Source organism: Natrix helvetica (genome assembly GCF_964273705.1).
Source record: "Natrix helvetica genome assembly, chromosome: 2".
Classification (NCBI taxonomy): domain Eukaryota; kingdom Metazoa; phylum Chordata; class Lepidosauria; order Squamata; family Natricidae; genus Natrix; species Natrix helvetica.
This window is the reverse complement of record NC_138552.1, coordinates 142,586,614-142,647,561: the sequence shown is the minus strand read 5'-3', so window position 1 is coordinate 142,647,561 and position 60,948 is coordinate 142,586,614. Positions and strand designations below refer to the sequence as shown.

The following is a 60,948-nucleotide window of genomic DNA, read 5'->3' as shown; positions in this document are numbered from 1 at the left end:
GAGTGGAATAAGAATGAAAACATTGCACAAGATGAATAGAAATACAAAAAAAATAATGGCACATGTTCTGAAAAAATATTAATTTGGTTAATAAAGAGGAAAAATATTTTTACAAGTCTGGTGCTGGACCTTGATAGGAAAAAGAACTATTTGGGGCAGAAATAAAGCAACGACTGGTTTGCATGCAAAATAATTCATCTGAATCATTTTTATTTTCTTATATAGAATGCATAGATTTCATCTCCGTATTTGTCTACAGTCCCCCCCCCCTTTTTTTGCTTTAGGAACACTTGTTCTATTCCCAATTGAAAATTATTTATAATTTGCATTCTTTAATTTAGTGTGACCTCTATCTTATTCTGTAGAGTTATGAATATTTATTAAGATCAGTTGCAAAATATATTAAACATCAAGGGGTCATTTGGGCTCTGAAGCCAGTATAAAACCTTTCGTTAACAAACTGGATCATGAACTAGCTCCCACAAGTAAAACCTATAATAAAGGACAATAAGAGGAAATAAATGAATTCATTTATTGACTTTGCAGAGGAACAAACTGAATCACAGATTATTTAGTTTTCATATACAACAGCTTAAAATAGTTTACTGATAGTGCAGAAATTCAGATTGCTGCCTTTAAATATGTGATAACAATTTGTACCATCCTCCCCTGTGAGTACATCTGTACATTCTGCTTGATCTGTTCCTGGCATAAATCTACAGATCCATGAAATTTTGCTGCTCACCAATTTATTTATTTTTTGGGTGGCATTTAGATCAGGGTCTTACCAAAATAGTTTGTTTCTGTTGAAGGTCTTCATCGCTTGATGGGCCTTGATAAATTGCTGGCAAATTGAATGGTTTCGGTATATCTATTCTGAGCTCTCCTTGGCGAACAGCTATGTAGGGTCTCAAAGTATCAGCTGTCACTTTCTCAAGCCAATCAAGTAGCTTCTGGAGATATTGGAAGAATGTAGTATACTTCTCAATTGTCAAGTCAATCAATCTTTTTGTCTCATTGATGAGTGTTCCATAAGAATTGGAAAGATGGTCATATGACTCCTGCAGCTTTGCCTTGACCTGTTGGTTTTGCTCGGCAGCTCTTTGTTTGGCTACTTTAGACCAATACTGGATCTTTTCATGTGCAGTTTTAGAAAGCTCAGCAAGTTTTTCTTGGTTCTCCAAAACTTCTTTTGCTTGGTCTGTCAGGGTTATCATCAAGTCAGAAGCATCGTTTATCCATTTGGTGTGCCACTCTAGTATAGTATTAAAAAAAGTCTTCAGCCAATTGATCAATTTTTCTTCCACTTCATAATATTTTACAGACCATCCAACAACATTTGGGTCAAAATATTCCTTCCTCAAATCTCTTATGCCATGTAGGATGTCTTCTAACTTATTAGAAATGTCGGAGAAAGTATTCTGCATAATGTTTTCAATGCGAGGAGCTAAATATTTTATATCACCTGCTATGCTATTCAAGGCTTGTAAGAACTTCACAAACAGTTGTTTTGTTTGCTCTCTCAGATCGTCATAGTTTTGAGCTTGTAAGTTTCTGATAAGCTCTTCTATCTTTTGGAAGACTTGCTGAATCCCTTCTTTTAGGTTTCTTAGATGTTGTGCAAAGTCAATCTCCCGGAGACCAACAAATATCTGACTGGCTTTCTTTTGTACATGGGTTAAAAACTTTTTGATTTCTGCAAGTACGTCACTACCTTTGATTACCTCAGAGGAAGCTGGGATTTTAATTTCTGCTTCATTGACAAAGGCAACCAAAGAATCAAAGTATTCCTGCACTCTTGTAATGCACTGATCTACAGCTTTTGCTACTTTTTCAGTGATTATCACATAAAGCTCTTCACCGGTGTGCCTCCCAGGAAGGCCTGGTACCTGGAATCTTGTTACCTTCAAAAACTCAATGGCGGAGTCAATGAGACGTTTTATTTGTTTATGGTATTCTACTATTGCATTCATTATGGCATCCAAAAATTGGGCTCTGATTTGGTCATACTCTATTTGGCTAGCTTGATCTGCAGCTTTGTTGTATAGTTTTTTGGATTGTGCCTTAATCTGTTCGTATTGTCCTGTGACCTGATTCGTTACTTCATGAAGCTGTTGTTCTAATTCATTGATGCTGTTTACTGTGTTGATGTATGTGTTGTCAACATTTCTTCTCAGAGTAGTCTTCAGTTTTGAGGCAGCAGAACTGATTTCCATGCCTGTATATTCACGGTGGTATTTGTCAGCAGCATGGTACAAAGCATCAGCCATTTTAGGGACCTTCTCTTTTAAACCTTCAAGTAACTCCGGAACAGCATTTTCTTTCCAGTTGGTTTTGATTTGAATCAGTTCTGGATTTTTGAAGGATATTTCACTTTTGAAGATATCAAGTTCATTCCGAGGGTTAGACTGTAAATGTAAAATAAAATTTGTATGAAGGATTTTCTACTTTGTTATGGAACAAGATATTTACTCACTGTTGCATTAAATGAAATCAGTTATATTTTGGGTGGTTTTATAGTATCTTGAAAGAATTTGAAATGAAAAAGCACAACATATAAAAATATAAGTAACCTGTCTACCTTGTTGACACAAGTATTTCTTCTCAGAGCAATCATTCACCCATAATATGATGATTCAATTTATGAATTGATATAGAATTGTTAAAAATTGCAATGTACCATTTTATAAAAAGTACTCAGATGATTCAGTTTCTATCTTAAACCCTTGGCCAACACTTTGCATTTTGATGTTATTTAAGATTTGATTTTAAATCCAGATAGCTAATGATAGATATGATGGCACTGATAATTAGCAGAATTGCAACAGAACAGAAGGGAGAGGTATCCTAAGATCTTTTATTTATTTATTTGTTAAATTTATTTGCCACCTATCTGCCAAGAATCATTTGAATGGATGGATCAGGCCTAATCAGTCCATTTTGCTTTAACATGTGCTGGTACTTCTTGTATCCCATTTCACATTAATGAATGTTAGGCTTTTTTTAAAAAAAAAAATGCTTAAACATTTCTACTAGAAATTACAGATACTAGTTCTGTTTCTATTTTCCGGTCTTTTAAAGAAATGATAATAACAAACTGAACTACACATCTGCTGTAGATGTATTACAAAGGCCCTTAAGTACTGAATGGGGAAAAAAGTGGTATGGCTACAGTGCTCATTCACTGAGTTCTGTTTAAAGAGATCTTGAACTGCACCACAATATATCTCTTGTTCATATTAATCAAGGAGAGAAGCAACCTGGAACTAAGAAGAAATTTCTAAGGGTGACAGGATAACAGAATTCCAATAGGTGGGGATATGAAGAGGGTGTCAAGCTATTCTCCAAAGCACCAGAGGGCAGGACAAGAAACAATGGATGGAAATTAATCAAGGAAAGAACCAACCTAGAACCAAAGAGAATTTTCCTGACAGTTAGAACAATTAATCAGTGAAATAACTTGCCTTCAGAAATTGTGAATCTCCAACACTGGAAGTTTTAAAGAAGACATTGGACAACCATTTGTCTGAAATGGTATAGGGTTTCCTGCCTATGTAGGGTGTTGGATTAGAAGACCTCCAACGTCCCTTCCAACTCTATTATTCTATATTCTATTCTATTCTGTTCTGTTCTGTTCTGTTCTGTTCTGTTCTGTTCTGTTCTGTTCTGTATCTGTATCTGTATCTGTATCTGTATCTGTATTTGTATTATTATTTGTATTTGTATGAAATAGACCTGTAATAGGATTGAGTAGTGCACTACATAACTAATAATTGGAGGAAAAGTTGCATTGATGGCTACACTTCTTATCACTATCAATACTGATAGTCAGTATTGAGAATACTTACGTATTCCTTAATTGGGTCAGTATTCAGGTATCTGAATGTTTAGCTTATACATATGTTTATAGGTGTATTTATACACATATACGTATACTGTACATGCACATCAACATAATATTGTGCACTTATTCTTACTCAGTATGCCTTTTGAATTAATCAGTCCCTATATGCCAACTAAATGATAGTAATTGAATACATACGGGGAACAACATTAACATTTTACTGGCCTCTAACTAATTGTGGAGGCTCTGACAGGGCTGTTGATTAAGGGAACATTTGATTTAACAATAAATTAAAGGAAATATTAGAGTTAACATTCCCTTTCATCTTTCTACTTTAGTGCCTGAACGTTGGACTTCGCAACAGGATGCTGAAAAAATGTCTTTGTGTAAGGAGGGACAAATCAAAGCTGCAGCTAAGGGCAGATCCAGCCTTTAGTAGGGGCTTTAATGACAATAACCAAAAGTAGGTCCCACTGAAAGTCAGTCCAACTTGGTCAGGATAAAACTGAAGGTCGTTTGAACTATGCAGCATAGTCTTAATTTTAATCTTGCCTACCTGAGGTTGGTAGGCAATCTTGCTGTTGAGAACACTGGAGTCCAGACTGATAAGAATGCGAAGAGTACCAGCTGAAGAGGATGATATCAATGTAGAAACGCTTGAATCATCTCCATGGTAGCGCATTTGGACATCTGTGAAAGTTGGACTGGTGATATCCAGGGATGCTGTGTCCCGAACAATTCTAAAAGAGATACAAAGTAATCACAGGATAAGTTAATTACTCATTAATGCAAAGTAGCATTTAAAAAAAATAGAGGTTGTCCTCAATTTACAACACTTCACATAGTGGACTGTTCAAAGTTACAACGGCATTGAAAACTGTGAATTACGACCGTTTTTCACCGTTATGACCTTTGCAGCATCCCCATGATCATGTGATCAAAACTCAGATGCTTGGCCGCTGGTTCATACTTATGACTGTTGCTGTGTCCCAAGGTCATGCGATCCCCTTTTGCGACCGTTTCACAAGCAAAGTCAAAGTGGAAGGCAGGTTCGCTTAACAACCGGATTACTAATTTATTAACTGCCATGATACACTTAACAACCGTGGCAAGAAAAGCTGTAAAATGGGGCAAAACTCACTTAATAAATGCCTCACTTAACAACAGAAGTTTGGGGCTCAATCGTGGTCGTAAGGTCTAACTGTAAATGGCTGAATTACTCTATTGAATTATTAAATGGTATGGCCTTGAATTGATATGATGGAAAGAATAATTTAAAAAGTCAACATGGGACAGTATTTCAAACAGCCATATTTAAAGCTCTGTTATTCTATCAAAGACAGTTAAAAGGAAAGTGTTGGTGGCATTCTATAAAAGAAATGATATTGTAGGCCAAATGCAGTTCCACTGGGAAAGACTGGTAATTATCATTACCGGTCATAAACATAACCCTGTCTTTAATACACAGGTAGTCCTCGATTTACAACAGTTTGTTTAGTGACTCTTCAAAGTTCAAACGACACTGAAAAGTGACTTATGGCCATTTTTCACACTTATGACCACTGCAGCATCCCTGTGGTCATGTGATCAAAATTGGGATGGTTGGCAATTGGTTCATATTTATGGTGATTGCGGTCCAGGGGTCATGTGAGCAGCTTTTGCAATCTTCTGTCAGCGGAGAAGCCAAATAATGCTTATGGAGTATACAGTCTCCCTTACATAACACTGCTCATTCAGAGGTGGGTTGCTCCCAGTTCAGCCCAGATTGGGCGAACTGGTAGTGGCGATGGTGGGAGGCTCCGCCCGCCTGTCCGGATGCTTCTGCTCATGCGCAGAAGAGTTGCGCGCGCGAGCGAACCGGTAGTAAAAATATTGGAAACCCACCACAGTGCTCAATGGATCCCTATTTATGGTGTAGTTTCATCTATAGAGTTGTTAACAAAGAGAATATATTTAGGATATAATCTAAGCCAATCCCCGGGATCTTCTTATTCTTCCAGGTTTATTCTTCCAGGTTTTTGGGCTTGTGCTGGAACCCATCCTCAGAGAACTTCTTTCTCTCCAGAATATGTGCACTGTTTATACGTGTGCATTATATTTATATGGTGCCTGGTTGTAGTTTTTAATTACTAATTAGGATGTTGATGGCTGGCCATTAAGTCATTAATTATTATTTCCTTAAGTACCTGGTAGGCTGGTGGTAAATCAGCACTCCTCTTGACTGACAAGGGGCCTGTTTCCCAGGCTTCAATCATTTCTGTTCAAGAAATGTACACAGCAAGCACATTCTTTGACTCAGATTGGATCCTGCAACATTGTCCTGGAACATATATATTTGCCTTCATTTTGCGAGAGTATATTTACCTGTCACCTTCTACAACGTAGACAGCTTTATATTTTCCACTTAGGTCAGGATGAGCTAAATCATACTGTGTATTTAGTGTGAAACGGTTGCCTTCATATTTGTAGGTGGATGCACCTAGAAAGGAAAGGATTTATAAGGGTGAAATCACATTTCACAAATTTAGGGAGATACATAGACTGACGTTTGCAAGTGTCCTTGAGATATATGTGGGGTTTGTTTTTGGCTTAACCGTTACCTTCAATTAATAGAATATTTTAAATTGTTAATTCATTAGTTCTAAAGTAGCTGTTATAACAACATGCATACAGCAAAACTGGTGTCATGAATACAGGTTTAATCATTACTTCCCTGGTCTAATCTCTTTTCACCTATATATAAAATCCAGATGGATTTCAAAATCCTTGTTAAAATAGTCATGACTGGAAGAGACATGGGAACAAGGTCAGCCAATGAATAGGCATAGCAACTAAGTCAGCCAATGGAAGCTTAAACAGATCTCAGTCTGTGCAGAGAACTAAGCTTGGAGTCTGGGCATGGTTTAGCTGAGAATTAAAACTAAAGCAGTCTGCTGCTCTGAGAAGTAAAAAAAGCAGTCTATCTGGGCTTGTCTGCTGAAATGAAACTAGCTACTTGTGTTTGCCTGTAACTCTTCTGCCTTGTGTTTACTTGAAAGACGCACCTGTTGGTATTGTACATTTATCCATCTATTATGTATATAAAGAAGTTAATGAATCCAGCTGAATCAGTTATCTGTGTGTGCCTTCTGGATTTGAATTTATGCAACAAACTCTGAAACTCCCCCCCCCAAAAAAAAACCCATTACTCTGCCTCATCTTACCTATGTTACATTTTAAAGGAGCGGAAGTTCCTTCAATTCATCCATCTTAAATTCCAATCAATTATATCTAATTCAAAATAAGGTAGAATATAACATGGATATACTTACCGTCTAAATTGTATTCCAGAAACTGCAGTGGTGAATTTGCAGTAAAGTCAATGGAATGTTCGAAGGCTTCCTTGGTGTTCTTCAGATCTGTGTTCCATGTAGCAGTGTACAATGGGGAAGCGACCTTGACAGAGCTAGACAAAGCTCCAAATTTGGGGAAGTAAATTCCAGCAGGTAAAGAAAACGTGAAAGCTGGTATTTCAATCTGCTGTTGAGGGATTGTAATTGTAGGCAAATCAAAATCAGCTATCTTGTTGGTTGCAGCATTCAGATCCAGATGTAGGTTGCCAAGGGAAAGTGTCTTTGGAAGAGTAAATTGGGGCATTGTTACATGGTACTTGGGAACAGTCAGCTCAAAGTATGGAATTTTATTTGGTTCCAGATTATTGTATTTGGTTATTACATTAACTTGGGGAAACTGTACTTTTGGTAGCAGAGGAAGGTTGATATCAAATGATGAACTTTCCAACTTTTCGGGGACTTTGAACTCACGTTGGACAATGGAGTAAGATGGATTGTCAAGACCGTTTGCTTGAATTTCAGGAATCATGATTGTAAAGCCATCTGCCAGTCGATTGACATTTATAGGGAAAAAATACCCATCTTCAGTTTTTGTATATACTATTTTTGTAGATGCATTTAGGTATTGCTTCTCTTCAGGTCTAGTGGTCAGATCTAATTTTAAGATGTGCCATAAACTCCTTTCATAAATTGGCACTATACATTTTCTGAGGAAATTGATGTGTCCTCCCAAAGACGCTGACAAGTCAACTCGAGCTTCTACATTATCATTTGCTAACTCCAAGCCATGTCCAAGGAAAAAATTAAGGATTTGGCCTTCACTCTTCCAGCTAATTTTTTGATTTCCATTATTAACTGTCAGTGAAAATGCTTGATTGACAGAAGTCTCATCAAAGAGATTATTTGGTTGGGCAACTTGTATCTGAAGACCTGCTGTCATAATACCAGGAGCCAGTTCCAGAGTTACTTTGCAGATCTGATTTCCTCTAGTTTGAAGTAATGAGAAATAATTTAGATAGTTTTCTCCACTATGGTCCCATAGAGCATAAATACGATCGGTAGATGCTTCGATGGCAACATTTTCTTTTGCATCAAAATTCCAGAAGTCCGCAGAATTTGAACTGGTCTCAAACTTCATACCTGATCGAATACCTTTAGAATTCAAATAAGTATTTGCTTCATGAACCAACTTCCCAGAAAATGATTTTCCTTCATAAAATTTACCATTGATAAAAGCATTGGTTAATGTATCAGCTGATATATAAGATACAATACTTTCTAGTTTAGCTTGGTGGACAACTGCTCCTTTAGCATTGACATAATTGTTACCAATATCATAATTTATATTTATTTTTGAAGATATCATTGGTATTGCTTTGGCATTTCCTTTAAGCTCCTGTCCATAATTTACTTTCAAGCCCGGTATGGTAATCTTTGCTGTAGTTGCCACTAAAGCTTCTATGTTTTTCTTTGTGAAACTGATAGTGCTGTCATGATTTCCTTCCATGAATTTGTTTCTCAGGGATAATGCAGTTGCTAGTTTCAGACTTCTCTTCCTTGTGATGCTTGTGGTTCCAGCCAACTGATATTGTAGGGCATCAATCACAGAAGTGGAGGAGGAACTCAATCGGGCAATAATATCAGATTGGTTAAAAAGGCCAGCGTTCGTATTCAAGGTAATCATGCTAGATTTAAATGAGAAATCATAGGTAATATTTCCAAAGGCTGGGATAGAGATCCGGTTTGGCAGGGGGCTTACTCGATAATTGGGAAGCTTCAGTGTTCTCAGGCCTTGGGGAATATGAAGAACTGGTAGCTCCAGTGATGGAAGGACAACAGTATATGATGGCATTGAAAACCCGACAAATGGAACAGTGAAATCTGGGGTCTTCATTTCTTTTGGAAGCACATAACCAAAAGTTGGGAGCTCTGCTGTAAAAGGAGAGACTTCAATGTTAAGCACAGGAATGGTGTAGCTTGGAATCTTGAAGATTTGCGGGCTTTGGTTTACTGAAGTATCCACTTTGTATTTGTCAAACTTGACCTTGGCTTGGTTGTAGGACTCTGTCAGAAATGCTAAAGTGTGGTCTCTATTTCTTTCAAAATGTTTGTTGAAGTTCACTATGTAATAATTGAGTGTTTTGTGCACTCCATCTAAAGGAATCGGAAATGAGTGTACATCTTTGTTCTTCTTGTACTGAAGTTTTACATTTAAATCAAATGATTGTTTTGGAGTTTTCAGTAGCCTTTTCAGTCCCGTTTCTTCCCACAGAGAGTATTCTTGCACTTGGGGTATCCTGACACCAATGTAGGGAACAGATTGTTCAGGAAATGAAATAGGAATATTTAGGAATTCCAAGTTAGCATCACCATTCATGGATACAATAGCTTCAGTACTATCTTCATTATTACCAGCAGACAAGTTATGAGTGTATCTATATTGGTTAAATCTTCCCTCAGCTACCCAGCTAACTTGCTGAGTGGAAGGACTGAGCACCAAGCCATAGGTATTTACAGACTCAATTTTTCCAACTACTTTGAATGGGAAGCTAACTTTTAGATTCATATTGTTATTAGCTGATGCTTTAATTTCAAATGGTTGTATTGAAAAGGACACACCATTATTTATTGTCCCGGAGATGCGTCCCGTCACCTTAGCATTGTGTGTAGCAGACAGTTCCATTTTCAGCTGTACGAGGTTCCCTGCGCCTTGCACATTTAAAACACTCTGCCCAAGTTGTGGAGACTCAATTGTAGACTCCACCTGAAGCTTTGAAGAACTTGGCAAGTTGTATTCATACACCGCTCTTTGGTTGACTCTTAGGTATTTGGCACTTATCCTGTTTTCTGCTACAAATGCAGCTATGGATCTCTCTATGGAGAAACTGACTTTTGATTCGTGGGTTCCTTCATCAGAGTAGTCATGAGCAGTCCATTTCCAGTTCCCTTTACCAGTGGAAGTAGCTGAGATGTGTCCAGCTTCCAATGCTGTTTTTATTTCATTGCTTAATTCAGCTTGGCTAGTGAACTGGGCCCTTGGAATGTTGAGCCTATGTGTATAAAGTGTCTTGCTGTCCATGGAAATAATCTTGTTCAGGTTGACTGTTAATTTGTTATGCAGTTCTATAGCATTACGTGTGGTCTGGAAGCTGGCTGTTGTTTCAGCATTTCCTTGAACAGATGCTGTCAAAAATGCGACTTCACTTCCGTGGTCGGCTTTAAGGTACAAGTTGGTGAACTTCAGGTTTTCTTTTAGGATTAACTTTTTCATCTCAGGTGCCAAAAGGTGAGTATTTGCAGTTATGGTGAAAGCAAGGAAGTCGATTTTGGATACCGCTATAGCCGAAAGAGAGGCTACAAATTCTGGGCTGTGGGCATGTACTGTTACATTCTGAAAACCAGCATTAGTAGTCAGCGTAAAGAAGGGAGAAGCAATTCTGCAAGTACCAGACAGCTTTCCAAATGTAGGGACAGTTACAGTATATGGGATACGTGGTAACTGGAATTCCGGAATCGTTATATCTGGAAATTGAAATTCATTCAAGTTCAGCTTTGGAATCAATAATTCGGGTACTTGTAACTGGGGCAAATTCATTTCAGGAAAAGAAAAGTCTGAAAAATAAAGATCCTTGATTTTCATCTCTTGAAAGTATGCATCAGTTGCTGGCAGCTGAAAGTCGCTTGTCATTAATTGATCTATTATCCTCACGATCTTCACTTTTATTTCATTAAAATCAATTGTATAGGAGGGAACTTTAATAATGTTTAGTATGACAAATGCAGGAGTAGTAAATCTAGCTGGGATTCTGATTTCATTTAATCTCTTGAAATTTATCTGATAAGAAGGCACACGAAGGTCTGTTAGTGGAATAATAAAATCTGGGGTTTGAAATGTTGCATCCTTTAAGGCTCGGAGACTAACTTCAAAAGCTGGTATGTTGATTATGCCTAGCCTGATTGCAGGAACAATAAACCCAGTTTCAACAAACTGGTTCAGACGGTCACCCATATTTTTTACATTGTATTTCTCTGCTAAAACACTAATCTTCTTTGCAGTAATGTCCCATTTGTCAACTAGATAGGAGACTACGGTCCTGTATAGCTGGCTTGCTTTTTGAAGGAATCTTTGGCATTCTGTTGGAATGTCCATTTGGTAAATTCTTTTGCGTGCATCTTCCAGGAAATCAAAGATCTTACTTTTCAGTTCCTCTATTGCTGTAGAGCTTAGAAGATCATTGAACCAGTTAACTGTTGCAGCAAGTCTACTATCTTTCCATTTCTCAATATATTGGGAAACCACAGCATGGACCTCTTTGATGTATTGTTTTGCAGCTTCCAATTTTTGTGGCAGCTCCAAAGCTTTAATTTCATCATTGATTTTTTGAGTTGCTTCCCGAATTTTATTGTTTGTTTCGTCTACAAATTTGTTGTAATCAAAGGACTTCAGCTTCTTTATTGCAGAGTCAAGGAAGTCATTGATACCATCCACTAGCTTTTTATAATCAAAAGTTTGGAGCTTCTTAATTGCATCATCGATAAACTTCAATATTTGATTGAAGAATGGTTTTATGTCAATTTTTTTCAATGTGATGGCTAACCGCTGAACTGTTTCTGAGATTTTCTGTTGTTTATATAATTCTACCACCTTATCCATTAGAACTTTGGCCTGCTCGTCAATATTATACTTTACAATAAGTTCATGCATGCGGACTGTGAATGCATTGATCTTCTCAGATATCTCATAATCTTCCATAAAATTTAGAAGGATGTCTTTGATTTGTCTAAGGAGTTGGTCTATTTTTTCAAATGGAAATTGTACTTTTAACTTTCCTATAAGCATTTCAGCATCAATTGTTTTTATCTGCTGCTTCAAAGTTTCTGCAATACGTTGGGCATCGAAATTCTGAATCTGACTCTTCAGTTGATCAAGTTTTTCTTGTATCTGAGCTCTTATTTTGTATGTGTCATCTACATTTTGAGCCCAAGCAGCAGCGTTGCTTCCTATCTGGCTAGGGTCATACTCAGAAATAAAAGACTGGAGTTGCTGAATTGTGTTGATCATTGTCACACTGATTTCATATTGCTTATCTAGAACTTTTATTTTTTCAACAATTGTCTCGATAAGTTGCATGATAGCTGGTCTTAAGTCATAATTCTCCTTCATATACTTTTGAGTTTCAGTCAGAAATACTTGCAGCTTAGTCAAAACATTTAGCAGATTAGCTCTAGCATTTTCCAATGTGTTTTGAAGGTCTTCAATTGTTATGCTATACTCTTTTGTGAAGGCATCTAGATTCTCTTTCAGTTTATTCACTTTACTTTCCAAATCGAAAGAGTTCACATAGTCATTCATTTGCTGGGGAAACTTATCTAATGCTGTTTTGTATTTTCTCATAAGCTGGTCTATATTTATGCTCTTTAGATTCTTCTGAATGGACTTCATTGCAGTTAAGATGGAATGTCTGAATTGCTCATAATATGCCGGAAGTTTTTCCAAGAAAGGTAGATTGATGATATGCACATCTGCATTTTTATCATATTTGAGAGAAAGAGAGAGGCCAAATTCTTGAGGCTCGGCTATATTTTCTCTTAAACCCAAGGTATCAATTAGGTTAAGCCTTTCATCATTTGTGAATGGTATCTTCATAGGAAAGTCTAGTACAGAAAGATCAGCTAAAGTTTGTCCCGTCAACTCCACACCAATATTTTCAGCATTGTTAAACACATTAATGTCTTGGGTATATACATGGCTATTCAGCTGACTCTTTGTTTTCCAAGCACTGCTTTGTTCAGATGGAGTTAAAACAACAGTGACTTTGCTATCTAATCCAGTATTATATCTTCCCCTAGAACTGACGATGTGGTTGGTTGATCCCTGGTAATCATGGGAAAAGACAAACGCAAGAGGTTCTGCTTTTAGTAGGAATTTGCTGTACAACCGCCCAGACTGTTCCCCCCAAAGTGCTAAGCGTCCATCTCCATTAGTATGCATATCCAAAGTGACAGTAAAGGGGGCAACTGCAGACCGTATTTCATTAGAAAAGGTTAAGGATTTGGAATCACAGTTTGTGTTGACATTGATTGTAGAAGAGAGTCCTGCGACATTCAAGTTAACTTTATGGGTAAGGGCTGCGCCTTGGATGCTTGCAGCTGTGTCCGTCTTCATATGTGCAGTCAGATCTCCATAAGTAAAGATATAGGTATGCTTTATCTCATTGCCTCTATAGGCGCCTTTAATATTGCCATCCAGATTTACCTTGAAGAGCTCAAGCTGCAAGCGGGCTTTGTTGTTTACATTGGCACTGCTGTATTTCAAGTCATTGTTCAAGTTGGCCGTGAGGGAAGAGGGCTGTAGCTGCAGGTCCACCTGATGTTTGTGGGATATGTCTGGGTTAATAGTGTGGTCCAAATTGGAAACATAAGTCAAGGACAACCCTACGGTGTTCAGCTCATGGGTGTGCTCAAACTTCGTTTCTTTGTAGGATCCTGTCAAACTGTTTGAAAATTTGAGTTCTCCATTATTTACTCGGAAGTTCAGAATATTTTTGCTGTCCACATCCAAAATGCTCCCTTGATATGTGCTCAACAGTGCTATTTCTGTGAGGGCTAGTTTCCCATCCAAGCTGAATCTTGCATTGTGTATCCCTGATCGTCCATTGGTGTCAATCTTCACAGAAGCACCAGAAGTGCCAATTCGTGCATTCATTTCATTCTGGAAGACCAGTAAGAAAAGCTGCAATTTTGTTGTTGCACTGCTCACCAGTCCATCCTGCTTAATACTTAGAGCAGACTTATGTTCGGCTTTGTTCCTTTTGTTTTCCAATGACAAGTCACTGATAAGTTCAAGGCCTTGGTTATTAACAGAGCCTGATACCAGGGCATAATATACATTTTCAAAGTAAGTGGCCTTTAATTCGGAATGAAGGATAGCCTGTTGCTTGTCTAAAGTTAATTCAAACTTGTTGACTGTTTCAAAGTTTGGGTAGGCTCCATTTGCCTGTGATGACAGTTTCAGCTGGCTGTTTTGATACTTTAAGGAAGCCTCATTAGTCAGAATGAAATTCTGTATGTTTGTGTTAGAGGAGAGTCTCCATGCATCCGCAGTAATTTTTTGACTCATCTGGTTAGTAGCCACGAAGAGGGAAGAATCAAAAGTCAGGGATGAATCCCATACCAAGTTGAGATTGTTCTTATTAGAGGTAATAGATTGTAAGTATTTGGTTTTGGCAAAAATTGTAGCAACCTTCCATTGCCCTTCTAGATTGGTAAGAACAACATGTGACTCGTCATTCTCAGTGGAATCCCGCTGGACAGACAAGGAAAACATAACTCCGACGGGGCTGGAAGTCTCCAATGTCATGGTATTTTTGACAGTGGGATTGAGTCCATATTGGTTGACCTTGCTGAATTTAAAATTGGAATTGAGGAGGCTGTGACGGAGTGAGTTTTCATAATCATAGGTAAGTCCATTTCTGTCATATCTTGCTTCTCCCCCACCTGAAATAAAATGGGGGAAAAAAAACATTAGTAACTTTAAGATGCTAAGTAACTTGAACTATTGTGATGTTTAAATGCTTGCTCTCCTCATTCATGAATTCTGTAATCCAGATGTTTAAAATGCTTATATACTTAAAAGTAAGCCATGCTATATTTAATGGGACCTTGCTCTGAGTAACTGTGCACAGAGACCGACTTGAATAGGACTAATTTTTTTCCTTTCCTTCCTAGTGTCAAAGGAGATGCAGCTTATTTGGCAAAATTTTCAGATGTGGTTTCAAACTGTCTTCTTTCTAAAGCTCAGAAGTAATGGCTGACCAAACATTACCCAGCTGCCTTTTGTCTCTAAGGCAGGATTAGAACTTGGGCTTCCCTGCTCCAAGTCCAGCACCTTAACCATTAGATCCAAACTAGTTTGCTGAGTGGGATTTATAACAGATTATAGTTATAGTACATTATTTGGGCATTATTCTTTTTTTAAAAAAGGCATGCAAGGATTGCTTAGAAGTTTCACTGAAAATGTAACAATAATGTTAATTCAATGTATGAGCCCAGTTATAATTTGTTTGACATTTTAGCATCTGGGACTGATATGGGTGTTAGCTGTAGCAAATTTTTGTAAATTACAAGGCCTAAACTTGAGGCTTGTATGGTAACATGAACTATATGGTTATTCTGAACTTGCTTCCATTTAGATCAGGGGTGCCAAACTCATGGTCCATGGTCAGGCTGCGTCATGCACTGGCCACGCCTACTCCCTTTTTAGAAGGGGGGAAAAGCCATGGTATGTCACGTGACAATGTGACACCGCGGGTTTGACACCCTGATTCAGATGTATTAGATTACTACGGCCAAGTTCTTGTGAGAAGTTTTATATCAGAATAAAATATTTTATTCTTTATACTGTTTTCATCTTCCCTTAAAACATTAACAAAATCCACCATGGACTGAGAATCAGCATCTCCACTAGATAATTGACAGTCAAGCTAAAGCTATGTTGATCAAGTAAAAATAGTGAACAGGGGAAAATCTTTTCCTCAAATTTCCTCAAATCCCCAAATAAGTTACCCAGACCCAATACACATATCAAAGGATAAGGTGTGTAAATACAAATAGAGTTAATTATATTACATCTCCCAGCGGAACTGCATGTTCACAAGAATAAACATAAATAATGTACCTGCACATACATACACACGCTCCTGAAGTATTACACTAGAATCAGTACATAGACACTTCTACACCCAGGAAAGCTCCCCTATAAAACTGTGTCGCTGTACCCCATTTCTCTGCAGCTGCATCTAAAGGCAAAGTCTTTGCTTTTAGGAATAATATTTCTTCTTTCCTTAAAGCTGTCTGGATCTCATTTTTATTTATTCTTGCACAAGCCTGGCTCAAGTTGGAACTCAAATTATTCTTCTGACATTCTCAATCATTGTGCCCTCTGAAACTTAAACTACAACGAGGGCACTAGTATGAGGAAGACTACATAATACTAGGTGATCTTGGGCAGACACAAGATCTCAAAATCTCAATCTCTCTTGTATGATAGTAATTTCTGATTCAGAACCTTGCTCCAAAATTAGACACAAGATTGTGCAATACTTTGTAATAAGAGTATTGTACAGCGCTTTTTTTTTAGTGTCACACAATTAATATGCTTTTAAAAAAGGCAATCAGTGTTTATGCAAATATGCCAACCAGGCTGTTAAGAGTTCTCTGCATGAACAGTCATGACTTAGTATGTTGAGTTCATTTTCAGAGTCTAATAATCAAATAGTAAGAATTATTATATTTGGGGAGAAACTCATTAAATTAAACCGTGTAAACATAAAACATTAAAACCATTCATATTGATTTGGTGTGTTCAGAGCAAAGAGTCTGTGACTTTTGAAAACATAATCAGTGCTTAATTAATAGCATTTATAACCCTAATTGATGCTTACCTTGTATATTATATGAAAGTAAGTCCAAAACAGAATCAGCTTTTGCAAAATATCTTGTATTCAGACTGTACGCCTCTTTTGTGGTGTTAGCTAAAGAATAGGAGCCGGACCAATTGTAGTAATTGTTGTACAAGTTGGAAGTGATCTCAAAAGTGCCCAACAAAGGTACCCGAAGGGTATAATCGTCAGGGATGGTGAATTGTGGAATGTTATACTCCTGCGATGGAATATTTAATCCCAGGGATTCCACCACCAGTGCTGGTGCTCTCAGAGCCTTGGGTACGCTGATGTCCTGTGATGATTGTCCACCGAAGGGCATGGGGATAGTAATGAAAGTACTGTCTTTATTCCAAACGTATTTAATCTTGCCATCACTGAAACACAGAATTACCCATTGTAAGTTTAAAAATGCACTATTCTTCATGCCCATTTTAATAGGTAGCAGACAAAAGCAGTAACTGCAAGCATTTTAATAATTTTGTTTGGAAAAAATCCTAATGAAGCTATCTTTTGAAGAGAACACCACTGAAGAAGTGGTTAACTATTGCTTTTACTTACTAACTATTGCTTTTACTTACTAACTATTGCTTTTACTTACTATCATCTATCTATCTATCTATCTATCTATCTATCTATCTATCTATCTATCTATCCATCCATCCATCCATCCATCTATCTGTCTGTCTATCATCTAGGTATCTATCCATCCATCCAGCCAGCCAGCCAGCCAGCCAGCCAGCCAGCCAGCCAGCCATCATCTATCTGTCTGTCTGTCTGTCTGTCTGTCTGTCTGTCTGTCTGTCTGTCTGTCCGTCCGTCCGTCCGTCCGTCCGTCCGTCCGTCCGTCCATCCATCCATCCATCCATCCATCCATCCATCCATCTATCTATCCATCCATCCATCCATCTATCTGTCTATCATCTAGGTATCTATCCATCCATCCAGCCAGCCAGCCAGCCAGCCAGCCAGCCAGCCATCATCTATCTATCTGTCTGTCTGTCTGTCTATCCATCCATCCAGCCAGCCAGCCATCATCTATCTATCTATCTATCTATCTATCTATCTATCTATCTATCTATCCATCCATCCATCCATCCATCCATCCATCCATCCATCCATCCACCCATTTACATCAATTTCAATGTTTTCCCAATATGTGGACTTCAATCTCCCGCAATCTCATTAATGTCTATATAGGCTGCAGAATTGGGGGGGAGAGTTGAAGTCCATAGTTCTGGTTGCTTTCAAGTAGGGCAGGTCTGTCAAACTCGCAGTCCGTGGGCTGGACACATCACGCGCTGGCCATGCCCTCACCCAGTTTAGCGAAGGGGGAAAAAGTCATTATAAGTAACGTGAGCTGCCGTTACGGTGAGTTTGACACCCCTGAAGTAGGGGAAGGCTAACTTGGAAATTCCCATGGAGTTTGCCAGCATCAGACAAAAGAAACAAAGATATTTTGCTTTACCTTTTAAAGAAAAGCTCTTCAGGAATGGTGATTACATCTATGATTTGAAAGTCAAGTTGTTGAAGTTTACTTAATTTGTCCTGTAGGTTCTGGGCATATGGTATATCTTTGGATGTCTTTTCCAACCAGGTATTGGTTGCCTGAAAAATCATAATAAATTATCACAATACAAGCAACTTACATTAGATGTAACAATTCGAACAGTTCACACTAGGGATAAAATCCTAAAAACAGTGAGGATATGGTCTTGTGTGACATTCTCCAGTTGTGTGCAAACTGATGCACACCACCTTTTCTTTCCACACTGCTGAAATATGAGGGGAAGAACCTACACAAGATTCTCTTGTCCCAGGTACTGCAACAACTCAAGTTACAATTTGCATGGAGAGGAAGCCCCTGCAACATCCCCACACTCTAGGGTCCCTGGCTTCCTGATCCCTCATATTTCCATTGTCAAAATTGTGCTTGGTTACCATTGGACCTTGGCCTTCTTTGGGAGATACTGACACTTCCTACAGCTAGAACATTCAAATCAACTGTACCAGAGGTGGTATTCAGCAGGTTCTAACCAGTTCTGGAGAACTGGTAGCGGAGAATTTTGAGTAGATAGGAGAACTAGTAAATACCACTTCTGACTGTCTCTATTCTCTGCCTCCCGAGTCCCAGCTGATTAGGAGGGAATGGGGATTTTGCAGTATCCTCCTGGAGTGGGGAGGGAATGGAGATTTTACGGTATCCTTCCCCTGCCATGCCCAACAAGCCATGCCACATCCACCAAGCCACGCCCACAAAACTGGTAGTAAAATTTTTTGAATCCCATCACTGAACTGTACCAGATACTTTGACAAATGGCAACTGCGACGGGCACATCTACTTACCACAATAAAATGTGAAACGATGTGCCGGAGTGTCATGTCAGTATTAGCTACTTTGTGATCCAGAAATCCATTTGCCTTTTTCTGCAGAGCCTTTGAATAATCTTTCAGATCTCCAGGCAGATTGGCAGACATTCTCTTCAAAGAAGCACTAGTGCCTGAGTTCCACTGAATCTCTACTTTTTCTGTATCTGAAACACAGAACCAAGGACTCCATATTATTTCCTAGAGAACCTGGATTATGTAATTGAAAGTAAAATCCTACCAGTTTCCATACAGATTCAAGGTATTAATTATGACCTTTAAAGCGCTCCATGGCTTAGGCCCAGGGTACCCGCGAAACCACTTACTGCCACCAGTAGCCTCCCACCGTCCAGTACGATCCGACAGAGTTGGCCTCCTCAGGGTGCCATCGGCCAGCCAGTGTCAGCTGGTGACCCCCAGGGGGTGAGCCTTCTCTGTGGGAGCGCCTTCCCTCTGGAATGAGCTGCCCCCGGAGCTTCGCATAGTCCCTGACCTCTGGTCCTTCCGACGCGCCCTAAAAAGTTGGCTTTTCCAGCAAGCCGGCCTGGCCTGTTAATTTTAACTTATTTTTTAAATGTATTGTTCTATAAATTCGATCTGTTTTTTTGGGATATACATTTAATTTCTTTTTAACTTTTCGGGATGTGTGTTTTTTAATGTTGTACGCCACCCTGAGTCCTTTGGGAGAAGGGCGGCATATAAATCCAATAAAAACAAAAACAAACAAACAAACAAGATAATTACTCTGATGAGGTGAGGTAGAACTTATATAGTATGTGGAAAAGACAGAGGAACACAAAGAACCATGCTAGAGATCAAATTTTGTCCATGCAAAGGTCTGTTTCCAAATAAAGGACAAACTCAACTCCATGACACACATATTTTGTAGGAATGAAGTGTAGACTACCTCCTCAATGGTATACTCCAGACAACGTTCTGTCTTAACAAAGCAGTTAAAAGTTTATACACAAGGCAACCGAACTGGATATTGCATCCCTCATGGTCAAAACCACTCAACTCATGGGCTAGAGTTGTGTGATATACATATTCTGATTTAATGACAAATTGTACCCTTCGGGTCTGAATGCCCTGGTTCTCTCTATAGGGGACTGGAGGCTAAAACATACGGTGAACAGTTGCAGGAATTGGGCATAGCTAGTCTAGTGAAGAGAAAGACTAAGGGAGACATGATAGCAGTCTTCCAAAATTTGAGTGGCTGCCCTAGAGAGGTATTTTCCAAGGCACCCAATGGCCAGACAAGGAATAATGGATGGAAACTGATCAAGGAGAGATTTAACCTAGAAGTAAGGAGCAATTTTCTGACAGTGAGAACAATCAACCAATGGAACAGTTTGTCTTCAGAAGTTGTGGGAGCTTCATCACTGGAGGCTTTCACAAAGAGATTGGACTGGCATTTGTCAGAAATGGTATAAGGTCTCCTGCTTGGCGGGGTTTGGACTAGGTGACCGAGAAGGTCCCTTTCAACTCTGTTAATCTGTTGATGTATGTCACTACAAAGATTTGAGCTCCAGTAGGCAGCCCCCTGAAGGGGCTGGACAAAATTGGGGTGTGATTGGAGAAGTGTTGTCCTACATACACAGAATCAGAAGGCTGAGGTTTTTGTTGTTGTTTATTGATGAAAACATTTCATTTCGCGAAAGGAACCTACCATATCTTAAGACAATCCTGTCTGAAACTGATGAGCCGTATGAAGTAGCCGAGGAGTCAATCTGGAATATCACTGCATTACTTGAGCGATGGAGGGATATATCTGTTTTAGCTTGAGTCTGCAGGCGGGGAATAGAGATTGCCGCTTCCATGGATGAATCTCTCCCAGCAGCAGAGCTGGTAGAAGCAAATCATAAAAAAGAAATACAGACATTATATATAACTATACATACTGTATGTATGTATGTATGTATGTATGTATGTATGTATGTATGTACTGTATACACACACACACACACATACATCTCTCTCTCTCTCTCTCTCTATTTATCTATCATCTATCTATCTATCTATCTATCTATCTATCTATCTATCTATCTATCTATCATCTATCTATCTATCATCTATCTATATATCTGTTAGAAAAAGTATTCAGACAACACTGCAAATTATCTTCACAAAAGCAAAATTTATAACACCACCATCATACATTTTGTAACTTTTCCAAAATGATCAGAAAAAAATGAAGAAGAAAAGTATTAGCACTGGGATTAGGGATTAGCACTGAGAGCAAAGTTATTTTTCCCTTTTCTATGTGGAATGTAGGTGATAGAATTTTTGCTGCCATAATTTGGGGCGATAGCACACTGATCGATGGTACTGGCATTCTCTTATGAGTCAATTGGAGGAAGCACTGCCTAGTCACACAAGTTAAGGCAACTGTACAACTGACTCCAAATCACTTGAAATTGATTGGAGATTATGTCAAGTGGAATTGGCCATTCTTCTCCCACTATTGTAAGCAGTCAACAGGATCTTTACAGCATGAATTAAGAAATCAAGCCTATTTCAATACTATCAGCCTTGGTATGTCTATAAGAATTAGGGAGGGGATTACCTTAGACTTCCTGTGATGGTAATTTCAGGACTTTTCTTGTTGATTATGTCTAAAATAAAGGCAACTGCTTTCTTTCCTTGATTGGAGGAATCGGTAATCTTAAGGTTGGTGCCAAAATCGATGTTGAAACCAGGGGCCTGGAAGTCACTGGTAAAGATTTTTCTGCCTCGATTGAATGTAAGGATGATTTTGGCTTCACTTTCTTTTACACCTGAAATATGTAATTATAATTGATTATTACAAATGTAGTGGTCCATTAAAATAAATGGTCAATATCAGTGCAGTTCAAAATGTTGTTCAGTTCAAATATTAAATACTTAAAATCTTTGTTTGGAAAGCTTTCCCTCAGTATGTCATTGTTGGTAGATGTTGGATTTGTGTTGACTTCATTAAAATTACTAAAAATTTCCTGCATCCTGACCTTCCAAGACCTGTTGGCAGGAACCTAGTGATTTTGTACTAGTTTTAGTCAGAGAAGAGATTTACTATTAAGCAAATCACTGAAAGATTTTTCCACTACTGTACAACAAATTGCACAGTTTCTTACCTTTGGCTTGAGCAATGAATTTTAAAGTGTCCACCAAGTCTTTGCCCTCTTTGTTTAGTTCATAATTAGCACTTGCAATGTACTCCTTTACTTTTCCTGTTGGTTGTAGTTCAATTTCAAACCTAAATAAAGTGACAAGACAATATCTCATTGTGAATTTTGAATCATTAAATGGATTTTTTTTTTTAGTTTTTAGGTTTTTTTTAGTTTTGTTTTTAGCTCTTCTCCTAACTGCTAAAAATACTTTACACCTCTTGGGTGTTTTGTAACACTTAACCTTTTCTTTTGGGACTCCTACAGATGTTCAGATACTGTGTGCTGCTTCTCCTGCATGTGTAATTTGGGAATTGGATGCGACTGCTGTATCTCACCTATCATAAATATGTATTTACTCATATAACTCACCATTCTAAATGTTTTCCTTTACCAAGTTATGTCATTTTTTATCATTTTGGGGGAGAATATGGATGAAATAAAGATCACTTTGTTTGAAGTTCAAAAAAATAAATAAAAAATAAATTAAATGGAATAACAGCCAAGATAGAAAAGAATTACCACTGCAAATCCCTCATGGCCCATGGGTTGGGAACTTCTGATCTAATAGACATCATGTGAAAGCTGTTATGACTTTAAAAATTTAACAATATTAAGTTCACCTTGGTCTATCAATAATTAGGATATGAGGTATATTCCTATTTCCCTCCTCACCTACTCCTTTTCTGCATTGCATTTTAGTTGCCATTCTAATGATATACTCTCAACTTCACATGCATATGGTTTTGCATGTGGAACGTATATACGGAATAATTAAAGGCAAAGTTCTACAGTGCTGACACTTCTGGGATAAGGAAATACAGCTTCAATTGCTATTAGTTATCCATAAAAGTTATCACATTAAAACTGCTCTAAAGATGTCTGCAGTAAAGGGTGACACAATAAAATATAAAGATACAGAATACAATATAAAATATTTGGAATCAGGATAGTTTGTCCTGAGGTTATACCATGGAAATGTAAAAAAAAAAATTATGATGGCCAAATAATCTCAACATCTCAAAGAATTCATTACAAATAGATTCCTGGCTTTCAGGATGGTGAAGAGGGGCTTAGTTTTTGGAGCCAATAAAGCAAGTGCAACAAAGGTAGAACATCTCACAAAGAACCATTTCCCTTTAATACCAGGAGGAGAACAAAGTAAACAAAACAGACCATCATCTGAATGTATGCAGGAGTGGGATTCAGCTGGTTCTCACCGGTTTGAGCGAACTGGATGTTAATTTTATATCCAGTTCACTAAAGCCATAGTTGGAAGGACCTGCTGGCCCCGCCCATCCCTCCCGGGAGTCTCCACGCGGCCCGTTCATCATGACAGGTAAGTGCAGGGTCTGCACGGAGGCTCTGGGAGGGTGAAAAACAGGCCTCCTGGAAGTCCAGAAACAAGCCCATTTCCGGCCTCTGGAGGGCCACTGGAGCCCAGAGGAGGCTGTTTTCACCCTCCTGGAGACTTGAGGAAAACCTCCGGAGCTTGGGGAGGGTGAAAACGCCCCACCCCGCCATGGTGCAGGAGGCTGAGTAGGCCACACCCACCATGGCCAGAGAACCGGTTGCTGAGATTTTTCAATCCTACCCCTGAGTGTTTTCATGTTTTATACAGTCCCATGAGCTTTCTATCTTTGGTGAAGGGTTTGCATTTGGCCTGAAATATCAAAGAATGGAAGAGGAGTTGATGATTCATTCAGAGAAAGACCAATGGGCTATCTTACCGAGTTTCTCCCGTCAGTGGATAATAAGGTGCTGCATTTGTAGAGCTAGCATTGGAATATTCTATTCTGGTACAGAATTTAAGGCCGGTGAAGAAAGGAGAGCAAGAGTTTCGTGACACTCTATTCTCAATCAGTGGAGGGATCACTTCTGTTCGGGTTGGGGTGACTAAATGCAAGACGTTGCTGTAAAAGGAAAAAGGAAATCAATGGTCTTTTCTCTTTCTACTGATTCAACCAATTAGCAATTAAAATGAAGAATAGATGGTCATCAATTAAAATATTTCGTGCAAATCTTTAATCTTGCTCTCGGAAAGTTAATTCACATTCCGATATTGTCTTTGAGTCTGGTTTGCTGTATGTCTTTCTAGGGAGGACTGAAAACAAAAACTCTAAACTGACAGACCCAGCCCAAGGTATTCAGGCCGCTTAAAAATATTATTTGCAAGATAGAAGCGGCAACTTTAGAGCAATTTGCAGATTAAGTTCATTTCAGAATGTAGAGAAAGACAATGACTAGATTGGCATATCATAATTGCACCCAGGAACTACTTTTTGTAACAGAAGACTAAAAAAAAAAATATTGGACAACATCTCTGTACCAAACCTGTACTCCACATTAATGTTTTATGCAGGAATAAAAATCAGCAACCAAAAAGGAAAAGTTGTTTACCAGACTTGAAATTTTGGGCTTAGACAATTTAGAATTTACTACGCCGCCTTCGGTATGACCTAAGCGTAGTACATAAAATTATCTGCTACAACCTGTCAATGACTACTTCAGCTTCAACAACAACAATACACGAGCTCACAATAGATACAAACTTAAGGTAAACCGCTCCAAACTCGATTGCAGAAAGTATGACTCCAGCAGCAGAGTGGTCAATGCCTGGAATGCACTACCTGACTCTTTGGTTTCTTCCCCAAACCCCCAACACTTTAACCTTAGACTGTCTGCTGTTGACCTCCCCCTATTCCTAAGAGGTCTGTAAGGGGCATGCATAAGCGCACCAGCGTGCCTACAGTCCCTGTCCTAATATTCCTTTTCATTCGTATCCATTTCATGTATTCAAAATCATGTTTATACTTATATATGTTATCTAATACATGCTTGATGTAATAAATAAATAAAAACTGTTACGATACCTCATGCTGAAAAGCTTGATTGGGGCCTTTGGTGCAGGAAAGGTGAATTTAAGGTGTCCAGCTTTCAATGCAACGTTAGTTTCGATTCCAGATTCATGGTATATATTGGTGTTCATCTGTATACCGTTTCTAGCAAACTCGGGGATATTCACTCCTAAATGAGTTATGAACTCAACTGCCATTGATGGTTTAAGAATCAAATCTGCATGGATCTAGAAGATGCATATAAGATAGAAATATTTCTTTAATCTTTCCCAAATATTTGTCATGCTGTTGCAAACCAGAATTAGTTTCTGATAGTTTACTTACTGATAGAAATCCTCCCCAGGATGACAGAAAATATATTTCAGATCTTGAAGTGGATTTACTAAATATTGGTATCTACATTTCTCCAAAAGTCTGATTTACATACATGAAAACCATTTAAACTTGGGATAAGCACATTTCAAAGTCAGTGCTGTTTTCAGCACTTTATTTATCATACAATGAAGTATTTATTTACTTCATTTCTATAAACGCCTTTTCTTAAAAAAAAAACAACCCAAGATCAGCTATGATTAAAATCCAAGCATAAAGATGGGCCTTTAAGATTCTCTCGTAGGCTTCTATAGAAAATAGATCACTAATAAAGTGTGTTTTCTGCAATCTAGGAATAACTGAGAAGACCAGGTTTCATATCACCACCAGATGAAGTGATGATATCCAAAGATGAAACTTACCTGATAATTTTGGTAAATTATGAGGCTCATACAAGAAAAATATTTTCTGAAATAACCTGGGCCTAAGCTATATATTTATGAATTTGAATAGGGGCTTCCCCCCACTAGAAGTGCTTCTCTGAATATGGAATTCCTAGATGGACTCCACAGAAAAATGTACTTAAACTCACCTAAAGAACAAGAAGTATGTAACTTCCTACATGACCATCATAATTCTGCTTTCCACGATGAACTTGGAACTTGGAAATGGACCTAGAAATTTTGGGCCCAATTTCTTACTAAGCATTCTTAATCTTATGTATTTGGTAGATACAAAAACTTTGTCCCCCACATGAAAGGGGTTGGAGCGAGCGGTGTTTATCGCTTGCATGGGGTGCCCAAGAGGATCATTTCAGACCATGGAGCTCAGTTCACCGCCAAGTTCTGGAGAGAATTCCTGAAATCCATTGGGTCCACACAAGGACTCAGCTGAGTGTTACTTCCAGTATAGGATAAATATAGGCAGGCCCAGGAGTGGGATTCTACCAGTTCGGACAGATTCGAGTGAACAGATAGCTCTGACGATCATCTGGCGACGAACTGTTCGCTCTGACGATCAGCTGGGCCCGCCCACCCTGCCTTGCATTTTACTGACCTACATCCTCTCAGCTGGGTTGCGTGGCAGAGCGGATTGTCTCACCTCAGCTGTTTTCCTCTCCAGCAGTAATGCGGATGGTCAGTTTTCTCCAAACTGTGCACATGCATGTAGTGCACTATCATCAAACCAGTTGTTAAACCGGTAGGGTCCCTATTGATTTTAGGTAGATCTATACCCCCTATAACCATATGGGGAGCATTGCAAAATGTAATGAGAGCCCAGCTCCCCCCTGAAATTGTGGGTCTTGTTTGCACTACTATAGTTCACCATTTCATCTATTGCATTGTAGGTTATTGAAGAAACTTCGAAATTAGCGTGAAAATAAAACTCACATTCCTCTGTGAAATTTTCATTCCAACTTTTGCTCCAGGGGTGGCAATTCCCGAGAAAGCTACTTGTAGCTGCAGTCCTGCACTTGTGGGCAGCTCAAATTCATTGTCCATGAAGATGTAGTGAATAAAGAGATCATTCTCAGCCCCCTGGGAAATGGCCTGGGCAATCTGCAGGCAAACACACAGAAAAACAAATGTGTCAACCTTTGCATCCTCCTTAGGGAGTTTTTCTAGCTTCCCCTTTTGAAAACTGAATAAAGATTCAAAGAAAATTCTGTTAGTTAGTTATATTAAGCCTTGTTCAAACATATCTCAGGAGTGTAACATGTGTCCAAATAAAAGCAAATAGGTATTATTAGAAGACGTTTGCTTCCCTCTGCTGGTTTTCCTTTAAAAAATGTTGTAGGTTAATATTGGGTGGGATTTGTTGACTGGGGGTAGGGAGAACATGCATCGGTTCTGTATTAAACAAGAAGCGTAACATAGAAGTAGGGAGCCTGAATAAAGTGAAGGTCCCTATGACCTTGCGACTGCTAAAGACTTTACGGACACTATCCCTTGCAGAGTAACTACTTCCCGATATGAAAGCTTTGTGTAAATATGTCCCACAAAAAAAAAAATGATGATAGTGGTTTCACCTCAGTTGGGATAGATATATTACACCAATGAAAACCATACAGAAGAAATGTACAGAGTATGTTAAAAAAAATCCCACCCTTGTTGCTAGACTTTTACAATCTGGATTGTATGATGAAAGCCAGGAAGAATATGAAATTGGTCAAAATGAATGTATGTGTTGTGTGTGTGCGCACGCTAATCTGTATTAGGGCTCCAATGGAAGGATCAAGGGACATTAATCTTTTGTTCCTATTATGATTCCAATCCAGATCGCTTTCCATCTGCCCTCAATTTGCACTGGAATTAAAATTATCATTTGGGTTTCAATAAAAATTTCCTGTTCAGTTCACATAGTCCTCAATAGAAAGCAAAAAGCCTGAAATCCCTTCTCATGTCAGAGTTCGGTATACAAATCAGATTCCCAGATCTGTTTTTCACTTTTTAAAAAAAATACATCCCACAAATTGGAACAGTATAAGTGGCATCTCATCTAGTCATCAAGGTTGACTCAGCCTTCCATCCTTCCGAGGTGGGTAAAATAAGGACCCAAACTGTAGGGGGCAATATGCTTAGAGAGGGCTGGAAAGCACTCTGAAGTGGTATATAAGTCTAAGTGCTATTGCTAATGCTAGTCTGGTTGTCAGGTTTCAACACAGTGAAAGACTACTATTTAAAAAAAACAAAAGCTACATTGCTTGCTCATCATGAGCAATCAACTTTCCACGAAGGAAATCTTTTATTTTTAATAGGCTTGCATACTTCCTCCTCTTATCCAGCTTCCATGGAATCATAAGAGGCATAATAAAATTAAAATAAAGAAATAATTCCAGAATAAAAGCTGCTTTTATTTTTGGGGGCCTCTTAGTAATTTTGTATGCAACTCCAAAGGACTTCACATTGAAGGGTTAAGTGGACATCGAAGATGCAAATTTAACTGGTTGGTGGTTAATTAGACTGATTAATAAATAGAAAATAAAAAAGGAGCATAGAATATACTGTTAAGTGTTTGAAGACTTACTTTCTGAGGTATACTCTGCAAGGTTTTAAAGCTTTTCAGAATCACATTTCCCAACAAGTTAATATCACTAAGTTTCAAGTAGCCCAATTCTTCTTGGAAGATTCTGAAGTAGGCTTTGACATCTGGTGTTTGCTGCTTGCTGGAGAGTTCTTTAAGCATTTTCTCAAAATTAAGCATGATTCCTTTCATAATATCCTAAGAAAAACAAGAAGAAGGGGAAAACCCACTATGGAATTTCTGATCTCATTTGAAGAAAGAATTTAAACCAGCTTTGATGACATAACCACATTTTCAATCAATTTTGCTTAATCTACATGTAGAAAAAGCTTCAGGCTTCAACTATTAATCTGCAGGATTTCTCAAAGTTTTATTTTAAAAATACTTTGAAATAAATACAGCTTGTAAAATTTGCTGGCAAATCTCTGGTGTAAAAGGGCAAAAGAATATGGGGACAGATCAAAAACTGAACACTTTAGTTTTTTTTTTTTAAGGAACCTCAGCTGCTAGGATAAATCTTATCAACTCAAGTTCTGCTTTATGCCTGACCTTTTGATTTGACAACACATAGGAAAAGGAATATTAGAATCAGAAAATTGTCCATATTATTAAAATACTCATTTGCTTAGACATTCAATGAATCACCTTACAGCAGGACAATTCCAAATGATGCCCAATGGCCTTTAGTGCTATTTCAGTGTTGCAGAAAAACTGCAAACTCCTTTGGAAATACAAACTCAGCATTAAATAAGCCGAATTATATATGAAGCCATACCTAATCTTTTTTTATTAAAAAAAGTTATACAGCCTTCTGTATTGGCATCAATGGTGGGTTGTAGGCGGTACACCCCGGTACTGGCGTACCGGTGCCTGCCAGGAGCACCGGATACTGTTCTGGTACGGTGCTCCGGAGGCCCACCAGCCCTCCTTACCTGTATTTGAGCTCTTTGGCGCTTCTGTGCAAGCGCATGGAGCATACAGCCCCTGTGCAATGCTACGCCGAGCAGCTGGAGCATTGCTGAGGCGTCGCTGTGCGCATTCATGTGGTGAATGCTGGGCCCCATTGCACTGTACCGCTTGCAACGGGATCCGGAACCAACTACTGATTGGCATACATGTTTAGCCTTTGTAGTTCTCAATTCTACATTGCCTTCCTATCGGTTTTAACCTCTGTAATAGTGTAATAACAGTTGTACTAACCATTGTAATAATATTAATTGTTCATATCACCATTGTATTTACATTGTGGTCAATACTTTAAGTTTGATAGTAATTAGTAACTTTGGTTAATTTTTATTCAGTACTAGTTTAGAAAAAACAAAAAAGCCTTATCTAATCCTAAATTTAACTACTTAAAGATAATACTGAGAAACCTGCACTAAATGCGATAGCATTTGAACCTAATAGTAGTTCAGTTATTTCAGCATTCTACTAAGCTTGACCAAATACTCTACAGAGGTTCTAATTTATTTGTAAAACTTAACAGTACAAAAACACCAAGAAAACACATACCTGATTCTGTGTTGCATCCTTGGAATATCCAAAATAATCAAAAAGGGCTTGAGAAACCTGTTCTGGTACTTTTCCATCAATCCAGTACAAAGCTTTGGTAGCAGCATCAGGGAAAAATCCTCCTGGCCCAAACATTGCTTCAACAGTAGGCTCTAAGTTTTTCCCATCCAGACCAATCTGATTAAATGAAAACGGAAGTCATTTCACTAGGAAAGCCTGGGTCAACTTGTCTAAACATTCAGTAGCAATTCTGTAGGTATTTCTTGGCCAAAATAACAGTTTAGAAAATCTTGTGGAAGATAGATTGTTCTTTCCATAGGGAAATACAAATTTTAGAGCTTTAATAGTCCCAAATTAAATGCAGTCCAGGACAGGATTTTCTTTTATTTCTTGTTCAGGAAAGACATGTTGTCAAGTTGCTACAACAACACAAATCTTTTGGCTAGCTTGGAATACTTTACTTGTTAGATTTTTTAAATTGTTACTTTCTTTTGGTTTGTTTTATTTACCTTATTTATAAATCTTCATTGACTTCCTGTGTTTAAGATTAAGGTGTTTCAAACAAATGAATTATGCATTTGGGGAAGACGAGGTTAACTGTATTACTGTAGATTTGTGAGTGACGGTAACTAAAATTCTAAGCGTCTTGATTGCAAAGTGATTTAATTCCAAATGTTTAATTATTGGCTTGCAATGTAAATAAAGAGAACGAATTCAACTTTTTTGGAATTTCAAATACAAAATTAATGGCTCCCTGGTGTTGTGTTTGGTCATCACTGCATACACACTTTGTCCTTTGATATCAAGATATTAACACGATCATAATAGCTGCAGATTTAGCAATTTTATTCCTTAAAGCCGAGGTGGCGTAGTGGTTAGAGTGCAGTACTGCAGGCTACTTCAGCTTACTGCTAGCTGCAGTTTGGCAGTTCAAATTGCATGTCTGTTGGACATGCAATTTTATTTAGGATTGACTTTTAAAACTACATTCTGTTTTGAGTTCCAGCACAGCATTTAAATAAAATGGTAAATAACGCAATACTTTGATAACAATATTAGTAAGGGGTAGGAAAAAATAAATAAACAGGAAGAAAGAAGAAGAAAGCATTTAAAAGCTGTTGTACCTCAAATATATCCAGAGGTTTCAGTCCAAATAATTCTAATGTTGTCTTCAGCATGGCTTCCTTAGCTATATAGCTGCTTGGGTCGAACAGCAGATTTCCTTCCAATTTTGCTGTGAAAGGATCCTCAGACCACGGGACAGTCACCATTTTGGAAACTTGATAATTCCGTGAAAATCTTTTGAAGTCTTTAACTGTTGGCATCTGGTTTCCTTTAAGTGCCTCCTGAATTTTGATTCTGAGCCTGATTACAGAATGTCCAAATAAGCAAAAGAAAGTTAAAAAAATATATCCTAACAATGCTGAGGTAGTTTTCAGTAATGTAAATTTACAGTATCATTCTAGGGATCTCTTTAGCAACTGGATTGCTGGTGCATTAGCTTTGCTGACAGGAGGAGACAAAAAAGGGGATCTGAAGGGGAAACCTTACAACTAAATTCTGAATTACTACTTAATTGCAGCCCTATCAATTAAACATTGGTCAACAATTCTAAAATAACTTTCTAAATAAAATCATGAGCTTTAAGAGTTCCCAGAGAACAAAATATTTCATTTGACATTAAAACACATTTTTTCCCTAAAAGTCCTTGTTACTTTCAACTAGGACAGGTTTTTTTTTTTAAAGAAAGATATTACAGTAGATAAGTGAATATAGGAGAAGGCAATTTTGCCTCACAGTTCAGATTAATAGCCTACTTCCAAAAGGGAGCAATTTTGCTTAAGTCTTTCCTTCTGCCTTCATCATCTTTCAAGAAAAAGTTCCAAGAGTATCAAGATTGCACAGAGAATTTTGGAAAATCTTTTCATTTAGGGGCAGGTCCATTTTTGATTTGTTCAGCTCTCTTTGATACATGCCTCAATATCTCAAAAACACCTCAAAGAGGTGTTCTTTAGCCCCTATACAAAGGCACTGAGGTTAATCCATTTAATTTTGGCCTCACAGAATATCCACCTATGGAATCAGGCTTTGAATTACAGAACAGAACAATACAGAACAGAACAGAAAACAGAACAGAATAGAATAGAATTCTTCATTGGCCAAGTGTGATTGGACACACAAGGAATTGTGTCCAGTGCATAAGCTCTCAGCGTACATACAAACAACATAAATCATAAGATACAAACAACAATTGATAAAACATAATATACCATTAGGAGAAGGTAATAGGAAATATGAGAGGTGAGAAATATGAGAAGATGAAAAGATGACAAGAATAATAGCAATACAGCCTACTACATGGGTCTTTAGGCATAAGACAGTGCTGTGCATGGGGGAAGAAACTATCTTTGGGTCTAGTTGTTTTGGAATACGACTGGAGAAGTTGAAACAGTTTATGAAATTTATGAAGTTATTCATTAAGATTAAAGCATAACCTCAACTAAACATAAAGTATGAAATAATTTCAGCAGATTTGAAAATGACTTACGGCTCATTGTAAAAATCAGTAGTATCTAAGACATTGGCAATGTGGGAAGCTATGAAATTTTTCACTTGTTCATTCTTGTCCCTCAAAGCAATTTTAATGATTCTGGAAAAATCATTGGAAGGGTATTTCATCAGTAGGAGATAAGCCGCTAAACGTTTATCAGCTGGGGAAGAGGCCTCCTGGAAGACTCTAATTAGCATTCCACGATCCTAAAAGAAAAGAAAAAAATGTAGTATTTTCTTAAGCAGCTGTGATTAGTTTAAGTGATATGCTAGATTTGCTATGCTATGCTGGTTTAATTGCTGATTTAAGATTTAGTGCTTCACATTTAGAACTCACCAGAGCTGTGGTGGGGTAATGGGTTGGAATGTGGTATTGCAGGCTAACTGCCCACAGCCAGGAGTTCGATCCTGACCAACTAATGGTTGACTCACCCTTCTATCCTTCCTAGGTCAGTAACATGAGAACCCAGATTGTTGGGGCCAATATGTTGATTCTGTAAACCACAGAGTTCTATACAGCACTATGGAGTGGAATATAAGTCTAGGTGCTATTGCTATTGCTAATCTAATTCTCCAAATGTCTATTACACAAACAAAGGAATCATAAGCTACATTCTTATGGAAAATGTTCAAAATGTTTGAAGTCCATTTTTGATATCAATATGATTAATAGAATCATATGACTTCACTTTTAATCAAAACAATACCTTGAAGCTAATTTAACCAATGTATGTGAAATTTGTTGTATCTTTAGAGATGAGATTTATTCGATACCCATAAAAAAACCCATAATATTTGAAAAAGCATATTAAGTTACAGAACAGTCTGCTTTACCTCATCATTTAGATCCATTTTTCTCAGTGCCTGAATAGCTGCTTTCTGGATGTCAAGGGATGCAACATTACTTCGAATGCATAGTTTTAGGGACTGTTTCACATTGGGATTGACATTTTGCAAAACGTTTCCCATATTGCCAATGGCCTGTGTAGCACAACAGAAAATACAAGTTTAGTTTTTTTCCCCTCCCCACCAAGTAATATTAATCTGCAATGTTAAAAGTTGGTATTTTTACAAACAATTACCCTCAAGGTCAGGAAGGTGAGGTCTTCATTTCCTGAACATTCATTGCCGAGCAAAGATGTTACAAAGTTTGCAACATCTGTTAATTCTGGTGTAATTATTTTTTTCTGAGAGTAGAATCTGGAAGATAGGAAGAAAATTGGAAAGATCTTTCAAAATTTGCAAGATAACTTAATACGTGAAATTCGTAAACCTGCAAATTCCGCTCCTGGCTGGCCCCTCCTCTCCCACCTGCCCCCCCACCCACCCTGCCCCTCCCCTCCCAGGAGTCTCCACATGGCCCATTTGGGATACCAGGTAAGTATAGGGGCTGTGCGGAGGCTCGGGGAGGGTGAAAAACGGGACTCCTGGAAGTTTTGTAAGTCCAGAAACGGGCTCATTTCCGGCCTTTGGAGGCCTCCGGAGCCTGAGGGAGGCCGTTTTCTCCCTCCTGGAGGCTTGAGGAAAGCCTCTGGAGCCAAGGGAGGGTGAAAATGTCCCCCACCATAGTGCAGGAGGCCGACTTGGCCACGCCCACCATAGCCACGCCCACCCAGCAACCAGGCAGAGATCCCGTTGCTAAAAATTTTGAAGCCCACCTCTGGTTAGTATCTTTTAAAGGATGTGCGTTGGGAGGGGGAGAGAATGTATATTTTTCCATCAATGTGTCAAGTTAGGCATTTTATAGAATGGGTAAGAAATCTAAAAAATGCCAAAAGTGTTTTATGTCAAAGTATAAAAAACACTTAATGGTTCACATATTTCCTGGGCATTTTATGCAATGCGAAAAGGCAAACTGTCAAAAGTATAAAATACTCCAGGTAAAATGCAATTCTAGCCTTCCTTGTTGGCAATATTGGTCTTTTTTCTCCTGTTTTTTTCTCAGTAAGAACGCTCTGTATTTTGCATTTTTTCTTTCTCTTTCATATACAACTTTTCAATAAAGGGTTAGGGTTATTATAAACAATGCCTAGGACAAGTCAATTGCATATTAAGATAACCAAGACATTTCATGCTTTGTCTAAAAACATCACACGTTCTATAGATTTCCTAGGCAATCTATACAAGGCCAGTTTTACACACATTGCTGGTAACATATATAATGTAAAAGTCATAACAATGAAGGTTCATGTAGCAGTTCTCATGTTCTCAAAGGCAGGGGTGGGTTGCTGCCAGCATTACTGCTGGTTTGGCGCTCAAAAACATTTACATTTTCAAAGTGTTAAAAAAGGGAAAAAATGACATTTCTGCAATGAAAATTGTTCTGCGCATGCGCAGAAGCAAAAATCAAAATGGCGCCACCCTAGGAAAACCAGTTCGGGGACATGGCAAGCCTGGGTCATTGCCAGTTCCACAACCCAGGCCGCCAAGTTACTACTGGTTCAGCCGAACCGGTCAGAACCCACCTCTGCTCGCTTACACTGACTGTTTATTTCTAAAATATATTTAAATAAACTTATTGTGAATAACTAAAAAGTATAAACAAACAAGTAAATAAAACTCTTCAGTTGCTAATGTTACTCTTCGTCACTGCCCAGATCTAATTTCTTTGTTGCACAAAAAGTATATGTGGAACAACATGTATATGAGGGAGGAGCCGAAGTCGTGATGATACGATGTGCAATCTCAATGCTCTGAGATCGCAGTCAACACTTTTGCCACTGGGTGGTCCAAATGGACCTAAACCATCCCACAGAGATGGTGAACAGGAAGAATATGTTTTGCTGATCTCAGGGACATCGCAAAGTTCCTGATCGATCCAAGAGAAAGTCTTCAAGCCGGTGACAAAAAATCCAGCCATTTGGCTGATGAAGTCGGGGCGGCTCCAAAACGGTAGGATATGGAAAGAGAAAGTGTTTCCAGCTGGTGAGGAAATATTATTGTTTTAAAAGTGACTGCCTATAAAAAACTTAAAATAAATTCAAATTGGAGAACAGAAGAAATAAGCGGCGGAATTAAATTTGGAATGGTTTTGACAGGGTGTTATCTTTTTTTTTTTTTGAATGCTATCTTCATGGACAGAATTTATGTAAGACTTTTAAAACGAATGGATTAAGCCTTCTTCTTCTATTTTTTCTTTTTTTTTTCATTACTTTCTGGAACCTATGGTCTAAAACTCTCCTCTTTCAAAATGTATATGTGGAACTAATAAGCTTGACACTCAAAGGTATCACATATAGTAAGTTTACCCTAATTAATCTCTATAGTAAGTTTACCCTAATTAATTAACTTCTCACAATCAATATTCCTTTCTGTGAAAACAGGAGCGGATTTTTTAATAAGATGCTCATTTTCAGTCAATTAAAATGTTAATAGCAGCTTAATTTAAGCAATTCATTATGTTAACAGTTGCACTCCTAATGACAACTTTAGTGAATGCTGCATTAGCTAAATTATATTCCTAACAACTCTTCCTATCAAAAATATACTAAGTTGTCACATACCTATTCACTGAATGGCTCAAGGCATAGAAAGAAGCTCGGCTTGGATGGTACTCAGCCATATTTAGAATCTCCCGTATTGTTTTAGTGCATGGAGAAGGTAGCAGTCCCAAGCTGAATGTGACTGCATCTGCCACCAGAGGGTCAATGTTGCTAGTCCTCAATATTTGAAGGATAGCTCCCAAGCATTCTGGGGTTCCACACTGAACCAGGGCCTGGATTGTGATGGCACTATAAAAAAAGAAAAGAAAAAAAAGCAGAGGAATTAGAATTGATATAAAGGCATATTCACAGTACTGCTGCATTGGACAATGTACAGTCCGATTTGTCAGTGATATATTTCACTGCTTCTGCCGTAGAGTTTATTTCAACTGTTTTTCTGTATAGGTGAGCTATCAAAACATGTGGCTCCCAATATCTCTGAAAAATTAACCAATTAGAGCAGGGGTGTCAAACTCAAGCCTGGGGATCTGATTCGGCCCATGAGGTGCTTACATCTGGCCCAAGGGGCCATCCTGGAAACAGCAAAGGACCAGCCCGCGTTGCCTCTGCCAGTGAAAAAGGAGCCCGGGAGGAATCCCCATACTGTATTTTCGGCTGCCGCAGCCCTCTGTCCATGAAAATGGAGCTCGGGGGGGGGGGCGGGGCTGTGTGAGAGATTCAGGAGGCCGTCGTGGCCGAAAATGGAGCTTGGGAGCCTGTTTTTTCTGGCAGAGTGCTCAGGACCCTGTGGGGGCCCTGACACGAATGCCATCAAGCCAGCCACACCCACACTGGTCATGCCCCTCCAGGTCAACTGATGCAGTCCTCCACTGATGCAGCTCTCAATGAAATTGAGTTTGACAGCCCTGAATTAGAGTGATGATCAGCCAATAGTTATGCTGAATCTTTTAGTTTGTCACGTTCCAGTTTCCCTATCAATTGATGCCAACACATAGGCATTGTTGAGAGAACTCAGAAGTCCATAAATGTTTCATCCATTCTCTAATCCACAAAAATAAACAACTATAATATAATGGTATAACTCATCTTATAGAGGAAAATCCGTGAGGTTGATCCCAAGTTTAATGCTAGATAATACATGTACATTGCTTTGAAATCATCTTTGCAAATGTTATTTTAAAATGGTTTTTGTAGATTAATTTGATGCAAAAAGATTCATTTTTTTAATGTAGGTTGACAAGATTATGTGTGTTAGCCAACACATTTTGGCTCATTCAAAGGATATTGAATAAATCCAGTTATCTGATGAAACATAAATGTTTTGAAAGAATCTAGATGTGGGCTGATTCCCAAAAAACCCTTTGTCCTTCAACAATATTCCAGAGTCCACTGGAATTTGGCATCCAATCGCTTTAAATAAATAATAACCAAGTAAGTAGGAGTGGATGATTTTCTCTCTTTCATATACCCTTTGGTATTGGGCTTTTTCTGAATTGGAGATGAGAATATATAGAGCTGTGATGGTGAACCTATGCCATATGTGCCAGAAGTGGCATGCAGAGCCAACTCTCTGAGCGCGCCAGCTGTCACCCATTGCTCTTCTGGGTTCCAGCATGCACATGCACACCAGCCAGCTGGCCTTTGCGCACTGGGAGTGCTGGAAACTGGAAGAGCAGCTCCATGGCGTGCATGTGTGCACTGGGAAGCTGAGCTTCCAGTTTCCGGTGCACGTATGCGCACTGCCCAGCTGGTTTCTGTGCGCACATGCATGCCAGAAACTGGAAGACCAGGTGATTGGTGGACATGTGAATGCTGAAACTGGAAGCTCAGCTTTCCAGCATGAGCACATGTGCTGCGGAACTGCTCTTTCGGTTTCTGGCATTCCTGCGTGTGCGCACCAGGGAGCTGCTCTTCCGGTTTCCGGTACTTCCATGCGTGTGCACACACCCATTTTGGCACTTGGTGCCAAAAGGTTTTGCCAACACTGATATAGGAAGAAGTAAAAAAATCTTGTCACAAAAGTAGATTATCCACAGAGCTGTACTGAGTCTTCTATGCTTTGCTAGTAAAACTTTTGCCCACTACTCTCCCTGACTTATATTCATCAGCATTGGCTTCAGTGTAAGTTGATTATGGCCAAGTCATAGGGTCAAGGCATACGATTGAACATCCATTGGGTGGCTTATTTCTTTCCACTGTAGGGTTCTATTACAATAAGTCAACAGATGATGATGAAATACCTGGACGTTTCCATCAACTTTGGCACCATTGGGCCAAGTGTGCTATTATGCAAGCTTCTCAGGCCAGCAACAAATCTGTAGAACAAGTTGGCTCTTTTATGGTTCTGCTGAGAGACTGACAGCTTTTTTAATTCTTGAAGACTTTTCAGAACGGCATCACCATGCCTGAGAATTTTGGCCTCCACCTTCTCCAAAGACAGTTCTCTCTTTATCAGGCCAGTAACTGGGGGAAGAAGAAAAAAAGCATCTTTCAAATTGATACCATTACGTCACTGACAAGCTCAAAGGATAGTTGAACAACAAGTAGTTGTTTTGTGCTATTTCAAGAGTCGGCTTTGTCTGAGTGGAATTGCAAGTCCTTCCAACTGTAACCACTCATGCCCCCACTAAAGATACTCCTACAAGTTGAAGGATCCTCTGGAATGATGTGAAATATGGATGCCTCTGGTGCATACAGGGAATAAGCAAAGTCTAGATATCTAACTTTGTTCCTCTAATGCTTGGCCAGCATGAGGTACAACGCTATTACCTTATTGCAGTGCAAGTAGTTCTCAACGTATGACCATAATTGAGTTAAAATTTATATTGCTAAGTGAGACATATGTTGTGAGTTTTGCCCCACTTTACAACCTTTATTGCCATAGTTGTTAAATGAATCACTACAGTTGTTAAGTTAGTAACACGATTTTTAAGTGATCTGGCTTCCCAGTTGACTTTGCTGATCAGAAGGTTGTAAAAGTGGATCCCATGACCCTGGGGCACTGCAACAGTCATAAATATGAACCAGTTGCCAAGCATCTGAATTTTAATTACATGTCCATGGAGATATTGCAACAGTCGGAAGTGTGAAAAATGGTCACAAGTCACTTTTTCACTGCCGTTGTAACTTTGAATGGTCCCTAAATGAATTGTTGTAAGCCGACAACTGACTGTATTAGTTATCATAGTCAGTTTTATGTTACATCATTCAAGGATACAAACTCTCATCCTGGATACTGGCAAAATAATCAATTTTCTTTGTTTGTAAGCTAACCAGATGTCCAGGTGAGCAAAACAGAAGTGTTTCAGCCTTGGAATAATGTCACATTGAAATGCTTCTATTTCCAAATGAGTCTAATAGGAAACATTAACCCGATGTGTGTGTTTACCACTGTTCAAGTCACCAGTGGTAAATAGATTTTGCTAACTAATCCTGATGGACTTGATACTTAAAAAAAAAAAAGATCACCCAAAGATCTTATTGCCTTCTGTGCCTGAGTCATGAAGTGCAAATCAAAACAGTTTGCTCACAATCCCTCTCCGCATTGCATGGGGTAATTATTAAAGCATTCAGCCTTTGCACTGATGATTTTAAAATCTTTATTAAGGCTCTAAAGAAGGATAATAGTCAATGAGATACTGCACTCCACAACTGTGGCTGCTTCCATTATTTCCTTACAACGGACAATTCTTCGGTCAATCAATAAACCTAAATACTTCCTTTAAGGCCTCCTCTAGGAAACCAGGTAGGTAAAATATTAATTCATTTTTTTTCTCTATGGGTAGCATAGAAAAAACCCCACCCTACATCAGTGACTCCCAACCTTTTGGGCACCAGGGACTGGTTTCATGGAGAGAGGGTTTTCTAACGTCTGGATGGGGCATGGTTTCGCATGCTGCCTGCTTCCTGTGGATGGGACTTCACTTGTTTATGAGGCCTGGTTTCTGGCAGGCCACGGCCTGTGGTGCCAACCCACAGACTGGAGGTTTGTACCCCTGCCTTCCATGACTGATAGGAACTAGAAGATCATAGTGGAAATCATTGCTTAAAGACTTACCATCCATGTTCCTGTTGTTGATGTTGGCAATGTTTTCATATTTCAGAGTTTGAATGACTTTCGCCATCATGCCATATTGATTTCTATTGCAATAAGGGGGAAAAAAAGCAATACAAAGCTTTGTACAAAGTAACATGCTGTTGTTTGCAACCATAGATGCAAACTGTGATCAGGAAGAGGTCGGGGGAATAACCTTATGCAACTTACTTGTACGAGGAGGGCAGGAACAAGTGTTTCTCAGTGCAAATGACTTCAGATATATGCTTTTTCTTTGTATCCACAGTATAGTGGCAATGTTGGTTGCTGCTTATCAGGGTGGATAAAGGTGCATTCTACAAACAAAATTGGGGTTGAATTAGATTCAAAACCAAAACCACTATAAGCTTATTTTTTAAAAAACAAAATCCATAAAAGTTACTTTCGTGCTGGGAATCATAGAGGAGGGACCTACAGAGAGTTTCACCGTTTCATCTAGAAATGCTGCATTTTTATACTGTATTGGACTTGCTGACCATTTCCCTTCTTGCTAATCGTTCTAGTACAAATGTGGACAGAGCAAAGGAAGAATGGAACATTCAATCCTTCTTCTACCCAAGCTGGTGGGTCATCTTCAAACAGTCTTTGCTTATCAACAGTGACCAGAATAACAATTAGGGCTGCTGTCCATAGAATATGATTTCTATGATGACTTGTTTAGCTTGTCATCTATTTTGGTGAGCTGGTGTGGATGGGATTTGCTTTGTTCAGGTGCTTTTGCTGCATTTCCATTTGGATGACAACTATACAGTTAAACGATCTTCCTCCCTTGAAAAAAATCATGTAAAATTCCAGGTTAATCCATACCTATCACCATTTATCATTTATATTAGCAACAATTTAAAAAAACCTGTTGTGGCCTGCCAGTGGAGCTGGCAGCAGATTTAGACAGTTGAGGAGGTTGGGGAGGGACATGAGCTAATTCTGGAGTCTGGGGAAGGCTCTGATGAGGGCTCTGTGTCAGAGGCAGAGAGGGGGCCAGGGCCGTATGCCAGTTATCAGCTGCCTTCAGAGTCAGATGTCAGTAAGGCAAATGAACAGCTGGAGCCTCTTCCCAGTGTGCGCATGTGCAGAGTTGCAAGACGAAGAGAACAACTAAAGAACAGGGGTCGACTTGGGAGTAAGGACACAGGTGGACGATGAATAGCCCCTCCCAGAGGAAATAAAAAAGGAGCGAAAGGATTTACTTTTTAGGCAGAATGCCCCAATTTAATTTGAGATCTTCTGCATGTTGTGAACCACTTCATAGGTTTAGAAAGGCCAATCCCAAGAACAAAGCAAAGTGAGGATCTTAGATCATGACTCCTGCTAGAAACTTGCATTTCCCTTTTTTAAATTTTAATACTTGGTTGCTCATTAAAAAAAAATTCTTACTTGACCTCTGAGAAAAGATATTTCAATTATATTGATAAAAATGATAGTTTAGTTCTGTAATGACAGTGATTATGGAAAATGTGGTCTATCTCAGTCATATAACACAAATAGTGCATATTTTCTCTCACGCTCCGTGTACTCACCAAGCCTTTAATGAAAGCAATTGGGCTGACATAATCTCTGATAGGGTTGAAGTTCTCACAAGATTTCAGATTTCTTGTTATTTCAATGTCGACTAAATTAGCAGTGTTGGTTTTTCTATTTTTTACTTCAATGCTGCTGTCACATTCTCCATATACGGTATCCTACAAAGACAAAAATACCACACTTCTCTTTAGTCAACCAAAGCAAGTTTAATGACCCCAAAACCCACTTCTCATGGGGGCAACAGTTTGCCTGGGTCACTGAGCCATATTTAATCATATTGAAAGAAAACAGGATGGATATGTTCTTTACCATGGGCAATGTTCGGATATTGTCTTCTGTCTCCGTTGGCACAAGGAGAGCAGAGATGATGCCTCTTTTGATGTTGAGTATATGTGTAGCTTCGTTATCCACAGGGTATATCTCAACATTCCTCTCATCCTGAATTTTGACTTTCAGCTCATATCTGCCCAAACAAAAAAATTACATATTTAGAGAAAGAAAAGCATTGTTTAACATTTCTTCACGTTCCAGCCCAACCCTATAGTCTTCAATAGTCTTCTGTTTGTTTCTCCAGCCATCTCGTTCTTGGATCTATTCCCCAGCATCTATTACCACTTGGGGGTTCCAAAGCATTTTGGATTGCTATGGCTTGTTTCTATCTTCAAGAGCTTTTTAAGTAGGTTTCACAATGTACCAATTGCTTGCACCATCCTCATGAATCACTTCAGTCAATCTTATCATGATGCTTGGCAGTATATCATTCTCTGAACCGAATCTGTTCACAACAGGCAGTCTTATAAAGAATCCTACATTAGTTTTAAAACCTTTACGTGTACTAGTTGATTGTCATATTTTCCCTAATTTCTTTTACATTATAAAATAACTCCATGCCTAGCATATTGTCTCTCCAGCTATTCTCTATAATAGAATATTATATAGATTTTCATTACATATATATAAATCATCATCATCATCATCAAGCTTCTCTGTTATAATTGAAATATATAGATATCTCTTCTCCCCAAATTGTAGGATCTCTGCCAGGATTGTATCTACTTTTAAACAAAGAAAATATTACAGTATATGTCATGATGCATAAAGAAAACAAAAGAGAGAAGGAGAAATCCCAAGGTTTTATTTGGCCCAATGCATTTCAGAAAATGTGTCCCTTTTTTTAAAAAAATATTTTTTAAAAAAATGTGCAATGGAACCTTCTTGTAAAAGGAAGTTTTTTTCCTGAAATGCCTCAGGGCATTTTTTTTTTCATTTATACCTGGAATTCTTCTTTCTCTCTTTTTATGTGTTTCTGTTTAAAATGCATTGTGGCAAGTGTTGGTGACATGTTTTAATAGTTGTCATAACAAAGAGCAGGATCCTTCCTTGTCCGTATACAATACAATACAATACAATACAATACAATACAATGCAATGCAATGCAATGCAATGCAATACAATACAATAGCAGAGTTGGAAGGAACCTTGGAGATCTTCTAGTCCAACCTCCTGCCTAGGCAGGAAACCCTATACCGTTTCAGACAGATGGCTATCCAACATCTTCTTAAAGACTTCCAGTGTTGGGGCATTCAGAACTTCTGGAGGCAAGTTGTGCCACTGATTAATTGTTCTAACTGTCAGGAAATTTCTCCTCACTTCTAAGTTGCTTCTCTCCTTGATTAGTTTCCACCCAATGCTTCTTGTTCTACCCTCAGGTGCCTTGGAAAATAGTTTGACTCCCTCTTCTTTGTGACAGCCCCTGAGATATTGGAACACTGCTATCATGTCTCCCCTAGTCCTTCTTTCTATTAAACTAGACATACCCAGTTCCTGCAACCGTTCTTCATATGTTTTAGTCTCCAGTTCCCTAATCATCTTTGTTGCTCTTCTCTGCACTCTTTCTAGAGTCTCCACATCTTTTCTATATCGTGGCGACAAAAACTGAATGCAGTATTACAAGTGTGGCCTTACCAAGGCATTATAAAGTGGTATTAAGACTTCCCGTGATCTTGATTCTATCCCTCTGTTTATGTAGCCTAGAACTATATTGGCTTTTTTGGCAGCTGCTGCACACTGATGGCTCATATTTAAATGGTTGTCCACTAGGACTCCAAGATCCGTCTCACAGTTACTACTATTGAGGAAGGTACCCCCTATACTATACCTGTGCATTTTGTTTTTCTTGTCTAAATGTAGAACCTTACTCTTTTCACCATTGAATTTCATTTTATTAGATAGTGCCCAATGTTCAAGTTTGTCAAGATCCTTCTGTATCTTAAGCCTGTCTTCTGGAGTGTTGGCTATTCCTGCCAGCTTGGTGTCATCTGCAAATTTGATGAGTTCCCCTTTTATTCCCTCATCGAAATCATTGATGAAGATGTTGAAGAGTACTGGGCCTAAAACAGAGCCTTGGGGTACTCCACTGCATACTTCCCTCCATGTATATGCAGTTCCATTGAGGAATACACGTTGAGTGCAGTTGGTCAGCCAGTTAGGAATCCATCTGGTGGTGATGCTGTCCAACCCACATTCTTCTACTTTATCTAGTAGTAGGTTATGGTCTACCTTATCAAAAGCCTTTACTGAAGTCCAAGTAAATACAATTTTATATGTCCCGAATCGTTTAGCAAAACTCTGTTTTCAAACTACCTTCCGTTTGAAATGTTTTTCCAACAGTTGGTTTGCAGACAAAGAAATAAAACACTTGTGTTCCTGAAATTTCTTTCATAGGTGACTTGTAAAAATGGGGGTTTCCTCCCCCTGAATTTGTGTTTCACAACTTTGGAAAAAAATGAACGGGTGTTTGGAAATCTAAAATCTTTCCTTCCTACATGGGGCTCTACGCCTGCAAAAGAGATTTCGAGCTGGTTGCTTTACGACAATCATGAAAGCATACAGACTCTTGATGTTCTGCTCAGAGTCTGAGTACTGTTGCACCATTACACTTCCCTGGTTCCATGAAGAATATCAGAAAGATGATAATTAAAGATATGAAGAAAAGCAGGCTTCTGGATAAGATAAGGCTAGTTGCTTCAAAGCTTATGGAATGCTGTAGCAACACACCATGTCTGAGTGTAGGATAAAAGCTATGTGGAACAGAACTGTACAGTTCATTCTCTGGTTCTTCCTTTGGGACACAACCAGGAGTGGGCTGCTACAGGTTCGGCCGGGTTTGGAGAACCTGTAGCTAGCATTATGGCCGGTTCGGAGAACCTCCAAATCCCACCCCTGGCTGGCCCCACCCCACCTACCACACACACCCTGCCACCTCACCACATCCCTCACAGGAGTCTCCACACGGCCTATTTTGGATGTGAGGTAAGCGCAGGGCCCACATGGAGGCTTGGGGAGGGGAAAAAACGGGCCTCCTGGAAGGACTCCAGAGCCCAGGGGAGGCAGTTTTTGCCCTCCCAGAGGCTCGAGGAAAGCTTCTGTAGTCTGGGGAAAGTGAAAACGCCCCCCACATGGTGCAGGAGGCTGACTAGGCCACACCCACCCAGCAACCGAGCAGAGAACCCATTGCTGAAATTTCTGAAGCCCACCCTTAGACACAACCGCCATGATAGCAGTATTCCACTATTAGATGGGCTGCCCCAAAGAAGAGGGGGTTCAACTTATTTTCCAAAGGACCAAAAGGCAAGACAAGAAACAATGGATGGAAAGTAATCAAGGAGAGAAGCAACCTGGAATATTTAAGGATATTAAGGAATATTTAAACTTCCTAACAATGAGGACAATTAACCACTGGCATGAATGTCTTTCCTTCAGAAGTTGTGGGTTCTTCATCACTGGAGGTCTTTAAGAAGAGACTGGACAGTCACTTGCCTGAAATATTATAGGTTCTCCTGCATGAGCAGGGGGTTGGACTAGAAGACCTCCAAGGTCCCTTCCAGCTCTATTCCGACTGGATTGCTCAGTATTCAATGTCACTCACGTCAGAAAACATTTAGCTAGCATTAGAATCCTATAGAAAATTAGGCAGGACTTTTTTCTTACTGGGACATGGCAGCAGTAAATTCATCTGAATTCTTCGATTTCTTTAACAGAGCCTTTCCCTGGGCATCAATACCATACACCTCTTCGAGGATACACTGGTTCACCTTCAGGACAAAATTGTGGAGTTGTGGAACTTCCAGCTCAACCTGAAAACAGAGAAGTTTAAAGGTGTAAAACACTGGTTATGAAGCCAATTAATCTGGAACCACTTGGGCATATTGTGCAGGATATTTTCAGAACAGCTACTGCTACTTTCCAGTGTGGCTGTGCACAGATGGCTGGGGATCTTGCTACTTAATTACTTAGCTGCAGTAATTAAGATGTTTAAAAGAGAGCAGTGGAATTAACCCCAGGGAAGGTGTGGAGCACCCATGCCATTGCTGTACTAAATAAAATTAGGATTCAGGGCTTCAGTTCATCAATCTGTTGGCATCGTTTGATATACATTAGATCATTTCCACAGTTTTGACTAGAATGATACGCAGATCAGATGGGATTGTGATCAGAGAAACTGGTTATATGGAGGAGTTAATTATATTTGTTATAATTTTTTTTTAAAAAATCAGAAAATGTCTCTAGCTTTAGCCAGGAATGAGTTGATAGGAATAAACTTTAAACACCTGTATTTTGTATGTAGCACATATGAGATCTAGAGGAGGGGTCCCTAACCATAGTCTGCTGCCTAGTCCCAGGCCGTAGCTTGTTCAGATCTGGGCTGTGGAAGTGGTGGGTGAGTGTCAGAATATTCATAAAACTGGCAGAGACATGGTAACAAGGTCAGCCAATGCATAGGCATGACAACTGGGTCAGCCAGTGGGAACTATTTGGTGACGGAGAGCCATGCCAGATGGCTCAGAGCCTGGGCGTGGCTTATCTATGTAGCTCTGAGTCTGTGCAAGAGAACTAATCTAGTTTGCTCTCTGAATTGAAACTGAAAACTGATCTCTCCTTTCTACCACGTTGGAAGAATCTGCTGTTGGTATTGTACATTTCTTCACGTGTTATGATGTATACAAAGAAGTTAATGAATCCTGCTGAATCAGTTATCTGTGTGTGCTTTCTGGATTTGATATTTGCGACAAACTCTGACAGTGAGCATGTGTGTAAAGCTGCATTTGTGAAAGCAGCACGTGTGTGAAACTGTGCCCTCTCTTCCACTGCCCCGCCTCTACCCATCCTCCAAACTGGAAAGGATGGAGACCCCTGATCTCAAGTCATTAGCTAAAATCAGCCATTTAAACTCAATTACAATAACAACTATTAGGATTTTTTTCTGTGCTATTTTTTTGGGTGGTTTATGATCTCTCTGCTGTATGTAAATTCCCCATCTACTTGAACATAGTTTTAAGGTGCTGGTATGTTTAAAAGGTTGTATAGCCTGATCATCTGCAAATATTTGATCCTACCCCTTTCTTACCTTGCACTTAATTTTTGAGCCGCTGTGGGAATCTGCTGTTCCAGCCACACCATTTGTGATTTCCGTTTCATAATCATAGATGTACTTTCTAAAGGGCTTAAATCTGGTTGCGTCTCCTAGAAGACATAAGTATGTTTGTATGAATTTCCCCTTACAATTGTTTGGATTTAAATGATTGCAAAATAAGTGCAGTTCTTCATCTTATTATGCATTCTAGGTAAATAACTTATTCGCATAGAACTTATTTTTTTCCCTTTTTCTGTCATTTATTTTCTCAAGACACTTTGGGATACTGCAAACAATTCCGCGTAAAAATGGTTACTTTGTCAGGGTACATCGGAAAACATTCGAGACCAAATCTTATTCTGTGACACAAGTCATTGCATTAATTTGGAAATATAAACATATTTCTCCTTAATCTTTCTATTAGGTTCTCTTGAGGCTAAAATGATGTACCAATAATGTTTTGAGCTCTTTGGAGAAAGCACAAAGCTTAAAACAATAGTTACTTTCTATGATTATACCACTCATACATTTAAATGTAGACAGCATAGTGAGATGCATTGCAAAACAATATTATCTTTTCTAGCTACCATGCCCCTGTTGGATCAGGATTATGGGAGTTGTATAACCATGATCATCTGGAACTACAATCTTTCACATGTATGCAGTGGTGGGATTCAGCCAGATCGCACCACTTTGGAAGAACCGGTTGGTAACTTTCTGAGCAGTTTGGTGAACTGCATTTTAACCTCCTCCAAACTGTACATATTTAATATTTAATTTTTATTGTATTTTTGTGATATTCTCTATGGACTGTACACCGCCCCGAGTCCCTTCTGGGAGAGGGGGCGGTCTAGAAGCACAAATAAATAAATAAATAAATAAATAAATAATAAACTGGTTGTTGGAAGAAATCATTAGGGCAGAAAACCGGTTGTTAAATTATTTGAATCCCACCACTGCATTTATGGTATTCATGATATACAGGGACAACTAAATGAAAACAATCAGCTGATGAGCATTGCTATTTCAGTCCCCATAGTAGTGGTCTTGAAAAAAAAGTCTAGATACCTTGATTAATATTTTCTCAAATAGGTTACCCAAGTATTCTTCTTCCTACATCTAAATGTAATGTTGAATTCTAAGCCTGCAAAAATCCCACTTCTTCCTCTTTTCCTTCTTTTGCAAAGCCACCATTACAAAGCTAATAAATAAGATAAAAATCTGGACAATTTCTGCATGAGACCGCCATGTTGTCTGTAGATGGCGCCAAAGGGCTACGTTTGGAAAAACAAGGCTTATCAGGGGACAGAGAGCAAAACAAACTCACCAGATACTTTGACCCTCAAGAAGAACGCCATGTAATCAGCCAAGCATTTAAGAATAAACAATTTTTCCCGAGTTGCTCATAAGCACTTTCTGATCTTTGACTCTTGTGATTTTAATCTGCAAATTCTACTAATATTTCATTTTCAAGTCAATTTTCTCCTTCTGTCCTTTCCTTGCCATTCCTATGTGTGTGTATTGCTGTTATGTGTGAAAACTTAAAAAAAACAGATGTCAACATTTCCCAATTATAATTCTGGGAAATAAATTATTATGCAGCTTCCTTTATTCTGCCCTTCCTCCACAACCATCAAAATATATGCCAAAAGCCAAGTAAATGCTACTTGGAACAACAATACTAGTTTATTTTCCAGCCCTACAGTATGTGAAGCTAAAATTCTTTCAGTTTTCTGAAGGCAAATTACTTGGACGGTCTGAGTAGAAATTATACATCATTACTGTAATTAGTTTAGAGGAAGAGGGTTTAGTAGTGGAGAAAAAAAAATCTTTTGCAATCCACTGGACAAATAAAATAACCAGCATATTAAACACAAGTGGATAGCTTTTATTTTTAAAAAGTATTGCGGGTACATTTACTTCCTTTAATTGTTCACTCTCCCTATTCTCCCCCCATCCGCCTCAAATCTGAATCAGATTTTAAATACTGAAATATTATTTCAAAGAGTGTAACTTCTACTATTAGCTTCCAAGTGATTGGTTAACTGATGATGGGCTAACAACTTGGCATTGATTCTTAGCGATGACATTGATTTAAGTTTTCTAAGAGTATCTGTTCTTCAGTTGGACCCTTCATGCTGTGTTCCTATACAGCCACCTTACTGAAGATTATGAGTTTGATCCTAGGTAGAGGTAGATGTAGGGTCTCCTGCTTGGCCAGGGGATTGGACTAGAATGGTCCCTTTCATCTCTGTTCATCTGTTACTTCTGCTGATCAGCCTTTTCTCTTCTCTTTCCTTCCTTCTCTTCAACCATGGTGGGCTTCTCAAGGAAGCAGGGTGTTTGCTAAGGCCTCCAAAATATGAGAAGTCTGATTTATACCATAATCCATTTGTTTCCTTGACTATCTTTCTTCTTCTTGTGCCATATCTGTCATCGGTCCAACCTGAAAGTTTGCTTAATGATTATTCTATAGCAGCCAGGAAAAAAGAAGGAATCGCATAAAGGAAGATATTAAAAAGGAATTACTTGAACAAACAGGGCTTTTAATTTGAATAAAATACTTATTCAAGTAACTCCTTTCATCTTCTGTAGAATGAAAGTCTTCTATTGAATAATAAAATTTATTCTGTAGAGTAAATTTAAAAATGCAATTAATTGTGCCCTTTCCAGCTTAGAAATCATTTGTCTACCAACAATTAAGGCAATATAGCTAACAAAAATACAACCCTAATAAAGAATCGTGTGATACTGTCTGGTCTTACATTTGGGATAGATTCTTGTGCAAGCATCTTTGTAGTCTATAAAACCTTTTATGAACAGGAAACAAAGGCCCAGGAATTTCTCTCTTTACAAAATGGATATAGTTTTTTTTTTATGTTATAGACTTCTATTGTATTAAATCAAGTATCAGATAAATAGGCCTTTTTGTGGGCTTGATAATAAAAACAATGAAAAATTTAAAAAACCGAAACCCCACAGCTTCAATTGTAGATTATATTAGCAAAATGTAGTATAGTTTCTATGAAACTATTCTATTTATATGATTTTAAAGTATTAAGGCAGTGCTCCATTTCAGACGATGATCTTAAGCTTGTTGATTGAACTGTAAAACTAGGTTGATTTTTATTCTCTTTGTTAACAAGAGGTCAGTCTTTTGTGTTGTGTTAACAGTTAAGACAGAAACACCTGGATGATCAGAAAACAGCAATTCATGTTTGATTGGCAAATGTGTGGGTGAAAATCATACTAGCAAAAATCAACACCATCTACTACAAAACCTGAAAGTGATTGCTTCAGTGAGATAAAACATGTAATTCATACATGTCTCTGACTGAATTATTTTTTAAAAATCCTTTTATATTACTATCTATTTGTCTGTCTGTCTGCTGCTGTTAACACATAAAAGTATAAAGAGACTCTTAATTTGGATTAAATAAGTATCTCCCAAAACTGATGCATTTTCTAAACCTGCTCTAGATTTTTGTGGAACCAAGAGCCAGTTTGGTCTAGTGGTTAAAGCTTCAGGCAAGAAACCAGGAGACTGTGAGTTCTAGTCTCACCTTTGGCATGAAAGTCAACATCTCTCTCAGCCCAGAGTTGGTGTGGGGGAAATTGGAGGAGGAAGGTGCATTGGATATGTTTGTTGCCTTGAGTCATTTATAAAAAAGTAATAATGAATAACAATCAACCTCTATGCAAGGAATATTCCCTTAAGCCTCCTCACATAATATTGAATGTAGCCCACTGGATGTAACCCATAAGTATGCCCGTGTGCTTAGCCAAGCCTTGATAGATCCAACTTGTTTTATATCAGAATCCAGTGAGTTCCATCATTAACTTTAGAATCTAGTGGAGGAAATAATCTTGCTGAATGCTATTTTTTTTTAAGTAGGCAACGAATGCACAGAGAAGCAACCTCACTGTGTGAAATATGACAACCACTCAAACACAAAAAGAAACAAGACACAAACTCCAGTAAACTTCTTTTGTTCCAAGCAACACGATTCCCATCCAAGCATATCCTTTCTTAAATGTACCAATCAGGCAATCCTCTATGGAAATAAGTACAAGCACTGAAATACAACCTTGATTGCAATACCAGACAAATAATTTAAATACTGCAGCTTTTTTTGTGTGTGTGTGTGGGGTCAGATCTATCTAATCCATGAAGGGGCTTGAGATGCAAAGTCTTGTAGACCTGGCTGATCTGTAAATAGTGTTGATAAATAATATGTGATAAAATAAAGAGGGTATTAGGCTGCCATGTTGAATCCAGTTAACATTTGCGTTTGGCTCCCTGAAAGCTGTATTTATGATTGCGAGTGCATCATTGTTCAATCCTTTGATGTTTAAATCTGAAATGACCCCTTCTGCCTCAAAACAGATGGACTCCCAAGGAAGGATCTTCTTGACACAACCACTATTGACTGTTATCCTGACTCTCCTAAGCAATAACTTAGGTAAAGATTTAATTTTCAAGTTGTAAACTGTGTCGTCATTTCTATATTTTTAAACGACAGCAAAAACCACACAGGGGATTCAAGTGGGAAAAAAAGTAGGATATAAATCTAAGAAAGAAACTCTTTGACAGATGGCATCCCCATAAGCACATACTATTCCTAAAAATAAGCAGAACCAGCGTTTCTATAACATCTTATAAACTATTCCAGCCCATCAGATCATTTGTTCGATTCCCGATATTCCCTATAAAGTTGAAATCATGTGTATGCTGAGCCCATACCACACGCCTGACTTCAAGCTAATACGGAAGGTAGGTGAAACAAATCACTTTGCATGCCAATGGGCCAGATCCAGAACCATTCTTATTTTAATAAATTCATTACAACAACATGTCATAATTCTAATCATCTGTCAAAACCGCTCTTATTCTTAGCCACCTGACTATTGAATATTTTCACATCAAGGTTGTTTCTGGAGTTAAAAAGAGCCGACCTTCTCCCCCAGCCACATGAGAGGTCCCTACTTACGTGTTAAAGCCTCATTGCTTAGCAGAAGCAGTAGCAACAGGGGCCACAGCTGTGGGTGCCCCATGTTGAAAAGCAACCTTGGGCTGCTCTGCTCCCTTCTGCTTCTCGTCCTCCAACAACAGAGTCACTTTGACTGTCCCTACTTGGACCTGCCTTTAAATACTCCCTGGCAAAGCAGCTGAGCCAAAGGGTTTAGAGTGCTCAGAGCAAATTGCAAAAGGTCCAAAGGTTATAGTCCTGCATCCTCTTTGCAATAGTCCCAGTGAGCTACTCTGAGCTGGTTCAGCCCATGCCAACGGGTGTTAGAAGGCACAGGGAAGCAGAATAGCCCTTTGAAATTGCAGCACATCTTATCGCTGATGGGGGAGATTTCATTGCAAGGGCTTGCAAAAAATATGCCTAGCTATAAAGCCAAAGGAACTTATCACTTAGGGAGAAAATATATTCCGGGCGCTAGCTAAAAGCGCTGAATAGAAAACAATACCCAAAGGGTGTCCTTTGATCCAGAGTACAACTATAAGTATAACCACCAACCGGTTTAGTTTGCCGAAGATCTGCCAAGTTGGCTTACTACCCCAAAGCATTTGGGACTTTCCAGCTGTTAAGCAGATTCTGTCTAGCTATTTATCACCTTATTTAGGTTTTTAGAAGCTTTGATCCCAGCTTTACTAGCCCCTCCTCTAGCTCCACCTTTCCCCTCCATTTCCTATGGGAACCTTGCACTGGATTTACCTGCAGGGGTATTAGCTCACCAGAGTACTCTTAAAAGACCCTTTTACTGCATGGCAAGAAAGTTCATGTGCACCAGTAGTCCAGACCAGGGAGGTAAATGGCAGTCATTACAAGTTCACCATTCTAAGAATTTATATCCTACCCTTCCTACCAAAAATTGGAACCTAAGCAAACAGAATTCGCAATAAAAAGAAGGGATGGTTTCTTGCTAAGCACCTAAAACTTTGCAAGCAGGGAAATTGGGAGAGTTCCCCTGTAATGTTACTTTGGGGATTTAATTAAAGCAAAGAAACTCGGGAGGATGCATAGTTGCATACAAATGGAGAAATGGTGGTGCTGTACAATGAAAAGTGCAACAATAACACAACACATATATTCCTTGATTGCCTCCATAGCTAAATAGATGTAGGAACATCATATTTAATCTTGGGCTTGTTCCAAAATCATTTTTTCCTTTGAAAGAATGACTGAAATAAATTTTCTTTTTTCAAATCAAACACAAACTGATAGAGGAGAAAAATGCTGGATAGCTTCTCTGCCCCACGTTAGAATTGTGGGTCAGTCTATGTTTTAGATCCTACCAAAGAAAGTGACATTTAGTCTTTGAGTGAGCTGAAGATTATGGTCTTAGCAGGGAAGAAGACTGTATGATACACTTCTCCATACAAGTACATTGGTAATATGGAAGTTCTGTGTTGGATACAATCTTTATGTTTTTAGACAGGGAATTTTAAAACTTACAGGACATCTAAAAGAAGACTCAATTTGGTCTAGTGGTTAAACCCTAGGACTAGAAACCAGGGGATCATGAGTTCTAGTCCTGTTTTAGGCATGAAAATTGGCTGGGTGACTTTGGGCCTGTTACTTTCTCTCTCAGCCTAACTCACCTGACAGGGTTTTGTTGTGGAGGAAATAGGAGCAAGAAGGAGTATTATATATGTTCCCTGCCCTGAGTTATTTATAAAAAGTAATAAAGGTAGGATAAAAATAGATAAGAAAAAGCCAGTGGGCAATACAACTCATTTAATGCTTGCTTTCAATACCAAAAATCAGGAGATAATGTCAGCATAATTTGACTGAGGGCCTTATACATTTTTGCAGCACGATCTCTGGAGACTGTGAAAATGCATTTGGGATCTACACATGGGCTTTGGATTGCCCAGTGCTACATGACCAAAACAAACATACTGTAACTAAGGGAAAAGAACCTGCAGGACAAGGATTCAAGAAAATCTATCCGGAAAAGGTAATTTGAAAGATGGATGAATTTGCAAGGTATTTCAAATGTATGTGTGTCTAGAATAAATGATGGATCCACACCTCTACAGTTTGTGGGAGAATGGGCAATTCACTGACCTTATCTTTACACTATTGAATACTGAGCTGATAGAAGAGACGTAGAACGGCTGAGGTAAGTAGGACAGCTTTTATTTAACAGAACCAGCTAACAGGTAACTATATAAAGAGTTCAGCACCTGTTATTTTGGTGATGGTGGCAGGCACCCACCTTGGATCCCCTGTGAAACTTCTGGCAAAGACCAGGTCCCCCTCCCCGAAATGGCATGGAGGAACCCCCAGGTCATGGGGCTGTATGGCATTATAAAGTGGGTGCAGCCTGTCCAGAGTAGTTCACAGGCAGCAGCCCATTAGCAGCTCCATGGGGCTTTTGTTAGGCAGTAGACACGGAGTAGAATGTTGGCCGAGGAGATAAGCCACCACCTTGTCCGGCCAATCTCCACGGTCCATTCGCCCCAATGCCTCCTTGGCCGAGCGGACAGCACGTTCCGCTCGGCCATTACAAGCAGGGTGGTAGGGGGCTGTTGGGGCGTGGTGGATCCCTTGCCCAGTCAGAAAGTCCTGGAAAGCCGTGGTGGTGAATTGAGGGCCATTGTCTGTCACGACTGTGTCCGGCAACCCATGGGTCGCGAACAGATGCCGCAATGCCCGAATGGTGGACTCCGCAGTGTAGATGAATAGGAGTTCCACCCAATGGGAGTATGCGTCCATGACCACCAGGAAATTCTGACCGTGGAATGGGCCCGCGAAGTCCAAATGGACCCTTGACCAGGGTCCTCTAGGAAGCTAGAGGAAATGATTGGAAACCCTGCCCAAAGGCCACCCCCTCTGGACCCAAGTGAGTACCTGAGACAGTACGGGGTCAGCCAGTGAGTGGGCCGCCACATATGATGAAGACAGGGGGAGGTCCGGCTGCCCCCCCCTGTGAACATGTCATCTCCTCGTTCCATCTCCCCATGATGTCATCCTGTTTGGTTGATGCCACACTCTCCTCTATGTTATACTGCGACAGAACTTTATTCCCTCTGGGAACTCCCCCTTTCCCGGGGATGGCCTTCTGACCTATCAAGACACTTCCTTAATGACGGATCTTGGGATCCCGAGAGGTGGCCTGTGAAGAAGAGACTTCTTAAGGGTTTTTTACAGGGGCTTTTAAACCAAATTTTAAGGGGGGGAGGGGTGAGTTGATTCGGATGGCTAAGACAGGCTTTGGGGGGAGTCTGCCAGGGCACAGGCCAGAGCTAACTAATGGGCGTGGGTTGGGAGGGCTAGGAAGGGTTGGGATTCCGGGGGAGACGTTAAGCCATTCCATTGGGGGATTCACCATCTCTACTGTTTGTGCGAGAGGCAGATATGGTGGGGGCCGAGGGCCAAATGATGTTCGGAGGACGCGGGTTTGCTGTTTAAGAGCGATCGCGCATTCCGACCCTCATCGCCCTTCTCGCACCCCTGGGTGCTCGGGATTACAGGACCCTGGTCTCCGGCTGGTGTCGCTTAATGCCAGGTCCGTGGTACATAAGGCTCCCCTCATTTACGACCTCATACAAGAGGGTAGAGCGGACCTGGTGTGCATTACGGAGACCTGGTTGGGCCATGAGGGGGGGGTGCCCCTTAGCGAACTATGCCCACCAGGCTTCCAGGCATTTCACCAGCCAAGAGCCCAGGGCAGGGGCGGGGGAGTGGCGGTGGTTATTAGGGAAAGTCTCAGACCTCAGGAGGTCCTGTGCCTCAGATAGGCAGGTGTGAGTCCCTCTTTGTGAAGTGGGGCCTTGGAGCTCAGGTGGGCCTTTTTGTTACGTACCTGTCTCCCTGCTACGTTTCATCGGCCCTGCCGGATGTCTTAGCTGGATTGGCGGTTGATTTCCCCAGGCTCATGGTCCTGGGGGATTTCAATCTGCCTTCCATTGGCGAGACATCTGAGTCAGCTCGGGAGTTCATGGCTTCCATGACAGCTATGGATCTAACTCAGTTAATTCAAGACCTCACCCATAATGGGGGACACACGCTCAACCTGATTTTTGTCTCTGGGCAGTGGATGAATGATCTAGATTTAGGGGATATTTCTATTCAATCCTTGTCATGGTCTGATCATTTCCTCATCAGGCTTGACTTCCATACCGCTACCCCTTGCCGCAGGGAGGCGGAACTGACTAGATGGTTCCGCCCCAGGCACCTGATGGACCCCGAAAGGTTCCTGATGGAGCTTGGGACTTTTCCTGAATCCCTTGCTCACAACTCGACCGAAGCCCTAGTGGAAGCCTGGGATAGGGCTGCCGCTGGGGCCTTGGATCGCGTTGTGCCTTTGCGGCCTCTGACCCGGTGTTGATCCCAGGTGGCTCCCTAGTTTACCGAGGAGCTCTGGGAGATGAAACACCAGAAAAGACGCCTAGAGAGTGGCTGGAGGGCCAGCCGGTCCGAATCTGATCGAACGCTAGTAAGAATTCATATTAAATCCTACTTAGTGGCGATAGAAGCGGCAAAACGGCAATATTTTTCCGCTCTTATCGCGTCTGCAGATAACCGCCCAGCTGCCCTGTTTAAGGTGATCTGCTCCTTACTTAACCAAGGAACTGGGGAAGTCCCCTTGCAGGGTAGGGCTGAAGAATTTGTTCAGTATCTGCAGGATAAAATCGCTCAGATCCGGACAGGCTTGGACTCTGACTGGGTAGATTCGGGCGAGCCGACGGGGATGAATCTTGAGGAGACAATCTGGGATGGGTTTGACCCTGTGACCCCCGAAGTCACAGACAGGATTATGGGGAGACTCAGTGCTGCCACTTGTCTGCTGGACCCTTGTCCCTCTTGGTTAGTTTTGGCTTCATGGGAGGTGACACGAGGCTGGCTCCAGGTGATTACCAACGCTTCATTGAGAGAGGGGTTCTTTCCCACCGCCTTGAAGGAGGCGTTGGTGAGGCCCCTCCTTAAGAAGCCTTCCCTGGACCCAGCTTATTTAGCCAACTATTGTCCGGTCTCCAACCTTCGCTTTGTAGCAAAGGTTGTCGAGAGTGTGGTAGCACGTCAGCTTCCCCAGTACCTGGATGAAGCTGTCTACCTGGATCTGTTTCAGTCAGGTTTCAGGCCCGGCTACAGCATGGAGACGGCATTGGTCGCATTGGTCGATGATCTCTGGCGGGCCCGGACAGGGGCGGCTCCTCTATCCTGGTCCTATTAGACCTCTCGGCGGCTTTCGATACCATCGACCATGGTATCCTACTGCGACGATTCGGGGGGTTGGGAGTGGGGGGCACCATTTTACGGTGGTTCTCCTCCTACCTGTCGGATCGGTCACAGTTTGTGTTGACTGGAGGGCAGAGATCGACCCCCCAGGTGCGTCACTTGTGGGGTGCCCCAGGGGTCGGTTCTCTCACCCCTCCTGTTCAACATATACATGAAACCACTGGGCGAGATCATCCGTGGGGTACGGTATCATCAATACGCTGATGATACCCAACTTTTCATCTCTACCCCAAACCACCCAAACGATGCCCTCGACGTGATGTCCCGATGCCTGGAGGCTGTGTGGATCTGGATGGGGAGGAACAGGCTCAAGCTCAATCCCTCCAAGACTGAGTGGCTGTGGTTTCCGTCATCCCGATTTGTACATCTTGTTCCATCTTTGATGATAAGGGGAGAAATTTTAGCCCCATCAGAGAAGGCTTGCAATCTAGGAGTCCTCCTGGATATGCGGCTTAGTTTAGAAGAACACCTGACGGCCGTGACCAGGGGGGCCTTTTACCAGGGTCACCTGGTTCGTCAGTTGCGCCCCTTCCTGGATGGGGATGCTCTGTGCACAGTCACTCATGGCCTCGTCCTTTCTCGCCTCGGTTCTCTACATGGGGCTGCCCTTGAAGAGCACCCGGAGGCTTCAGCTGGTCCAGAATGCGGCCACGCGGGTTGTCATGGGGGTACCTAGGTGCTCCCATGTTACACCCCTTTTAGGCGGCCTGCACTGGTTGCTGGTTGTTTTCCGGGTGCGATTCAAGGTATTAATTATGACCTTTAAAGCGCTCCATGGCTTAAACCCAGGGTACCTGCGAGACTACCTACTGCCCCCAGTAGCCTCCCACAGTCCAGTACGATCCCACAGAGTTGGCCTGCTCAGGGTGCCGTCGGCCAGACAGTGTCGGCTGGTGACCCCCAGGGGGAGAGCCTTCTCTGTGGGAGCGCCTTCCCTCTGGAATGAGCTGCCCCCGGAGCTTCGCATAATCCCTGACCTCCGGTCCTTCCGACACGCCCTAAAAAGTTGGCTTTTCCAGCAAGCCGGCCTGGCCTGTTAATTTTAACTCATTTTTAAATGTATTGTCTTATAAATTTGGGGTTTTTTTGGGGGGGATATGTATTTAATTTCTTTTTAACTTTTGGGAGGTGTGTTTTTTAATGTTGTACACTGCCCTGTGTCCTTTGGGAGAAGGGCAGCATATAAATCCAATAAAAAGAAACAAACAAGCAAACAAGGTCCAAAGCAGCAATGGAGAGGATAGAGGAAGATGGGACGGGTGCAGGGTTGGTGACAGGCAGCGGGCAGCGGTTGAGGGCATCAGCATGCCCCATATGCTTGCCCGGACAGTACGCTGCGAGAAACTCCGTCCAGTGAGACATGCAGGGAGAGAGAATGGGTGGGGTTGGACGGTCACCGGCCAGAAGTCCAAGGAGAGGCTTGTGGTCGGTGAACATGGTGAAATGTCATCTATAAAGATAGTCATGGAACTTTTTAATCCCGGACACAGCAGCCAGAGCCTCCTTGTAGATCTGGCTGTAGCTCCCCTCGGCAGAGGAGAGTGTCCAGGAATAAAAAGCTATAGGGGCTTCAGAGCCATTTGGGAGGACATGGCTCAGAACTGCCCCCACACCAAAAGGGGAGGCATCACATGCTAGCATCAGTGGTAGCCTGTCACTGTGTTGTACTAAGACAGCTGCTGATGTAAGCATGGCTTTGACAGTTGCGAATGCATGTGCTTTGCGGCTGCTCCAGCACCAGGCCGCTGATTGATCGAGCAACCGATGAAGCGGCTTGGCTAGTGATGCCTTGTGAGGCAAAAATGGCGCGTAGAAATTCAGGAGGCCGAGGAACGCCTGCAGCTCCACCTTGGAGTAGGAGTGGGGGTGTTCCTGATGGCTTTCAGCTTGGAGGGGTTGGCTGGATGCCCTGGGCGTCCACAAGGAAGCCCAAGAATTCCACCTGTGGCACAGCAAAGGAGCATTTGCTGCTCTTTAATTTTAAGCCCGCGCCCCTAAAACAGTTGAGGACCTTCCGAAGAACTTCAATGAGCCCTGATCGACTGCGGACAGCGATCAGGACATCATCGAAGTAGGGAACCATGCCATATGTTTGTATTCCATTTTATCTGTTTTATTTGACTGTACACCGCCCCGAGTCCCTTTGGGGAGAGGGGGCGGTATAAAAATCGAAATAAAGATAAAGATAAAGAAAGAGGGAAGATCCCCGGGGCAATGGAGATGCCAAGTTGTAAACGTCGGCAGAGGAAAGCGCCCCGGTGGGTGATGATGGTCTGGGCAATGGCGGCCTTGTCATCCACCGGGAGCTGCTCATAGGCTTGACCCATATCCAGTTTCGCAAATATGCAGCCTTGCCCCAAAGAGTGAAACAGGTGCTGCACAACCGGAACTGGATATGGATTTGCCTGGAGGGCAAGGTTGATGGTCGACTTAAAGTCGGTGCAGATCCTGATAGAGCTGTCGGCCTTAACAGGGTCCACTATGGGGGTCTCCCATTTAGAGTGGTCGACTGGCTCCAGGACCCCCTGTGCCAACAATTTGTCGAGCTTCGCATCAACCTTGGCCCTTAAGTCCGGCTGCTTCTTGGTGATGGTGTAACAGTCGTCTCTCTGGGACTGCTGGCGGCATTGCTGGCGGCCAGGCAGGGGTTGGTAGTCGGGTTGAGGCGCCAGGGCCAAAACAGCACAGCAGACGTGGGTGAGGTGGCCCTTCTTATTGTAGTGGCGGCAGGTGGCAGCTTTAAATGGGCAAGCTGTGCGGGCGTGATAGCCGCCACAACCCATGCAGCTGGCCGCCAGGGAATGGGCAATAGCAGGTGGGTGTAGTCTTCTCGGTAGTCCCCAGAGGCGGTCGACCTGGTCCTCATCTAGGTCGTTTAAGGGAGCCAATTCGTCAATGAAGAAAGTTCTTTGGGGCGGGGGTGTGATCAACTGCTGGCACCGTTGAATCTCGGCTGTAGACCTGACAGCCCGGGGGCTCTGGCTTCATCCACTGCCTGCTGTAAGGTGAGATCAGATCAGGCTAGCCGTCTCTGCTTGAGGCAGACATTGCAGACCCCACAAACAAATTGTTTGACCAGTGAGTCATCCAAGTCGATGAACTCACACTGGATGGCCACCGTTCAGAGAGACTGTAATAAGTGGCTTACAGTCTCGGAGTCTTTTTGAACACAGATGGAAAGCACAGTGGCGGGCTATGCGAAAGGGCGTTGGAGCATAGTGGTTTTTAAGCTTGGCAATTAAAGTGTCCCAATTCAGTTGACTGGCAGGGGTGAGGCTAGAGCCCTAGTAGTATTAAACATCTCAGGTCTACACGAACTGAGGAAAAAATTGCATTTTCGGTCATCAGATAGATTATTATTAGCAATAAGGAAACACTGAAATCGTTCGAGGAAGCTGGCCCACGATTCATTTGGCGAGCCAAAAGGTGCGAATTGGGGCAGCGAAGCCATAGCAATCAGTAGCGCTGAGGTAAAAAATAATTATTTGCCCTTGAAGAGATGAGGAATTAATTGTTTCCTTTTTATTTAGCCATTCTAGCGGGGAACCTTCAGCATCCCACCCTCGTTGCCAGTATTGAATACTGAGCTGATAGAAGAGACGTGGAACGGCTGAGGTAAGTAGAACAGCTTTTATTTAACAGAACCAGCTAACAGGTAACTATATACAGAGTTCAGCACCTCGCCCTGCTTGACAGCTATTTATATGCAAGCTGTCAAGCAGGGCGACCAATAGGAACAGAGGAAACAGCCCGCGCTCAGCCATCCATGCCTTAGCCAATCAGGCGCGACTCAGCAGGAGCCTGCTGTCAGTCGTAAGTCGAGGACTTGCGGCTGGT

At 40.4% G+C, this 60,948-nt stretch overlaps 1 protein-coding gene across 1 annotated transcript; it reads right to left on the bottom strand.

Moving 5' to 3' along the window:
* Positions 1–518: 518 nt before the first annotated feature.
* APOB (apolipoprotein B) lies at positions 519–51,977 on the bottom strand. Its single transcript, XM_081943147.1, has 28 exons — positions 51,847–51,977; positions 46,850–46,965; positions 45,433–45,578; positions 41,752–41,905; positions 41,439–41,600; positions 40,093–40,217; positions 39,886–39,968; positions 38,069–38,291; positions 35,889–36,116; positions 33,468–33,585; positions 33,220–33,366; positions 32,384–32,592; positions 30,960–31,200; positions 29,836–30,012; positions 28,327–28,521; positions 26,691–26,858; positions 25,003–25,214; positions 23,860–24,042; positions 22,097–22,218; positions 21,550–21,760; positions 20,653–20,828; positions 18,963–19,150; positions 18,085–18,224; positions 16,620–16,993; positions 7,156–14,673; positions 6,209–6,323; positions 4,401–4,584; positions 519–2,408 (listed from the first exon to the last, which is right to left on the bottom strand). Exons 1-28 carry the CDS (start codon positions 51,908–51,910, stop codon positions 777–779), a joined length of 13,611 nt encoding a protein of 4,536 aa, XP_081799273.1. The 5' UTR covers positions 51,911–51,977; the 3' UTR covers positions 519–776.
* Between the last annotated feature and the right edge of the window lie 8,971 nt (positions 51,978–60,948).

Bases quoted from the DNA above. Each gene is read 5' to 3' on its own strand.
- APOB (XM_081943147.1), bottom strand. From the start codon at position 51,910: ATGGGGCACCCACAGCTGTGGCCCCTGTTGCTACTGCTTCTGCTAAGC. The intron at 45,579-46,849 runs GTAAGAAAGGGG...CTCTGTTTTCAG, and splicing joins GCTCAAAAATTAAGTGCAAG to GTTGAGCTGGAAGTTCCACA. The intron at 33,586-35,888 runs GTATGTGACAAC...CCTATCTTCCAG, and splicing joins TTGAGCCATTCAGTGAATAG to ATTCTACTCTCAGAAAAAAA.